Raw genomic sequence first — 72,089 nt, 5'->3', positions numbered from 1 at the left:
GAAATTATGTGATGCTCGACCAATCAAAGGATAAGGCTTGACCAATCGAAGATTGCAGAAAAATAATTTCTGTAGAATTTAAATCAGGCCCAAGCCCGCGAAAATGTTTAGGGCTTTAATCCAACACTTCTATGCAAAAAAGGAAAACCCTAGTTACGTTTTGAAGATTTTTGAAAGATTTGTGAGTTACTCCTGTGTAATTTGAGAGGTTCTATACCTTCTAACTCTACAAGTGTCTTCCAGAATAGGATCTACAATCAAGTGATGATGGAATCTAGTTGCTATAAAATCAACAAGCCGTGATTTGAAACCTTTGAGTGGGATCTCAAAGTCACAAACGTGAGAGTTTGTGCTCTGCAAATCTAAGAGAGGGGTCCGTAGATTCGGAGTTTGCACATGGTCGTGTAAGTAAGTTACTATGGTAGCAGTAGATTTAGGATTAAATCTTATTGTATAAATTTCAATTCTTTTCTAGTGGATTTGTTTTACCTTGAGGATAGCTAGATCAAATCCTCCCCAGGTTTTTACCCTAGGACAATTTGTTTCATTGGTTTTCCTGGGTGATTATATCGTTGTGTTCTTTATTTTTTTGCTACTGTGCATGATATGATCTATCTTTGTTTAACCTAGATCTCATAATTAACCTAAGTAATTACTTGAATAATATATTAGGTTAAAGAATCTATTTTAAGGGGGTCTAAACAAACAGACAGCGAGAATAGCGGCTAATTTGCTAGATATTGTTGTATGGATGAAGGATGTTCCACCATAAGTTTTTTCTATTGTTCAAACTGATTTAAGCCATTTTTTCAGAATAAAATAAGCGGTCTTCTTTCTCCCAAAAAAAAAATAAAAAAAAAAAAAAAGAAAAGAAAAGAAGACATGCAAGATATGGTAACTGTTTAAATGCCTGAACTTTTAAGAGGATTAAAATTGGCTTACTTTCATACTGTATTTTTCAACTGCAGAGGTTGAACTGAAAAACAACACCATTAATTTGCTGAGGCGAGAATTTTACACGCTAGACTCTTTTCACATGTTCTAACAGTAAATTAGAACCACTCATTTTGTTAACGCACATAAAAGCTTCTGTAAGGTTGAATTTATTTAACCATCTAATTGGCTTTATTCCATGCCAAATTTGCTTGTAATTCAGCATTTACTAACCCTGTATTTAGGTGGGTTTGTTGTAAGGGTAGTGAGTGAGATAGAGTGAAGATTGCTCAAGAGTGTGCAAGAAAACAGAGACTCGCGGCTAGGACTCGCGGGTGACTCGCGGCTGCAAGCCGCCAGAAGCAGCACACGTGCCAAGCATGCTGGAAGATGAACAGTCATGCTAGCTGGAGCACTACAGGACAAAACAGGACAACTGGCCATACGGTTAACTCGCGACTGGATCTCGCGACTTAGTCAAGCCGCGAGGTCAAGCCGCGAGCCACCCCTGTTTTGTAAAACCTGACGTTTCACATTCCTCTCCCACTTCAGTATAAATACCCCTTTTACCCACGATTGAAAGAGAGCTTCCAGAGAAAATTTTGAGAGAGAAACCCTAAAGAAAAACCAGATTGTTTCACCCACAATCTATACCTTAGAGTCTCTTCAAATTCCTCATCTCTCTTCCTCTCCATTGTCAAATCCTTGAGAGGCATTATACCAAACCTGGTTCTCACCATCATCATCACTGTGAGACAGTTGTTTGGATTTCTGGGAAGCAGTTAGGAAGGAACCAATCTTCATTGGTTGATGCTACGGTCTAGTAACGGAATCCGGAAAGCTAGAAAAGAAAAAGGTTCGGCGCAACCTCGTTGGAGCAAGAAGCTTGGAGGGCTTAGGTGCACTGGGTAGATTAGGCTTGGAGGGTCTATTGCTGTTCATGTATCCCAACTACATTTTCTAATGGATTATTGACCGCTTGGAGGGCGGCGGAGAGGTTTTACGCCGAAAGCTTCGGTTTCCTCTTCGATAACACATCGTGTGTTGTCCTTGTGTTTGCATCTTCCTTCCTCTCTATCTTTGCCTTTATATTATCTGCTGTGGATTTTATTCTGTTTTGGCTTAGATAGTTTTTAACCAATTTCATATTATACCATATGTTAAGTTTCCGCACACTAGTTGTTTGACATATTGCTTGAATTGGTTAAGTTGTAATTTGGGGGTCTAAACGTTCAAAGGTGTTTTGTACACGTTTTTGAACTTTCAATTGGTATCAGAGCAGGTACACTTGTTTTGGTTTTATTACCTAAGTGTGATCCTTGACCCCTTGTGTGTTTTTCCATGGATAATGCTTTGTATGCTTCTATGGATATTATTGATTGTAACATGCCATGTGTTTGTGAAAATGCCTCTATGAGTGTTAATCCTCATAATTGTGATGACATGTTACTTGAATCTATGGGTGTTGTTGACAAACTCTTGAAGAAAGGAGCTAAGAAGTTTCAAAAGAATTTAAGCAAATTAGTTTGTGAAAAGGATGATTTGATTGCTAAACTCAATGAATCCAACAAATTGGTTGAGAAATATAAGAATCTTGCTGAAATTTCTCTTGAAAAGCTGAAAGAGTTTGAATGTTTAAATAAGGACTTGGATGCTAAACTTGTTTTGTCTAACAAACTTGTTGATGATCTTAAATTTGAAAATGAATCTCTTAAGATGCAAGCCAAGTGTTTGATTGCTAAACCTATAGCTAAAATGGAAATATATATATATATATATATATGTTGCAATCATGTTGTGGTGCCCGATTTTGTGCCTATTGTGTGTTCTACCTCAAAGGACAAATCGGTGTACATTCCTCCACATAAAAGAAATCAAAAGGTGGAGAGAAAGGCTGTTAAGTCAAAGCCTCCGTTTAGGTCTCAACCTAAGGTTTTGAATGGATCTAAGTTTGTTCCAACTTGCCACCATTGCGGTGTGATCGGTCATATAAGACCTCAATGCTCTAAGTTTCATGCTTTTAAAAGAATCAAAAGAAAAGAAAAACTTGAGCTTTTTGGAAGTTGTGCTAAAAAGAGTAAACCGGTTTTGAGTGAAAATAGCATGTTGTTAAAGAAAATGTTTGATGCTCTTAACTCCTTGACTATGTGCATCTCCGGTTCTCATTCTTCCAACCCTCGTCTCACTTCTCTTGAGACACTCATTCCAAACAATCGTTCCGTTTGGATGAGGAAGGGTTCCTATGGTTGAGCCTTTGCTCCTTTGCTCCTTGATCTAATTCTTTCGATCTTTGTAGGACCCTTCATGCATTAGATGCTTCATTGTCATGCATTTGTGCATCATGCATATCTTTATATGCATTGTTTTGTTTTTGTTTTGATCTTACTTTTATGTCTTTGGTTTGTGTGTGTAAAAATCCAAAACCACATAAAAAGTAGAAAATCAAAAAGTTTGATCGACGTTGTTGAGTATTGTCTCAAAACTTGTTTTGCCTTGTACCTTTGTGCTAATGACTTTGTGCACTTACGAGCGTAACTTGTTCCTATGCACTCTTATCACTGTGGGAGAAATCTTGAAATCTATGTGATTGTTGTAAATAGATCTTCAAACTTGTCATGAATGATTAGTGAATGGTTATGTTGATCTTGAAACTTGCATAGACTTGTGTCTATATATCTTCCCACTCTTTATTTTTGTTTTTGCTAAGAAGAGCTCACCAAATGTAAATCTCCAAATGAAAAGAGATATTGAGCTGCAAAAGCCTGTCGCACATTCTAGTATTCGACTAGGAAAAAGGGTAAGCGACCTTATATTAAAGAGAATGTTTATTCAAAAAGCCAAAGGCTTGTTCATTAAAGTGAAATATCAAATATCACTCTCACAATGAGAGGTGATTGTCTCAAGAGATCAAAATGATCAAATGTTATGGAGTCAAATGTAAAGCTCCAAGATATGTTATCAAGTTTTGTGGGAGGTCATATATACATATTTCTATAATTGAGATGAATCACTTGATCTAGTGCTAATTGTGTATGCCTTGGTTGAATTGATCATTGAAGCTTCACATTAGACTAAGGACTATCTCATTGTTGATATCCACACACAACACACAAGTTTATGTTCAATAAATGCCATATTCATTTGTGTGATTGTACTTGATGAAATGTGTTTTCACATGCTCAATCTTTGTTAATTCAAGCGCAAAAAGATTTTTGAGTGTTTTAGGTGTTTTTGGAAAGTATTTTGTTAAAAAAAATCTGAAATTTTTCAAGAAACCCAGTTTTGCCCTGTTTTGGCGACTCAGTCGCGGGTAAGTCAAGTCGCGAGACTCAGTCGCGTCTTCGCGGGTCATTTTTGGCAACTTGTTCGCGAGTGGAAGATCCAGTCGCGAGGGTTACTCAGAGATTTTGGCGGCTCAGCTCGCGACTCTCTCGCGGGTAGACCTTCCAGTCGCGAAAAACACTTAGAAAAATTTTCAATCTTTTGTCTTTGAGTGTTTTGGCGGATTGAACTGGCGACTTTGTGGCGACTCACTCAGTCGCGAAAATCGCGTGTTTTGCATATTGAGGGTTATTTTCAAAGTTGTTTTCAAAAAATTTTCATTTTTCCCTCGTGCATCATTATCTTTGTTCGTTCCTTCATCTCTTGCCCTCGTTTCTCCTTGACCCTTTGTCTATTCCTGACAAAAAGGGGGAGAGTATACTCTAGAGAGTATACCGGAGTGTTTTGTCATTTCTATATGACTCTTATGCACATCCTTAGGGGAAGAAATTCTATTTCTCATGCACTTTTGTAGGGGGAGAGTTATTCCATAGGGGAGATGCATATACCAAGGGAGAGAAGACATTGAGATCATAAGAAAACTTTGTTCTGTTTATTTTCTTGTTGGCTTTATGGTGCTTTGAGTTATACTTTGTAGTTCTCATCGCATCATGTCTTTGTTTTGAACATGCTTATATCCCTATGCTATTGTGCTCCTTTGAATGCATGTTCAGATGATCATTTGCTTTGCTATGTGATCATCATAGTCATTTCTATTTGACTGTTTTGGTGTATGATCAAGTTGCTCACATGTTTCACATCATATTTACTTGATCGCAATTTACTTATTACATTATACTTGTCCTTTTATTACTTGCTTTACCTTGAGGGTCTAATGTGTTTTGTGCAAGTGTTTCAGGTTACAAGTATATATGTTCCAAGTGCATCACAGCTTCTCATCACTTTGAAGGGGAGAAACTTTATACACTTTTAGTTTATATTGTTCAAGTTTATATTCAGTTATATTGTGTTTGTACCCATGTGCTTTTGTAAGCTTTTAGGGTTAATGTTTTATACATAGTTTGTAGGCTATATGGTTTGTACCTTGCTTAGTGCAGCCTTTATGCTATGTTGAAATCAGTACTTCAATCTAAATGTTCTGCATTTTGGTTTATGTACTGTCACTCTTGTGCCCTTGTAGGATTGTTCCTAGATGCATATACCTTGTGTGTTATGCATTGGTTGAGTGTTGAGCATACAAGTGTCTTGTCTTGTGCTTGTTAACTTGTATGTCCTTGTGTTCATTCCAAGTGTGAATGAGCACTGTGATCACTACCTTGTGGTGTTCACTTGGTTGATCAAGCCATGGTTTGTTTTTTAACTCCATCTTTGCTTGATCACATATTGCTTGTTTCATATGCATTTATAATTTTCTGCTTACAATGATCATGGTGTATTGTTGTGTTTCAGGAGTATTATGTTCATATGATTCAAGTGCTTCACAGCTTCTAGAGTTAGGTGTGTGTGAGTTTTGTTCAACTGTTCCCAACTCACATGTTAAGTCTAAAGTCTGTTTTAGGGTTTTGTCACGGAATAGCCAAAGGGGGAGATTGTAAGGTTGAATTTATTCAACCATCTAATTGGCTTTATTCCGTGCCAAATTTGCTTGTAATTCAGCATTTAGTAACCCTGTATTTAGGTGGGTTTGTTGTAAGGGTAGTGAGTGAGATAGAGTGAAGATTGCTCAAGAGTGTGCAAGAAAACAGAGACTCGCGACTGGGACTCGCGGGTGACTCACGGCTGCAAGCCGCCAGAAGCAGCACACGTGCCAAGCATGCTGGAAGATGAACAGTCATGCTAGCTGGAGCACTACAGGACAAAACAGGACAACTGGCCATACGGTTAACTCGCGACTGGATCTCGCGACTTAGTCAAGCCGCGAGGTCAAGCCGCGAGCCACCCCTGTTTTGTAAAACCTGACGTTTCACATTCCTCTCCCACTCCAGTATAAATACCCCTTTTACCCACGATTGAAAGAGAGCTTCCAGAGAGAATTTTGAAAGAGAAACCCTAAAGAAAAACCAGATTGTTTCACCCACAATCTATACCTTAGAGTCTCTTCAAATTCCTCATCTCTCTTCCTCTCCATTGTCAAATCCTTTAGAGGCATTATACCAAACCTGGTTCTCACCATCATCATCACTGTGAGACAGTTGTTTGGATTTCTGGGAAGCAGTTAGGAAGGAACCAATCTTCATTGGTTGATGCTACGGTCTAGTAGCGGAATCCGGGAAGCTAGAAAAGAAAAAGGTTCGGCGCAACCTCGTTGGAGCAAGAAGCTTGGAGGGCTTAGGTGCACTGGGTAGATTAGGCTTGGAGGGTCTATTGCTGTTCATGTATCCCAACTACATTTTCTAGTGGATTATTGACCGCTTGGAGGGCGGCGGAGAGGTTTTACGCCGAGGGCTTCGGTTTCCTCTTCGATAACACATCGTGTGTTGTCCTTGTGTTTGCATCTTCCTTCCTCTCTATCTTTGCCTTTATATTATCTGCTGTGGATTTTATTCTGTTTTGGCTTAGATAGTTTTTAACCAATTTCATATTATAGCATATGTTAAGTTTCCGCACACTAGTTGTTTGACATATTGCTTGAATTGGTTAAGTTGTAATTTGGGGGTCTAAACGTTCAAAGGTGTTTTGTACACGTTTTTGAACTCTTAGAATAAATCAAAATATCATCAATGAGCACAATGACAAATCGGTCCAAGTACTCATGAAATACCCTATTCATCAAATCCATAAAAGCAGCAGGGGCATTAGTTAATCCAAACGGCATCACCAAAAATTCATAATGACCATATCTAGTCCAAAAGGCCGTCTTTGGTATATCCTCACCCTTAATCTTCAACTGATGGTAACCAGAATGAAGATCAATCTTAGAAAAGACTTGTGCTCCTTGCAACTGATCAAATAGGTCATCGATACGAGGCAAAGGATATTTATTCCTTATGGTGACTCTATTAAGCTCACGATAATCAATACATAATCTCATAGATCCATCCTTTTTCTTGACAAATAAAACTGGAGCTCCCCAAGGCGAGGCACTAGGGCGAATAAACCCTTTGTCCAACAATTCTACCAATTGCTCCTTAAGTTCTTTCAACTCTGAGGGTGCCATTCTATATGGTGCCTTAGAAATAGGTGCAGTGCCAGGAAGGAGATCAATAGAGAACTCAATCTCACGATCCGGGGGCAACCCAGGTAGATCATCAGGAAAAACATCTGAAAACTCCCTCACAATGGGAATGTCTCCTATCTCCGATTCTCCACTTTGTAACTCCACTACACTAGCAAGGAATCCTTGGCATCCCTTTCTAAGCAAGCGGTTTGCTTGTATGCATGATATCACACAAGGCATAAAAGGCAAACATGAAGCCTTAAATAGAAATTCTGATTCACCTGGAGGCCTAAACACCACCTCTTTCTCAAAACAATGCACACTAGCATGGTAAGAAGCCAACCAATCCATGCCCAAAATGACATCAAAATCATGCATATCTAACAACACCAAATCAGCCAATAACTCTCTACCCTCAATACAAATAATACAAGACTTAAGCACAAGATTAGTCATTAAAGTATCACCAACAGGGGTAGAAACCGATAACTCAAAATCAAGTAGTTCAGGGCTCTTTTCATGATTTTTAGCAAATGCACAAGAAACAAAAGAATGCGTAGAACCAGGATCAAAAAGAACTTTAGCATGTGCAAAGAACAAAGGAAGTATACCTGCCACCACTGTATCCGTGGCCTGAGCATCCTAAGTAGTCAAGGCATACACTCTACCTTGCACCTTCTTCCCATTGTCATTACCCTTTGCAACTTGAGATGAGGAAGAGGAACCCGAGCCCTTAGAACTTGGGCAATCTCTAGCAAAGTGTTCGGGTTGCTTACAAGTAAAGCAAATCTTGACTCCATCACAATTTTGTCCATCATGAAGTTTACCACAACGAGAGCAAGATTTCTTATCACCAGACTGAGGATAGGCATTCTTGCTATGCCTAGAAGATTGTCCTCTATTACCCGAGTTTTTAAAGAATCCTTTCTTATGCCCTTGACCCTTATCGTGTTGAGAATGAAAGGGCCCTTGGTTCTTTTCACTCTCCTTGGAACTGGGGTTGTACTTAAAGTCTTCTTCAAGACTCATTGCCCGCTTCACAGCCTCAGTAAAAGTATCCACTCCAGAGGCTATAATGAGAGGGCGAATCCTACCATCAAGGCCCTCCCGAAACTTTTTCACTTTCTTGGACTCATCCGGAATCAAGTAAGGAGCAAAGCGAGAGAGCTCAATAAACTTAGCAACATACTCCTCCACTGTCATAGCCCCCTGAACCAAATCAGAAAATTCTCTTGCTTTACGGTCCCTCACTACATCGGGGAAGTATGTCCTATTGAAAACTTCCTTAAACTTCTCCCAAGTAATGGGAGTGCCCCTTCCCAACTCCGAACTCAACAATGGCTCAGTGCTTGACCACCATCTATCAGTAGAACCCTGAAGAGCATAAGTGGCATACAACACCTTCTGAGCATCAATACATTCAAGGGCTCTCAGTAATTTTTCCATCTTTAGCAGCCAATTCTCTGCTGCCATAGGATCAGGTCCCCCATCAAAAGTTGGAGGGTTTTGCTTACGAAACTCCGTAAAAAGGCAATCCCCCCTCCTACGTTCACCACCTTGGACGGCTCTAGCAATCCTAGCATAAATCCTGTCTGCCACCTCATCAATCTCGCCACCATCAGGAGTGACAGATCTCTCATGCTCTTGGCATTGCCTATGGCCATGCTCTGGAGTTGTAACCTCATCCACATGCCTTACTTTACGTGCTTTCTTTTTAGGAGGCATAATGTACCAAGGTACTTATACCTATACCCAAGAAACAAGCAAGTAAATCACAAGGCAACATAGAAGGTTAACATAGAAAAGATAGGTAAGGAAAAAGAATAGCAGGCGGAAGCTGAAACAAAGGAACAAAATAAAGAATTCATCAAACCCCTAATGCTCTGACTTAAATCAAAATTAATTCCTATTTTCAAAGTCTACAGAATCATAACCTAAGCTCTGATACCATAACTGTCACGCCCCAAACCCCAAAGGGTCCAAAGTATGAGAGAAACGTCTCAAGTACTTGTAAATTTTTTCCTTTTTGACAATTCAATCCACATAATTATTATCAAGTGCCAACAACAAGAATTATCATAATCATCCCATAGAATATACTTTCAGAGTAAGTCAAAGCTCTAAGCATTAATTACAAGGACCATAGGCCACAAAAGAATAGAGGTCTGAAAACAACAATTACATAACAACAGCTTGTCCCATCAGTGGAAATACAGTCATAATCACTATAATATACAAAAGAATGAGTCAAGCCTAGTCTAAGATGTACACCATCTAACATATCCATTACACAAAAATTCAGCCTCCATCAATAGTTAGTCTAACTACTATTAGCCACCAAAAAGCTGTCTCAAAAGATTGTTACCTACTCTGAAAAGTTATAAAAATAATAGAATGAGACAAAGCCCAGTAAGTAGCACAATAATGGGGGTGGGGGAAATGTAAGTTTCATCTTCAATAATAATAATATGACAAGAATGATTACATAATGAAGCACAAATTTTCTCAAAGTAAATATACCTTGAAACTATATACCATAATCTATGAGTATCAACAATATAATTTCTAAAACCATAATATCTAACATACGATAAATTATCACAAATCTACCACACTACCACATACACCGGTCAGGGGATCCACCCATTCACAACTGGCATGATATTATCCTCTCTAGTATGCAGACTCTTGGCCCTATGGACAGCAGCCTCACCCATACCCTCAAGGTTTTTCTCTCCCCCTATAGGCAGCAGAAAGAACGCGTCAAATAGGACCTCTCTTGCATGTGGTCTCTTGGCCCCATGGACAACAGCCTCACCCACACACAATCAAGGAACCTCTTCCCCCCATGGATAGCAGGGAAGAACGCGTCATCCAAAGTGAAAGGGCACTGACCTAAATTTGATTCCATTGTCACAAAGACTAGGGAAATCAAATCGGGTGATCACCGGGAAATCACACATGGCATAGGGCTAAAATCACATAAACTCACAGGTTACCTTACTTTGAAACACATAGTTCATATCCAAATAGTTTCAGAAAACCTTAAATAATCTAACTTCTGCAAAGTTTGTAAGGTTTTCAAACTTCATTCTTGTCAAAAGGTTTTCTAACAATTTCTCAAATAATACAAGACAAGATAAGCATCTTTAACTTTTCAATACACCATAAAATCAATGATTTTCTTATCCAAGATTAAATAAAAGATGCTCATTTTTCCATATCAACAATTCATGCATTTCCCCAAACGTAATATCAAATATGATGCATTTTTCATATATAGTAAGGGTCACAACACAATACTTTTAAGAAAGCATATATCCATATATATCATTTTCCAAAATGTGTTTGACTCAAAAACAATATTTATAAGATATGGTTATTTTCCAAAAATACCCATTAAAAAGCTACTTACCTCGCAACCACAAAATCCTAATTCTCCAATCTCCAAGGGGAGATTAGCTAGAACCTAAACAATGTCAAGCAAATCTATCACAATGAGCACAAAGCTTGAAATTGTATCTAACTACAAATTAGGAATTGCCAAGTAAGAACTCAATTAGGCAAGCCTAGTATTCAACCTCACATGTAATGTATTCTACTGCCAAAATTTCTCAAAACACTTTAATTTGCAAGGCATAGACTCCCATTTATACTCATAAATCTTTCAAGGTGTCATATCTAACATCAAAACCTCCACACTTTACAAGTGCTTCCCACAAGATTTTTATAACATCATCAAGTGACCCATGACACCAAAATCATAATTTTCTCCAAGACAAACAATTTAAATCTTTAACTAGCTCCAAATAATCAATAAAAATTATATTCATCATCTATCACATATTATAACTCAAAATCTCTAAATTTTCATCACAACAAGCCTTAGATAACCATCATTGTAAAAATCATGAACTCACCCATCAAATACATCCACCAAGACCAAAATCCATACATATAAACACATGAATATCATTTCCAAAGCTCTTAAATCACATGAATAACATTATTAAAGCTTGAGTAAAATAACCTCAAACAAGAACATAATACTCATCAAAAAAAGATTTGAACTTTTACCTCAAATAAAAAGATGCTTTGGAGTTCCTAAGTATTTTTCCAGTGATCTTGCCGGAAAAATGATGGTGAGATAGTGTATTTTGGAGTGGAGGCTGGCGGGTGAGTGTGTGTGTGTTTTAGCAAAATGAAAAGAAAAGAGAGAAAATGAAAGAAAGAAAGAAAGGAGAGAGCCGGCCAAAAGAGAGGAGATGTGGGTGAAATTGAGTGGATGAGAATGATGGGCAGTGGGGTTAGGTGGGGGCACATGTGGTCCACAAAATTCTGACTTAGTTTTTTTTTTTTTTTTTTTAAACTCACGGGATGTTACACCTTTACTTGGCAGTATTTATAAATCAGATCCCCATCAAGAGAGCCTTGGTGGATATAGGCGCTTCAGTAAACCTTATCCCACTAAGCACTTTACAAGCAGCAGGAATTTCAAAAAGAAAGATTCTAGGATGCCCAATGGAAGTAACAAGGTTTGGGGGAAGAGGCGAGTATGCCAGAGGCCACATTCAGCTGTGGTTGAAAGTAGGCCCAATAGCTTCTCTAGCTCGCTTCCATGTGGTGAAAATGGAAGTCTCATACCATGTGCTTCTAGGAAGACCATAGTCCCATCCATCTATCATCAGTGTGTGAAAGGGAGGTTGAATGGTAGAATGATACGCATAGCAGCAAATTCATCACCATTTGAGCAAGCAAAAGCTCATCTAGTAGAAACTATGTTCTACGACCAATGGGCACCGTTTGGGGAAAGCTCAGTATTGAAACCACGAGGTACCTTCGTGCCTAGGTGGGAGGATATCCAAAATTACCCAAAGCTCAATTTGAGGAAGCTGCTATCGCAGAGGAGGAAGAGGAAAAAAGCGCCCACTTCGGAGTTAGATGACACACCACAATGTGTCAGGGTCCGAGGCCCTGATGGTAGGATTGTTTCCAAATTATGAAGGTGTGAGGGGCCCACATGTGATATGCAGGCGGGCCCTAGACATGAGTGGTAGCACAAAAGTTTGATGTGCTGCGTGGCTCAAGAAGGTTCGAAGGAAGAAAGTAATGAATAGAAAGAGTAAGAAATTGCGGCAGAAATGGATGTACAAGTTACAGCAAAAGAAAGATTTGAAGAAATCAACCTAGGGTCTAACCCACAAGAACCAAAACATATCTCAATTAGTTCAAAACTATCAAAGGAAGAGAAATCAAAATAGATATTGTTGCTAAAAGAATTTAAAGATGTTTTCGCATGGGATTATAGCGAAATGCTCGGATTAGATCCCGGGTTGGTGGTGCACACCCTGAACGTGGACTCCGAGGCCAAGCTAGTGGCCCAACCTGCCAGGATATTCCACACCGAAATAAAGAAGCAAATAGTAAAGAAAGTGCAAAAGTTGCTAGCTACAAGTTTCATTAAACCCATCCAACATCCACGTTGGTTATCCAACATCGTACTAGTAAAGAAGAAGAATGGGCAGATGAGGTGTTACGTAGACTTTAGAAATCTCAACAGAGTCTGCCCAAAGGATGAATTCCCTCTGCTAAACATGGACTTGCTGATAGATTCTGCAGTAGGGAACAACATGTTTTTATTCATGGACGGATTCAGCCGGTACAATTAAATCAAAATGGCGCCAAAGGATGTGGAGAAAACTACCTTCAAAACACCTGTAGGCAATTTCTACTATACTTTAATGCCTTTTGGGTTGAAAAACGCAGTTGCAACTTACCAACGAACCATGACGGCCATATTCCACGACATGATGCATCGTGAGTTGGAGTACTATGTAGATGACATAGTTGTGAAGTCAAAAAGGCGAGAAGAGCATGTATAAATATTAAGAAGAGTATTTGAAAGATGTAGGGCTTTCAAGTTGAGGATGAATCCCCTCAAATGTGCATTTGGGGTATCTTCTGGGAAATTTCTAGGTTTCTTGGTTCACAGCAAAGGAATAAATGTAGATCCGGCCAAGGCCACAACCATAGCAACCATGAAGCCACCTACCACGATGAAAGAATTGAAGAGTTTCTCGAGAAAAGTCTCATACATTAGGAGATTCATCCTGGGTTTAGCCTTAATTACTTCATCCTTTGCCAAATTAATCAAGAAGGGGCAAAGCTTTGAGTGGGAAGAAACGTAGCAAACAACCTTTAGGAGGTTACAACAAATTATAATGAACCTCCCTATGGTGCAAGCCCTAATTTGCAAGAAGCCATTGCTGCTCTACTTATCCACCAACTCGTATGTCATAGGCGCATTAATTGCCCAAAAGGACGGAGGTGGTATCGAGCAACTAGTTTACTACATCAGTTGTTCCTTGAAAGATGCAAAAACTCGCTACCCAAAAGAGGAAAGAGCATGCTTGGCTATAGTATATGCTTCACAGAGGCTACGCCATTATTTCCTGGACCATGTGGTATGGCTGATGACTAAGTCTCATACAATCAAGGCTCTGTTGCGGCAGCCAATTCTGTTGGAAAGGCTATCCCAGTGGTTACTACGGTTGTCACAATATGATTTGAAGGCGGGAATGCTCAAAGTAGTGAAGAGCCAGTATATAGAAGACTTGTTGGCACAATTTCCGGGAGAAGAGGAATTCCCGCTGGACAATAAGGTCCTAGGGGATGTGGCCATGGCAGAAGAAATCAGAGAATAGTGGGTAATAAAGTTTGATGGATCCTCAACCGCCCACTCAGGAGGCATAGGAATAATCCTATATCATAAAGAGGATGAGGTTGTGGTGTTCTCATTTAAATTAGAATTCCCCTGCTCAAATAATACTGTAGAATATCAGGCCTATCTCACAGGGCTAGCTATGACCCTAGAAATGGGGGTCAAGCATTTAAAAGTGATGGGTGATTCAAACCTAGTGGTCTGCCAGACCAAAGGGAGCTTCTCATTGAAGGAACCCATCCCAGCCCTATACAGAATGATGGCCCAAAAGATGGAGGAAAAGTTTTCAACTTTTTAGATAGAGCATGCTCCAAAGAATGAGAATCGGTATGCGTATGCACTGGCCATGTTAAGCTTGCAAATAGTTTTTGAAGGAGACAACACCAGGATAGAAGTCAGTGAGAGGAAAGAGTCTATTGTCGAGATGTTGAAGGAAAGCTTCCAAGAGGAACAATGTGAAGAAGATTGGAGGATTCCAATAAAAGAAGCTTTAACGAGAGAAGAAGACATGGCAGAATTGAAGGCACTAAGAGACTATGCCTTAGTAAGAGGAGAATTGTATCACAGGATTCCAGGTGGAGTCCTGTTAAGATGCGTGAGGCAAGAGGAAGCTTGAAGAAAGTTGAAGGAAGTACATGATAAGACCTGTGGGTCCTGTGAAGAAGTCAACCTTTACTGCAGACTCCAAAGGGCAGGTTTCTATTGGCCAAGCATGGGCAAGGACGCAAACCAAGTCCAAACCCAATGTGAGGCCTGCCAACTTGCAGCAGACAAAGAGGAAAGTTGCTTTGTATTCATTAGCGAGGACTAGAGGAGTCCATTTGTGCGATACTTGACTAAAGGTATCCTGCCACAAAAGCACAGTGAAAGATACAAGCTTAAGAGTTTGGTAGCACGATATTTTTTGCATGATAGAGTCCTTTTCAAAAAAGGATATGATGGGGATCTGTTATGATGTTTGGGTCCTGAAGAAACAAGCGAGATGATAAAGGAAGTACACACAGGGGAGTGTGGGCAGCACCAGGAGAAGAAAAAGTTGTACAGATGCCTACTACAAATGGGTCACTATTGGCCCACCATGGAGATGGATACAGTAGAATTTGTGAAAAAATGCCATAGTTGTCAAGTACAAGCCAACCTAATTCATACTCATTCGTAGAACTTACATAACATGGTCACCCTATGGCCCTTCCACACTTGGGGGCTTGATTTGGTGGGACCAGTTAATCTAATCCACCATTACGAGGATACATATGGATCCTAGTGGCCACAGAGTATTTCACCAAGTAGGCAGAAGTAGTACCACTCCGTAAAGTCATGAGAGGAGCGGTAGCAAACTTTATCAAGGAGAACATAATTGTCAGGTTTGGAGTACCCCATAGGTTCATCAATGACAATGGCACGCCCTTCGTCAATAGCGATTTAAGGAAAATGCTAGAGTTCTACCAAGTCAAGCATCATCGGTCATCGCCTTATTACCCTCAAGGGAATGGGCAGGCAGAGGTGACGAACAAGCCCTCATAAAGATCATCAGCAAAATGAGCCAAGAATATACGGAAGGATGGGCAACGCATCTGCCAGACGCTCTTTAGGCTTACAGAAATTCACCAAAGTTAGCCACAGGGTTTTCATCATTTTCTTTGGTCTACGGAATAGAGGTAATGAGCCTAGCAGAAGTGATGACTCCCTTTTTAAGAGTTATGCAGATGCAGAAGAAAGAAAAGGAGAAGGGAGTCTTTGCGGCACAAAGGTGTAAGGACTAAGAAGGGCATGATGAGAAGAGGGAAGAAGCCCAAGAATGCAGCCGTAGATACAAACAGAAGATGACCGAAACCTATAGCAGGATGACTAAAGAAAGAGTGCTTGCAGAAGGACAACTTGTGCTAAAGGCAACAGACCACGTCAGGCGAGGTATGGTAGGACCATCTAAGTTTTCACCAAAATAGGAGGGACCTCTTGTGATAAGAGAAGCACATGCAAGTGGGTATTATCGTTTGGCCCAAATGGACGGCAAAGATCTGATGGATCCCATCAATGGCAAGTGGCTAAAACGTTATTATGCTTAAGAGAAAAGTCATGTAGTTATCCCTTTTGTTTAATGAGTTTGATGTTTCCTTTTTCTTCAAGTGACTATGTCACAAGGCAATATTGTAACATGCTATTATCTAAATGTAATGCAAAGCTATGCAGTATAAGAAAGCATATGGCATCATAGTCATAGTAATAGCAAAAGCAGTAGCAAGTGTAGTATCACAATTTACAAACCCAAACTATAGCAGTCATGTAAGACTTGCCAAATGAGTACTATAGAAAACATAAAGTGTGCTAGATAAGGGAATAAGGGAAAGGGAACAAAAGGGAAACTAACAAAATCAACGAAGTTCGGAAATAAGAGTCTGATCTCCAAAGCGACTAGATCCACCAACACTAGAAAGAAGGCACTCACGATGTCCCTCCAAGTCCACCACCTCCTTCCTTATAGCCTTAATGCGTGTGTCAATGACATCAACAGCAGGCTGAACCTTCTTCATGAAGAAGGCTTAGGCAATCTCATGCAGATGGTCCAACATGAACTCTACAACAAAGCCCACTCTGATTAGCTCTTGTATTGTAGCCCTCTATTGTAGGATGCTCTCAGAAGAAATAGTATCGATGAAGTTGTGTCATTCATCACACTCCCTAACAACTTTAGGAAATGCTCTCTCATGGAACGACCAAGAAGAAATCCCTGCATGAAGTCCCCATGACTGCTATAAATTGCCTTTAAGTGAGAACCAAAATCCTCATGAACTCAGAAGCCATGGAAGTTAACATAGGGAGGCCCAGCACCCCAGAAGTCCACAGGATCGAGATCATTAACCTTGGGCTGGTTGAAGCGAGTAAAAAAGGCCATAGCATCACTCATAGGGTTTGGAATTATGGCAGAATTGCTGCCTACCTCAAATTGAGAAGGGGCAGTGAGAACTGGACCCGATAGGGAACATGAAGCGTGGTGTGAGAAACCATAAAGCGAGAAGGATGGATTAATAATGAAGAAATAAGGAAGAAAACATACCAGAACCCGCAAGGATGGGGGCTGTGGGGATGGCAGGAACTTGTGCTGTAGGAACGGTAGGAACTGGTGCTGTAGGAATGGTAAGAGCAAGTATAGCAGAAACTGGTACTGTAGGAACAACAGAAACTGGTGTTATAGGAATGGCAGAAATAGGTGCTGCAAGTGCGGCAGAAGGAGTGGATGTAAGCATTGCTGTGTCTGCTGCAACATCTAGCTCCTCAAAAGTCTCTGTGATCAGAAGAAAAGACATACAAAATGAACAGAGATTGCATCAGGAGGTTACACAGATACATATAAAAGGAAGAAGAAGGCAACGATAAAGGGTGAAGAGAGAAACTTAACAAATATGAGAGATACGTACCCATAGTCTCAACCTTATGCTTATCACCCTTCTCCTTATTAGAATCAAAGATCCTCTTCTTCATAGTGGGTTCACCGTCAGAATCCTCAAGAACCTCCTTATATCCCTCAAAGGACAAGTCTGCATCAGGCCCACGTGTGGCAGAGCTAGGGATAGAGGAAGGGGTAACTACCAGAAAGAGGCCATGCTTCACAGCCGGAGATAAAGCTGCGAAAGGATAGCTGGTAAAGATAACAAGAGGTTTGGCAGGAGAGGAAATCTAAGTCTGGGAAGCAAGCTCACTAAACCCTTCAATCTAGGCACCCCCCTTTACAGGTCCAAGTTCGATGGAAGGGATAGGCATCTCGAAAGGAATTCCCTGTGTAGCAGCAGGAGCCATAGCCTTAGCCACCATATCAACCCCATCAAAGAAACCCTTCATAGGTGTGCCTATAGCGGTAGAAACCTTAGCCGTGGGGTGATATATGGAGATAGGCTCAGACTCAGCCTGAAGAATGAGAAGCAAAAATGAAAATGAGAACAATGCTTAATAATTAATGATGTGTATATATACGAAAAGAAGAGGATAAAGAGAAATGGGGTAATCTATGACGCATGGCAATGGGAACACATGTAAGAAAGGGAGAGAGGAAAAGAGGGAGACATACCTCAAACTCGGGCTCATTAAGCAATATAGGGCGGGTAACAGAAGAAGGGAAGAGAAGACAAGAAGAAGGGAATGAGTCAACAAGTATATGAGGTTAGCCACAGAAAAGCCCTATACAAAAATAATGAAGATGAAGTAAAATTAAAGATAACATACTCTCTTCTCAGTAGTGGTGGACATAGGAGGAGGAGATGTCTTCCTCTTATTGCCTCGGGTCCTGCTAGAAGGAGAAGTATCAGCAGATGGCCGTGGAGCAGTGGGCCTAGACTTGCTTGCAATAGGGTGCCTGTTGGAATAGGTACGAGTAGAAAGAGGAGAACTCTCAAAAATTATGTTACCTACGGGAGGAAGGTCACCTTCAAAAGGCACAATGTCTGAACAAGTCTCAAAGGAGTCATCACCCTTCTTGGCAAACATGCTTGGTTGACCGAGGTGTAGAACTTTTCTTCACGGGCACAGAGATGTTTGTCACCTTCATTCTCTTCTCCCAACCCATGGGATAATCACCAGCATACCAGAACCACCCTCTCTCTTTCTCAACCCACTCAAATATAGCAGACCAACTCTGCTTCCTAGCATATGCCACCATAGACTTGGTGTGAAGGTACAACCAAGGGTTGGCAGAAATGACTGCATTAAGGCCATCAGAAGGAATGAGAGAAAACCTACGGCTGCCCAACAACTCTTTCTCAAATGAGGTCATCACGGCCTGCCAGTACCCATGCATGGTAGCAATACAAATACCCTCCCTCTGTGAACCTGGAATAGTGATTGCATTGAAATGCCTACTCCAAAACTCAAAAGCAGTATGCTGTAGGAATGGCCGAACAGAAATAGGGGACTCCATAATGGTAGAAAAGTCATCAGGAATATCCTGATCTAGCCTAAACTGCCTTCTAACCTTATCACCAGAATAATGCACAAATCTAACACCCTCGTCAGCCAAATAGGGCAATCACGTAGCATTAGTGGCCGCTAAGTAAGTGATACCTCTCTCATCAAAGCCAATCAATGGGGTGGTGGTCCTAGCAATATCAACAAAAGGACCCATGGCAGAATTAGCACATGTATAATCCATACCTAAATTCCTACATGCTCTCCAAGAAAACCCAACTCCTTTATAAAAGAACTCAATGACAGGATGCCTAATCGGTTTTAAACCAATCCAACGAAAAGCTAATGAAAATTAGATGCAAACTGACCACAGAAATCAATGATAACTCTTGGACACAACTGGTATCTCTCCTTGGCAAAGCGGACAGGTCCACTCTTTGCCAAATGCCTAGCACAATGCTCATGCAATAGATGCTGTAGAATGGTACTATGAATAGAAGAAGTAACTATATGGCAAGAACCCTCCTGCTCCTCATCACTTCGTAGGATATCTAACTGAACATATAGATGTCCCAGAAACATGTGCGCTAGCGGTAGACTCACCCCAACAGATATCTTAATGAGTAACAGAAAATACAAAGGCTTTACAGCATAGTGAGGGTGAGAGCAAAAGATGAACTTACAGAACCAAAACGTGACGAAGGTCACATGACGAGCAACGATGGAAGCCTTGGAGAAAGACCCAACCTAATGTGACAACTTCGCATTGCCACTCATCCCCTTCCTCAACTCGGCCTTCATGGCCTCCTCCTCTACAGAGAGCTCCAAAGCATTGGGTTCAAAATCACACAAAATGGGCAAAAGTAATTGGTTGGCCACATCTTCCAAGGTTATGGTGATCTCACTGCAGGAAAGGAAAAAGGTGTGAGTAGTGGTGCACCACTGATGGACCAAATGAAAAAGATTGAACAAGTCCCTATAGTTGGACAAGCAATGCGATGAAATAATGACCTTCAACACGTTGGCCCGTTATAGCGCCTCCATAAAGCCCTTATCTGATAACTCGGTGTCCACCTATTCTTTCCAACCCGAAGCAGTACTCGATCCAAACTCAAAGAAATGGGCACGGGGAGTGAAGTACCCTGGCAGATAACAAGATCAGAAATTGAAGAAGCCAACGGAGCCCACGATATCTTCGGGTTGTGATGGTAGACACGGCCCGGCGGCGGAGGAGTGTACTTAGTAGGAACTTTTGGAAAATGGGCATGGGCATCATACCATCGGTCTATAAGGGGAGCGCACTCACTATCTGGATCGCGCCATGCCTCCTCCTTATCAAAATGCTCCGATTTAGAATGAAAGGCCTCTTCACCTACATCCCATGTGGCAAGATCATCGGAGGTGAATTCTTTCCCCTTACGACGGGAAGAACCTTGACCTTTTGCCAGCGTCATAGTGGAAGAATTGATCGGAGTAAGTGGGTGAGAGTGTTTGAGAGAGAAGGTACGATGAAGAAGGGGAAAGGGAGAAAGTGTTTGTGTCTGGAATATGCAAGGAATCTCTCTTAAGTACCAATGTTATTATCGTTGACACGAAAGGATGCGATGGGTTACCCATCGGATAAGGCATGGAATTAATGAAGCGAAAGCTGTGTTTCAGAATAACCGCTAAACTGGGAAATTCGAAGAGACAACACTGTTCATGGCAAGAAGAAAAATAATAATAATAAGGTGGGGCCCACTATTCAAAAAAGCCCGCGAAGGAAAAAAAAAAGGAAAGATAGCAAGGAGAAGAAAGTCTTTTGTTCGCATATGAACTGTAGGAGCACTTCATATGCTCAAGGGGCTAAATGGTGATGCTCATTTTGGAAAAGCCTAATAGCAGGAAGAAGCCCAACAATATGGATAGAAAAAGGTTAGTAAATTAAGAGAAAAACCATTAAACCCGAATGGCAGGAATGATGGATCATAAGCCCATAAAATGATAAATGGGCCTCGAAAGAAGCTAGTAGGCCTAAAGGAGCCCAGAGAAAGAAGTAGTAAACCCATGGGTAGTAGAAAAGTAAGAATGAGCCAAAGCAGGCTCGAAGTAATGAAGTAAGTGAGTAAGGAGTTGATAAAAGACCCATGAACCTCGAGGGTAAAGGATATGGTAATTGGGCCATAGAGGCCTAAAAGTGTTAGCAAAAGCCCATGGGAATGTAGAATTGGAATAGGCTGAGGATGCCCAAGGAAAGAAAATGGGTCAAGGATGCTCAAGGAGGAAGAAATGGGCTGAGGAAGCCCATAAGCAATGGAATGGGTCAAGGAAGCCCAAGTAGCATGAAGGTAGACCCAACGACAATGTTGGGTCACTGCAATCAAGTGAAAGAAAAGCATACAATAGGCCCAAAAGAGGCCTAGCAAGCACAAGTCAAATAACACCATAACAGGAATAATAGAGTGGCATGGCAGGAATGCTAGCAAGTTTACGGAAGGAGCAAAGAGTGGGCTAAAGAGAGAAAAGCCCACAATCAAGCAAGGCCCAGCCCTTGAATGAAGCAAGCCCTAAAGAATGAAGGCTCAGAAACCTGTTCACACCATAAAAGGTTAAAAGTGGGTAGCAGAATGCACAGATAGGCCTCCAGGCTATGCAAACGCATAAGCAGCAGACAAGCTTTGGACAAACGTGGAAATGGAGTACGCACAAGGCTCAGGCACCACTAACCTGTACCTAGCCAATATAGGATTGGAAAGCCATAGGTCAGAGGTAAGAAAGGATATGGTCTGGCGGTGGGGAGAAGGGGGAGCCTATTATGGGGTTCCCGCTCAAACTCTTTTGGGGAAATGTCCTGCTGGGATGACATACCACCCAAAAAAGGGAAGGATGAGTTGGAACCACTAGGTGCATGCTATGCAGGATAGCAAGAGAGAATACCCACACTGTTGCAGATAGGAATGCCACGGTAAATAAGCGAACAAAATAGTTTTCTTTGTCTGGTAATGGGGAATGGCATGGCCAGCCAAGTAAATGGTGGTGGTTAGACAGCCGACAAGCCACACCCACACCCAGACATAAGTGGTTAAGTGGTAAAATGGTAAAAAACCAATTGTAACAAGTAGTATATAAGGAGCCTCCACCGTGCACAGAAGGGAAAGGGGGGAACGTAGTACCCATTATAAGGAGAGATTCACAACATTACAACAAAAATAATCACTACTATAACACAGCCTCCATGGCCTTTGCATTGCTACTCATCCCCTTCCTTAACTTGGCCTCCACGGCCTCCTCCTCTGTAGAAAGCTCCAAAGCACTGGGGTCAACATCACACAGAATGGGAAAAAGCAATTGGTTGGCCACGTCTTCCAAGGTCATGGTGATCTCACTGCAGGAAAGGAAGAAGGTGTCAGTAGCGGTGCACCACTGATGGAGCAAATGACAAAGATTGAACAAGTCCCTATAGTTGGACAAGTAATGCGATGAAATAATGACCTTTAACACGCTGGCCCACTGTAGCACCTTCATAAAGCCTTTATCTGATAACTCGGCATCCACCTATTCTTTCCAACCCAAAGCAGTACTTGATCCAAACTCGAAGAAATGGGCATGGGGAGTGAAGTACCTTGGCAGATAACAAGATCAGGAATTGAAGAAGCCAACAGAGCCCATGATATCTCCATGTTGCGACGGCAAAGGGCGAGCCACACATAGCCCGGTGACAAAGGCGTGTACTCACTAGGAACTTTTGGAAAATGGGCATGGACATCATATCATGGGTCTATAAGGGGAGCACACTCATTATCGGGATCGTGCTGTGCCTCCTCCTCATTAGAACGCTCAGATTTGGAATGAAGGCCTCTTCGCCTACTTCCCATGTGGAAGGATCATCAGAGGTGACTTCTTTCCCCTTACGACGGGAAGAACCTTGACCTTTTGCCAGCATCATAATGGAAGAATTAATCGGAGTAAGTGGGTGAGGGTGTTTAAGAGAGAAGGTACGATAAAGAAGGGGAAAGGGAGAAAGTGTTTGTGTCTGGAATATGAAGGGAATCTCTAAGTACCAATGTTATTAACGTTAACACGAAAGGATGCAATGGGTCACCCATCAGATAAGGCATGGAATTAATGAAGCGAAAGCTGTGTTTCAGAATAACCGCTAAACTAGGAAATTCGAAGAGACAATATTGTTCATGGCAAGAAGAAAAATAATAATAATAAGTTAGGGCCCATTCTTCGAAAAAAGCCCGCGAAGGAAAAAAAAAAAGAAAAAAGGAAAGACAGCAAGGAGAAGAAAGTCTTTTGTTTGCATATGAACCGTAGGAGCACTTCATATGCTCAGGGGGCTAAACAGTGATGCTCATTTTGGAAAAGCCCTGTAGTAGGAAGAAGCTCAACAATATGGGTAGAAAAGAGTTAGTAAATTGAGAGAAAAACCATTACATAAGCCCATAAAATGATAAATGGGCCTTGAAAGAAGCAAGTGGGCCTAAAGAGGTAGTAAACCCATGGGTAGTAGAAAAGTAAGAATGAGCCAAAGCAGGCTTGAAGTAATGAAGTAAGTGAGTACGGGGTTGATGGAAAGCCCATGAATCCCAAGGGTAAAGGATAAGGTAATTGGGCCATGAAGGACCAAAAGAGTTAGCAAAAGCCTATGGGAATGCAGAATTGGGATAGGCTAGGGATGCCCAAGGAAAGAAAATGGGTCAAGGATGCTTAAGGAGGAAGAAATGGGCTGAGGAAGCCCATAAGCAATGGAATGGGTCAAGGAAGCCCAAGTAGCATGAAGGTAGACCCACCGACAATGCTGGGTCACTGTAATCAAGTGAAAGAAAAGCATACAGTAGGCCCAGAAGAGGCTTAGCAAGCACGGGTCAAATAACACCATAGCAGGAATAACAGAGTGGCCATGGCAGGAATGCTAGCAAGTTTACGGAAGGAGCAAAGAGTGGACTAAAGAGAGAAAAGCCCACAATCAAGCAAGGCCTAGCCCTTGAATGAAGCAAGCCCTAAAGAATGAAGGCTTAGAAATCTGTTCTCACCATAAGAGGTCAAAAGTGGGTAGCAGAATGCACAGACAGGCCTCTAGGCCATGGTAAATGCATAGGCAGCAGACAAGCTTTGGACATACATGGAAATGGAGCACGCACAAGGCTTAGGCACCACCAACCTGTACCCAGCCAATGTAGGAGTGGTGGGCCATGGGTCAGAGGTAAGAGAGGATATGTTCTGGTGGTGGGGAGAAGGGGGAGCCTATTCTGGGGTTCCTGCTCAAACTCTTTTGGGGGAAACGTCCTGCTGGGATGACATACCACCCAAAAAAGGGAAGGATGAGTTGGAACCACTAGGTGCATGCCATGGGGGATAGCATGAGAGAATACCCACACTGTTGTAGACAGGAATGCCACGATGAACAAGCAAACAAAATAGTTTCCTTTGTCTGGTAATGGGGAGTGGCACGGCCAGCGCAGGTAAGTGGTGGTGGTTGGACAATTGACAAGCCACACCCACACCTAGACGAAAGTGGTTAAGGGGTAAAATGGTAAAAAACCAATTGCAATAGGCAATATATAAGGAGCCTCTGCCCTGCACTGAAAGGAAAGGGGGGAAACATAGTACCCATCATAAGGAGAGATTCACAACATTGCAACAACAATAATCACTATTATAATACACGAGTAAGGAATAGAAAGAAAAGACTGGAAAAACACACAAAAAAAAAAAAAGGAAAGAGAAAGGTAGGAAAAAAATAAATAGAGAATAGAATGGCAGGCATGCACCAATAGGCTAACCCTTTCTTTCTCTCTAAAAGCCTACCCTCTATCTTTGTGCTCCAGGTGGCGTGACTGTTTAGCTCTCCTGCATGCTCTGCACGTGAGCAACTTTTGGCAGCTTGCAAGCCGCGAGCCACCCGCGAGTCCTAGCCGCGAGTCTCTGCTTCACTGCACTGTCTTGAGCATTTCTTCACACTCTCTCACACACTACCCTTACATGATTCCCACCTAAATACAAGGTTTCTAAGTGCTATATTACAAGCAAATTTGTCATGGAATAAAGCCAACACATGGTTGATTAAATTCAACCTTACACTTTGAGACTTGAATCAACTAAAAGATATGTGTATTAGCATTCATTATAGCCATATTAGGCTTTTATTCAATCTATGGCAGTTATTATGAACTTTTAACTACAATGTGTGCAGAGTTTTTTCAGAAAACAAATTGAGTATTAAGTATGGTCAAATGGTCTTTTTGAACACCAAACTTCATATGCCCTTTCGAGAAATATCATATGTTCATCCTCAACAAGCCATTTTATCATTGGTACTATACATAAACACCAGAATTTTAAGAAATTAACACAACAAGTGACCACAAAACAAGGTTTAGCAAAACTCATACAAAACCAAAAATTGTACAAAACTAAAAGAAACATCTTACACAACCCATAATCTGAAGCTTGCATTACCCACTTTTTAAACATCCTCAAGAAGAAATACCCATATCAAAATATTATCCCGACCTAAGAGATTGACTCTACGCAAGCTTTAAACCATAACCAAAACAATAAGGAAGTGGATCCAAGAAAATTTCACCTTTACACCACTGTTTCAGCAACTCAAGGAGAACACTCGCTGCCTCCATTAAAATGGAGCGGTGCTGGTGTGGTTTAGGTTGCTTTAAGTGGTGATAATGGGTGGTTGTGTGTAGATGAAGCTTGCAATGGGTCAGCCATGAGGTGGAGAAAACAAGAAGAGAAGAAGAAGCTAGAGAAGAACACAAGAAGAGGATGAGAACTGTGTGGATCCAAGGAGGGGGTTGTGCTAATTGTGTACCATTAACTACAAATATCTTGAGAAAGCATAGAAATGGCAACGGGTTGGATTTGGGGTGGGTTTTATGCTCGAACCCAACCCATGGGCCCACACCCATTACTCAAACTCAGCCCATTTAATAAACGGGTTTTTTTGTTGCACCCAAACTCACCCCATCAGCCCTGTGGGCCCCTTCTAGCTGTGCCAAATTTAGGGCCACTCCACAGCCCAATAAAAAAATAGAAGCCTATAACATGGCCTAGATTTGCCCAGATTAAAGATTCAAGCCCAAATTCAAGATTCAACAAGTCCATCGAGTCCAACAAGTCCAAGAAATTAATCCAAGTCCAAGAAATTAAAAAGCTACAAAATAAATCCCATAAGTTAAAGATAATTAGAGCATTAGCAACAGTGAAGCTAAATAACTATATAACTATTTTAGCTTCACCAAAACACAAAAATACATATTGCAGTAGTGGTGCCATAACTTAAAATTTTTAGCTTCTTGCTACAGTGCACAGCCATTTATGGTTATGCACTGTAGCAAGAAACTAAAAAAAATAATAATATTTTACTAAACTTCTCTCTCTTCTCTCATTAAAAAAATATATTCTCTTTTTCTTTCTTTCTCTCTCTCTCTGGCCTCCCTCATCACCTCTCTACTTCATTGGCCAGCTCACCGGCGGTGATGCTCATAAAATCCATATAAAAACCCACTGAACCAGACACCCAGCCACCAGAAAAACACCAGATCGAACCACTGCCACCGAAGCAACGCCGATCCGCCAAACCCATGGATCATTAAACCCATCCCAACAACCCACCATCGCCACCAATGACAAAATGCCCACCACCACTACCACTGCCTGCAATAAGCAACCCACCACAAACTCGCACATCCACAACCACCACAAAACACAAACCCACATCACAAATCACAAACCCATGGCAGATTGGTTAGAGTAGTGAGAAAGATCACAAACCCATGGCACAACCTACAAACCCACATCGGTGAGGAAGGCGAGCTTTGACGAGTTCGTCTCTAGCCACGGCACAACCCACAAACCTACACCGGCACAACCCACAACCCACAGGATCCTCAAGAGCTTCGACAATTTCATCTCCGATGCTGACGAGGAAGGTTTCAAGATGGTGATGGGTGGGAAGGAGAGAGCGGCAACGAGATAGAGAGAAGTGAGAGTGGAGAGTGGAAAGGAAAGAAGTGAGAAGTGCGAAGTGAGAAGTGAGAGTGGAGAATGGAGCACGGCATGCACAGAGATAGAGAGAAAGAAAGAATTTTTTTTTTCAAAAAGAGAAAGAAAGAAATTAATAAAATAATGTAGTAGATATAATATTTTATTATAATGTTTATATTATTTTATTGTGTTGAAAGCTAAAATAGATCCACCGCTGCCGAATATTTTAGTAGCTTTTTTTGGTACGAAATAGCTAAAAAATAGCTTCACTATTGTGAATGCTCTTACAAACCAACAGCTTAATCCAACAAGTCCAAGAAATTAAAAAACTACTAAATTAATACAACAAGTCTAATCCTCCACAGCTGTGACACAACTCCCATCCTCTTTATTAGGCTCCCCATCATCTTGATTAAAGTGTACAATCTTCTAGCATAGTTGAAGTACCTAAAACAACAATGAATTAAAAAGTGTACAAGCTTCATGAAAATACAATTTTGATTTCATCACTGCATTCACAACAAACACAAAAAACAATAAACACAATTTCTTCTACTGCATTCACGACAAGCACAAACAAGATCATTCAAAAATTTATTCTGTTACAATTTATTTTTATATAGTTTTAAAAAATTGGTTTAACAATTTATTAACTTCTTCACTTTCAAACAAACAATTTATATTGTTGATAAAGCTTTAACTTCTAGGTAAACAAACAATTTATTTTCATATAGCTTTAACTTCTTCACTTTCAAATTCAAAATAGAAAAATAATTTTTTTTGAAAATTTAGTATATTGTTGATACTAAAATTGTCAATCTGTTTCTTTTTCTTTTCTTTTCTTTTTTTCATTTTTATCTTATCTAATTTTCGTAGTAGATCTGTTTGTTTGCCTAGAAAATAGAGGAAAATAAAGGAAAACCAAAAATACTTAACTTCATCTCCTTATCTTTTCTCAGTGGTCAAACAAGTCATTAAATGAAACCAAACAAAAAATGAAATCCCTAGCTCTAGCCTCTCACAAAACAATCACATTATCAAATTTGAATCTAAAACAAAACAAGCATAGTGAATCAAATCTTTCAGGAAACAACAAACAGTTTTGAGAGTACTTTTTTTGCATTTTGTTATTAGAAACAACAAACAGAGTCTAAACGCTTATAGCAAGTCTATTTGCCTCACGAGAAAAATTATGAAAATAAAGGAAATAAAATTCTAGGCCAAACAAACATAGTAGTGTTAAGAGGGCAAAGTATGAACCTGTGACGAGCTTGAGGGCTAGCGATGACAAAGCTTTTGGGCCGGCAATAAGATTGAGTGATGGTCGGTGAGGATGGAGCTTGAAGGTGAGACTTGAGAGTAAGTGAGAGTGGGAGAGGAGAGGGGCGGCTAGGGTTGGTTGGCTGAGTGAAATGAGAAAATTTTAGGGTTTATAAGTTTATATATATACTAGGGTTTTTTGGTAGTTTTAATTTTAAGTGGGTCGGATCCGAGTTCAAGGCAGGTATTTTTAAAACCCAGACCCAACCCTACTGCTTATCAGCTAGGGTAAAACCTGGCCAATTAGGGTCAAATCGAGTCGAGTACCTGCGAATCAAGTAACAATTGCCATCCCTAAGAAGGCATTAACCACTTTACCCTTAAGTTTCTTCACTTCATTAATTTTCACCAAGCTCATTACCACAAATCACATAAATGCCATTATATGCTTTAGATATTCAAAAGACCTCTGCAAAATAATTAACCACCTTAAAGCAAAAAAAAAAAAAAATTCACTTGAGGTATTATTCACATGTAAAATTTGCTTAAGAAAAAGGCTTGGGTTGTTACAAAAAGTCTCCCAATAGTCTCCCAATTTAACATAGCACTCCAATTACCACCAAATAAAGTAAGCTCCATACCCGAAGTATAGCTAATTGATCTGAAAAACTGTTAGAGGGTGAGATGAGCTAAAGCCCAGTAAGTAGTATAATTAATGGGGGTGGGGGAAATGCAAGTCTCATGATAATGAGCATTTTACAAAAAGTGTTATAATTTGGAAATTTCTATTTGGATCATGTAAATCCATTTTTCTTAATAAAATGACAAGAATGATTAAAAGAATGTAGCACCAAACTTTCTCAAAATATTTCAACATGAAACAACATACTATATATTGTGAGTTATCAAAACACTATTCCAAAACCTGAAAATCCAACCCAAGGCCACATTACAAGTTTCCATAAAGGCGTTAGCTATGCCACAAAGACAACAATTATACCACGAAGATATCAAATATGCCACGAATACATCAATTATGCCGCAAAGAAATCAATCTGCCACAAAGATGAGGTGCCAAAATACCAATGTCACAAAGGCTACAGCATCTGGCTGGGTAATCACAACTATCACAGTACAAGGGTAAAAACAACATTAATCTCACAGCTAGATGAAATTGAAACTCGTAGTTCATTTCCAAGTAGTTTCATAAAACTTTATAATATCCAAGCATTTCACAAAGTTCTCAAATTTTCCAAAATCATTTCTTGTCACTAAGATTTTCTATCAATTTTCCAAATATCACAAATCAAGATAAAACATCTTTAGAATTTGCAAATAATGCAATAAATTCATAAAATCCATTCCCAAGAAGCTTGAAAAATATGCTTATCTTTTCCATGCTAACAAATCATGCATTTCCCCATATGCATTACCAAATATGATACACTTTTCATAAATAGTCATATATAATAGGGTCACAGCACAATACTTTTTAAGAAAACATAATCCCACAAATAATTTTCCAAGATGTTTTTGATCCAAAAATAACATTTATGCAACATGGTTATTTTCCAAAAATCTCATTAAAAAGCCTAATTCTCCAAGCTCCAAAGGAGATTAGCTAGAACCTAAACAATACCAAGCAAACCTATCACGATAAACATAAAGCTTGACATTGCATCTAGCTACGAATTAGAGATCACTAAATAAGCAATTACTTAGACAAACCTAAGTATCCAACCTCACAAGTAAAGTATCCAACTTCCAAAGTTAATCAACAATTTAGTTTACAAGGCATAGACTCTAATTTACAAAATTAACCTATTCAAGGTATCTATATATTACTAAAAGCTAAAGCATAGTGTTTAATATTGCTACACTCACATTGAGCCATGTTGGCATCCATGTCATTTCCATCTTCTTCTTTCTTATTTGTCCCACAATTTCAAAATAGTTTTTTAAATTTCAGAATAATAATAAATCTATATAATAAATCTCAGCCCTATCTCCACCATAAAGCCCACTTCTTATCTATTTAATTCCACCATAAAGCTCAAACCCAAAGCCTTTTCAACTTAAGGAAAAACAGGAAATTTGAAATCATGAAAAAGGGTTTCACAAAGGGTTTAGAAGAAACTGTGGGGAACGGGAACAAAAGTAAAGGACAAACAGACAATTTGAATTTCTCCCACCTCTCTGTTCTATGGTTACGCATCGTTTCAAGGACAAACAGACGATTTGAAATTCTGCTCCACAGTTTCACATCATTTCAACCTAAGGAAAACCAGAACGTTTAAAACTGTGAAGGGAAGGAATCTGATACCATTTGAACCTGTGATAATCTCCCCACCTTTCTACTCCACGGTTTCGCAATAACGGCCGCCTATCTAACTTCCTTCCTTCCTGTCTTCCTCTCCTCACAGTATATAAATATTAACTTAACCTGGATGATTCGGTTAAGGTATCTCTAAATCCTAGCTCTTTTTGTACTCTATTCTTTTGCTCAATGCTTTTTGTTTCCCTTTTTATATTTTGTTACTACCTCTTTCACGCTGTGGTGTGGATGATTGTTATGTTGAAATTTTGATTACTAGGGTTTTTAATTGGAGCTCTATCTTTTGGTTCAATACTGACAGAAACTGTACATTTTGTTACTGCCTCTTTCATGCTGTGGTGTGGCTAATTGTTTTGATTGTTGGGGTTTTTAATTGGAACTCTGTCTTTAGCAGAAAAACCACCAATAGATTTTCTTTTGATTTATATGAATTGGTCCAATAGATTATCTGTAATGAATTGCTATTCGGTTTTGAATTATATGAATTGTGTAGGCTGTTCAGTTTTACTATCCAAAGATAATATAAAAGACATTCTCTTATTTCTAATAGATTCAATATTGACTGAAACTAAAGAAAATTACAATGTCATATAAATCAATAGTTTCAATACAGACAGAAGCTGAACAAAAATTCCCAACACAACGTTTATACCTGTCAACTTTCATCTGAAATATTGTGAGTCAACTTTCATCCAAAACATTGTATATTGCCACGAGCTATGATGCAGGAGGCACATCATCACCTTCCATAGTATCCCACAACCTGGATTGTTTCTTCAGTCTATGTAACCAAAAGAATTAAACAAAAGAAATACGACATTGTTCAGTGATTTACTTTGCTAGCAAATTACATTTAAATAAAGCTGGATTATTTCTTCAATTAGAAATAAAACTGAATTGCTTTGTTGTGGTGTGAATGATTGTTTTGACTGCTGGGGGTTTTTAATTGGAGCTCTGTCTTTTGGTTCAATACTAACAGAAGCTAAAGAAAATTACAATGACATATAAATCAATAGATTCAATACCGATAGACGCAATAGAAAAACTACCAACAGATTATCTTTTGATTTATATGAATTTTATTTTTTAGAATCAACGTAGTGCCTTTTATTCAAGGAAAGACCATCAGAGTCTACTAGAAACAAAAGAAAGAAACTGTGGTGGAGCATCCTCCATCCATGCACTATAATCTAGAACATTTAAAACAAAAGGAGCTAAAACATGAGCAACCATATTACCCTTTCTCTTAACATGAGAGTAGTGTAATTTACTAAAACATCTCTCCAAAACCACTCCAAACCCTGATTTTCACTCCCAACTGAATAGTGCATCCTCGAGATTTACCTTAACCATGTCCAGGATAAGAGCTCTCCAATGAACTCGGATCAGTGTGGACTATGGTTGGGGAGGTTGCTGCATCGCTTGGAATTCCGATAGGAGTTCGTTGGCCATGTTTGCGAGCTGATTTGGAATGCGACAAGGTTGGTTAGTTCTGACTCAAATCTGATGTGTCCCTATCATCCAAACCATGACTGAGAACGACTCTTTCTTCTATTTCATTCTGCTCTTCCACAACAGCAACTCTTTGAAGTCCATGAATGCTACAGATATTTCATTCTTCTTAATTGCTTCAGGTGGTATTATTTCCTTATTAAGACCGTGGACCTCATTTGTTGATTGCCATTGGGATTGCTGTGAATGCGGATTAATAGGAGCATTAAATGGTGAGTTGTCATGTGTATCTCTCTTAACTTCCAAATCCGAATTGGCAGGTGAATTAACTTGGCATGAGTCTCCAATTATGGGTTGTTGCTGCCATGTCAAATTTGCCCCTATACCTATCGGTGTCATCCTTATCGCTCCCTGCATCTTGGGATGAACTTCTCTCAAAAAACACAGGCCCCACAAATACTATTTTCACCATTGAACAATTAGGCGAAGCCCGAAGTGATGTACCAAATTGTTGATTGAAGACTTGTAGCATTCCTTTGCTTTGATTCCTGAAAAACTTCCCTGCCATGAAAGTGTTTCCCTTACCCCCACAAGAAAAAACCCCACAAGCTCTCTGGATAAAACTTGTTATCCAAAGAGGTACAAAACATCACAAACTCCTTTGTAAGAAGGGATTGAAAAACAAAAAACTCCTTCATAAGAAGGGACAGAACAACAAAAGAGAGGAAATACATTATCGGAGAACTCTATGCCATTAGAGATCTACCAGTTGAAAGGCAAAAGAGCGAAGAGAAATTGGGAAAGGATCATTTTGATTTTGATTTATATGAATTGGTAGTAATGAATGTCCTTTAGATTATCTTTTGATTTATATAAATTGGTAGTCATAAGTTGCTTTGCTAGAAAATTACATTGTAAATAAAGTTGGATTGTTTCTTCAATTAGAAGTAAAAATGAATTGCTTTGCTAGGAAATTCCATTGTAAATAAAGCTAGATTGTTCCTTCAAGATTGCTGGCTTTTGTAAGTTGGGTCCATCAAATTAACAAATCTGATTTATTTTTTATTTTTCCATTAATCCTTCTTTTGCTACTTAATATAACATTGCAAGTTAGATTTTAGATGGTGTTTGCTCTAAAACTCATGGATGCTATCTCAATGCAAAGGATCTAGGAAATTTTTTGAATACATCAACCAAGTAAATCATAAGTTAGAGTTTCAAAATTGTAGTTAACAATGTGCCTTTTTTTTCCTCGATTCTCAAACATCAGGAATATTTTATACACAATTTGGGTTTTTTATTTATTTTTTATTATTAAATATGAAAATTTCAATTTAGGACCATTAAGTATTTAGGTTCAAAAAAGTGAGCCAATAACTACTGCTCATGTTTCTCCTCATCTCAAACTGGACATGGCACTGGCCTTTTTTTCAAATACACCAATTATACATGTTCGGGCATTATTTTTAGAGATAGTCATGTTTCTCCTATTATAGTCCATACTAAATTAATTCCATGCCAAGGAAACCCATTATGGATGACTGCTGATAGGCCAAAAAACGTATTGACCCCTTGTGATGAATTAATTGATTAATTATCTAAGTTTATTAATTAATCAAATTAACATGCTAACGCGTGGTAGAACAAACAAATCACCAATTAAACTAAATATGCAGTGGAAAATAAATTGACATGATGATTTGTTTACGAATGGGGAAAACCAACACGGCAAAAACCCCACCAGGTGATTTTAAGGTCACCACTCCCTAGAATCCACTACTATCACAACAAGCGGTTACAAGTAAAGGAATCCTAGTACCTTATACCAACCGACAGTTGAACCCTTACCCCAATACCCAATTGGACTTATTTCATAGTGACAATCTCTCCTTGTAATGCACGGCTCCCAGTACGTGACTAACCAATTACGCGAATCTCAGTACGCGACTTCAATCACCAACTAGAGAAGGTTGTTGGCTGCAAAGTTCTTCAGTTTATCACACAATGAAGATCCAGAAGATGCTTGGTCACAAAACCCCATGGTGCACAAACACAGCAACTTCTTCACAAGAAAGATGAACTAGGGCAAATTCTGTCTCCGATCACAATTTGTTTGAACAAACTTTGCTCAACACTTGTGCAACTTATGTCCACTTTGACGGCCCTTAAAATAATCCTTTTATATGTCTAGGGTTGTGAGAAAAGAAAGCCCAAATACATAATCACGGATTGGAGTCAAAACATAAATGAAATTTTGTTTTTCATAAACCTCAACAGATACCCTATCTATCGAGTTGCTGTCGAGCCACGGGGCTGAACAGCTCTTGAAGCTCGATAGATGGCTAGCTGTCGAGCTTTAATGACAGGCACTTTTCAAACTTGAATCTTGATAGACTTGCATGGCTTCAATACTTGATCTTGAAACAAACTTTTTTGAAGTATTAAACACATCCTAGATCTAGCCAAATACAAGTAAAGTGCATTTTGTCAAAAGATTAGCCAATTACATAAAATAGTAACATATGTTCCTAACAAGTGAATCACATATGTCCTAACAACTACCACACTCTATTAAGAGCATTACACTCTTGTCACAATCTGTGGATCGGGGATTTGATTGCGAAGTTTGCCAACTCACAGTTGCTGGCATCAATTGGGTTGCAAGAACCATGCTTGAAGGAAATTTTTGATGTGGTAGAACATATTTATGTTGTAGTAAGCAAGACATATATCCTATAGGACAGTTTCTAGGCTATGTAATAAGTCAGCATACGTGTTGGCTAATAATGTTGAGTTAAAGGTACCCTCAGCTTGGGTTTAGGAAAGCCATCTTTTCTCCTCTCTATTGTACACTTGGATTATTATCAATAAAGTTCTACTGCTTTTATAATTGTAATTTAAAAAATAAATAAATAATTTAAAATTAAAAAAAAAAAAAAAAAAAAAACTGTTTAGGATGTGTCATATATATTTCATTTTTTGAACTTTCCTATGCATCGCACGAGTTAGCGACTAGTCTATATATAAATCTAAAAGCTAAAGTGTAACATTTATTGTTGCTACACTCTTGTTAAGCCATCTCACCCACCACATCAATAGTCTTTTTCATATTTATTTTTTAAATTTAATTTTTTAAAATATTAACTATAAAAATATATTGACTTTACAAATTCATTTTAGGTAGTCTTAGTTTTACAAATTCATTTTAGGTGGTTTAAACTTTACATATTCATCTACTTTAATTTTGATGTTATAACTAAATAATAAATCAATGGAAAATCAAAACAAAAGTGTTAAGTTGTTTACATATATTCCTTTTGGGCAGTTTTAACTTTAAATATTATTCTGCCCTTTTATCTTCTTTTATTTTGGCTCTTCTTATTTTTTTTTTTCTCATAGTATAAATTTTTACAAAAAAGGGTTATCTCTTCTCTCTCTCTCTCTCTCAATTTTTTTTTCATTTATTGTTGGATAGATTATTATTATTTTTATTGCATTTCTACCTTAGATTGTTTATAACTGAAAAATGAGATCAATGAAGAATAAAAAAATATTCACTAGTCTTGCTTAATCATTGATGATAGAAAAAATACAACCTGATAGCTACCTATAAGAGGATCTCCAGCTAGAGGTTTGTACCTCCATTGTCTTATTATTGACTAATTCATATGTGTTCCTTGATGCAAATTTTTTTTTTATCATTTTATTTACAACAATAAATACTTTTAATGAATGGTGTTTGTTGTTGATCTAATTTGAAAAAAAAAATCATATTATAATATGTTATATTTTGTGTTGTTGTCAGGTTTTAGCTTATTTGGAAAACTACAGGATAGTTTGAATAAGCTAATAAAAAACAGTTGGTTCAATTGAAAATGATGATCTTTGTACAATTTCCTTTCACTATTTAAAAATATTTTGTTGAACAAATTAGTAGTAAATTGTTATGTATATTTTATATGATGTTCTTAGATGCTTGAATAATTGTTTTAAGTATTTATGAATATTTTATTTTTCACATATTGAATTAGAAGTTAGATTAGATTATCATGACTTAACACAATACTTCTTCTTTTTTCAAAAAACTTTCTCTACTTTTTACCCCCTTTGGAATTGTACTCCTTGTTTTTTTTTTTTTAAGGAAAAATGGTTACAATCTATTATTTTTTTCCCCTTTCTTTTTTATTTTAAATTGTAGTTTTGATGAGTTTTACTATTTTTTTTTAGTTACATTTCTTGGTGTTTTTGATTCTATGGTAGAAAAAATTGGGTTTGAGAAAGTTTGTTTAAAATTAAAATAATAATTTCCAAATTTTATATGCTTTTTGAGGATACACAAAATATTATAAATAAGTTTTATTAAAAAAATTAATATTTTCACTAACTTACTTTTTGAATTCTTGAGAAAATTTGTATTGTTTTTATTTTGGTACAATAGAAATTATATATATATATATATATATATATATTACATTTGTGATTGTCGCTACAACAAATGAAAATATGATTATGAATTATATTACTATTTATTAAATTAGTCCAAATCGAAATATATATATATATATATATATATATTAATGAGACTAGTCTAAAAATATTATCATGCGCAACGCGCAGGGTCCGCAACTGGTTATCTCTAAAATCAAAACTTCAACACTTAATAAGTAGTTAACACAAGATTTATATAATATCATCAAGAGACCCATGTCACCAAAATCATAATATTCTCCAAGACAAATAATTTGGATCTTTAACTAGCTCCAAATAAACAATAAAAATTATATTCACCATAAATTTCACATTAGAAAGCCAAAACCCACAAATCCTCACCATAACATACCTTAGATAGCCACCAATGTAAAAACCATAAACCCACTCATCAAATAAATCCACCAAGACAAAACCCATACCTATAAACACATAAATATCACTTCCAAAGCTAATAAATCACATGGGTATCATTAGCAAAGCTTAGATTTTTTTTTTTTTTTTTTTTTTTTTTTTTTTAAAAAAGCCTCTAGCAAAAACATACAAACCCACCAAAAAGATTAGGAATTTTTATCTTAAATAATAGAGATAAGTGCCTTAGTTTTTTCCAATAGAGTTTTCCAGTGATCTTGCCAGAAAAATGATGGTGGAGATGGTGGTATGGAATGGATACTGGTGGGAGAGTGTGATGGAGAGAGTGAGAAGTGTTGGTAAGAAATGAAAAAGAAAGAAAAGAGAATAAAGTGAAAGGGAGAGATGGCCGGTTAAAGAGGGAAGGAGATATTTTGTGAATGTGTGGTGGGGAAATAAGTGGTAGGTGGGGCATGTGGGCCTCAAAAATCTGACCACATTTTCTTTTCTTTTTTTAACCTGGGGTGTTACACAAACACTCCTCTCTATCACTCCTTCACACTCTCCCATGGTACCCACTCCACACCACCATCTTCACCATCATTTTTCCAACAAGATTACCGGAAAAACTTGTTAGGAACCCCTGCATCTTCATATCTTTTATTTGAGGTAAAGATTTCTAATCTTTTTTTTGGGCTTTATGCTTTTGCTAGAAGTTCTCTTTATCTAAGCTTTGATAATAATATTCATGTGATTTATGAGGTTTGGATGTGATATTCATGTGTTTATATGTATGGGTTTTGTCTTGGTGGATTTATTTGATAAGTGGGTTTATAGTTTTTACAATGGTGGCTATCTAAGTGGTGAAGATTTGGGGTTTTATCTTTTTAATGTGAAATAGATAGTGAATATAATTTTCATTGATTATTTGGAGCTAGTTAAAGATTAAAATTGTTTATCTTGGAGAATATTATGATTTTGGTTTCATGAGTCTCTTGATGATATTATATAAATCTTGTGGGAAGTACTTATAAGGTGTTGAGGTTTTAATGTTAGAGAGAATACCTTGAATGACTTATGAGTATAACTTGGAGTTTATGCTTCGTAATTTAAATTGTTGAGAAACTTTGGAAGTGAAATACATTATTTGTGAGGTTAAATACTAGGCTTGCCTAATTAAGTGCTTATTTGGCAATTCCTAATTTGTAGCTAGATACAATTTCAAGCTCTATGCTTATAGTGATAGGTTTGCTTGATATTGTTTAGGTTCTAGCTAATCTCCTTTGGAACTTGGAGAATTAGGATTTTTGCGGGTTGCAAGGTAAGTAGCTTTTTAATGAAATTTTTGGAAAATAACCATGACAAAAACATTGTTTTTGGGTCGGACATGTTTTTGGAAATTACTTAAGGAAACTAGTTTCCTAAAAACTATGTGTTGTAACCTTAAAGCATATGTCTATTTCTGAAAAGTGCATCATATTTGGTAATGCATATGAAGAAATGCATGAATTGTTAACATAGAAAATATGAGCATTTTTTATTTAATCTTTGATAATAAATTCATGGATTTTATGGTATATTGGAAAATTTAAAGGTGCTTATCTTGTCTTGTATTATTTGGAAAATTGATAGAAAATCTTGTTAACAAGGAACGAAATTGAAAACCTTACAAACTTTGTGGAAGTTTTAGTTATTTAAGGTTTTTCTTAAACTACATGGATATAAACTATGTATTCGAAAGTACATGCAACCCGTGAGCTTTATGTTGTTTTAACTCTATGCCATGTGTGATTTCCCGGTGATCACCTGATTTGGTTTCCGTAGTCTTTGTGACAACGGAATTAGATCTAGGTCAGTACCTTTTCACTTTGGATGACGCGTTCTTCCCTACTACCCATGGGAGGAAAAGGTTCCTTGATTGTGTGTGGGTGAGGCTATTGCCTATAGGGCCAAAAGACCACATGCAAAAGAGGTCCTATTTGATGCGTTCTCCCTACTACCCATGGAGGAAGAGACAAAACCTTGAGAATATGGGTGAGACTGCTGCCAATGGGGCCAAGAAACTACATACCGGAGAGGACAATATCATGCCAATTGTGTGGTAGTGTAGTATATTTGTGATACTTTGGCTTATGTTAGATTTTATGACTTTGGAAATTATACTGTTAATGCTCACAGATTATAGTATATAGTTTCAAGGTATTTACTTTGAGAAACTTTGTATTTCATTATTTAATCATTCTTGTCATATTATTATTGAAAATGATCTTGCAAAATTCAATTAGAAATTCCCAAACTAAGACATGCTTTATAAACAGTTCATCATCATGAAACTTGCATTTCTCCCACCCCCATTAATTATGCTACTTATTGGGCTCTATCTCACTCCATTCTTTTATAAACCTTTTAAGAGTAGGCAACGATCATTTTGAGACAAGTTTTTTTGTGGCTAGCAGTAGTTAGACTAGCTACTAATAGAGGTTGGACTTTTGTGATGGTGATATTTAGATGATTTACATCCTAGAGTAGGCTTAACTCATTCTTTTGTATCTAATATTGGTTATGACTCTATTTCCACTGATGGGACAAGTTAATGATATGTAATTATATTTATTCAAACCTCAATTCTTTTGTGGCCAATGGTCCTCATAATTATTGCATAGATCTCTGACTTACTTTTGGAGTACCATTAATGAAATTATTATGATAATTCTTGATGTTGGTACTTGTTATGAATTATTTGGATCAAAAAGGAAAAATCTACATGTACCTTTGGGATGTATTTCTCATTCTTTGGACCTTTTTGGGTTTGGGGTGTGACATCCCTCGCACCAAAGAGCAGCCATTGGAGCGAAGACTCTGTACAAGAGGGACGAGGGCCCTGAAGGACTACCACAAAGATTAGACCCTATTTTTTATTTTTTATTAAAGTTTACAATATACCCTATTCTTAAATTAGTCCTTTTTTATATAGATACAATAGTATATCAAACCTATATTGCTCGCTCTATGATAATTACTCTCTCTATGATGATTACTCTTCACAATCAGATAATTTTGAGTTTTGGAGTAGGCAGGGATTAAACCTCATATGTCTTATTTAACAACAAAAGATTTTACCCGTTGAATTAACAAGAATCCACTTAAACTAATCAATTTAAGCCAACTTATTATTGTTAAAAAAAAAAAAAAAAAATTAAGCCAACTCATTTAAGTAGCTGGTTATGATAATCAATGTATTCAAAGTTAATTAAGAAGTGGTAAGGAAAAAAAAAAAAAACCTAATTACCACAGATTAATTGTACTCTGATTAAATAATGTATTATAAACCTGATTTAAAACACTAATATTATTATTTTCATGTGTATTCCAATAAATATTACTGTTTACTAAATAAAAAATAAAAAAGATGTTTATCCCACATTGGTTGTGTGTGTCTAGTATCCACTGTTTATAACTCCAGTTTACAACTATAAAAGTTAGGCCCTTTTGTAGTTGTGCTCTGGTTAAATAATGTATTATAAACCCAGTTTAAAACACTAATATTACTATTTTCATATGTGTTTTAATAAGTATTCATGTTTACTCAAAATATATATATATATATATATATATTGGCATATGGTTGTACCGTCTTAGTCAACTACAGAGGTTGAACTCAAAAACAACAGCACGAGTTTTACATGCCCTACTCTTTTCACTGGTTCTAACCATAAATTACAACCACTGATTTTATTGATACATATAATAACTTGCACACCAACTTTAATCTCACATTACAAAGCCAACATATAGTTATAACACAGAACTCTAAGATTTTCTTGGTCAACAAACACTCACTTGAACTGAGAAGACAAATAGCCAAGATAATTGGTACTATTTAGCACATGAAATGCTACTATGTGCTCTGGTTAAATAATATATTATAAACCTAGTTTAAAACACTAATATTACTATTTTCATATGTGTTTTAATAAGTATTACTGTTTACTCAAAAAAAAAAATATATATATATATATATATCGGCATATTGTTGTACCGTCTTAGTCAACTACATAGGTTGAACTAAAAAACAACAGCACGAGTTTTACATGCTAGACTCTTTTCACTGGTTCTAACCATAAATTACAACCACTGATTTTATTGATACATATAATAACTTGCACACCAACTTTAATCTCAGATTACAAAGCCAACATATAGTTATAACACAGAACTCTAAGATTTTCTTGGTCAACAAACACTCACTTGAACTGAGAAGACAAATAGCCAAGATAATTGGTACTATTTAGCACATGAAATGCTGATATTGTCCACTAGAAACTAATTGCTACTATGGGGCTTAATACTATGTGGCTATCTTCATCAATCCATTTGAGAAAACCAAATTTTACCATTGGAAATGGAAATTCTCCATCAAGCTCAATGCCCACAACAAAACTTCGACTCTGATATTTGCGGGTGAATGTAAGAGTCCTTGGTTTGACACTAATTCTCATTCCTCTAGTAATGTTCTCCAAATGTGCTTGGTAAACAGCTCTATCGTTTCCAACATTTGTCATTTCCCTTCTAAAGTTCATTCTCATTGGATATCTCGTTTTGTTTGTGAGTACAGCCATGAAAGAGGGATAATTTAAATCACGAATAGATTTGTTGTTGCAACTCCATTGAGTTCGTCTAATGAGAGCACTCATTTGCTTCTTAGTGTACCCCAGGCCACACACAAACTCAATATAATCTTGCAAACCCATGTCATAGATGATTCCAGGGTCCATGGTTTTGTTTGGATCGATATGTCCTGCGCCAAACTCTAGAGGGGAGGCAGAAGAGTTTGTCAATTGGCTTTTAAAAATTGTGTCAGTATTGTCTTTGGTATAGGCTCTGGTCATCATAGCCGATCGGATAGCTGCCGGGCTCCACTCACGGTGGACTGCTTTCAGTATAGCTCCAACCCCAGCAACATGTGGTGTCGCCATTGATGTACTTGACAATACTGCATAATCTGTAACCAAATCATAGTTACTTTCACTAACAGTTTGATGGTTGGAAATGCAGCTAGTATATTAACTCCTGGAGCGAGAATATCAGGCTTTAAAACTCCTGGACTAATTTTGCTCGGCCCTCTTGAGGAAAAATCAGCCACTTGAGGTGCAGGCTTTGTACCCAACCTCGTTAACGCAAACTTCATGTGTTTCACCCTCGGGTTTTTCACCCATGTCACATACTCTTTAATCAAGGTCCCTGAAGCAGTTGGCAAAATAAGGCTTGAAATGGAGAACTTATTAGGCCCTGAAGATTTATCTGTCAAGAAGATCGCCGCATAAGCATCTCCCCTCTCAAGCTCCATGATTTGTTGAGAAACATTTAGCCTGTAGCTATCACAGATTACCACCTTTCCAGCAACCTTCTTTCTATCCAATGCTGAGTCCTTGCAAATAGCTTCGTTCGTGTTACCTTTGCCATAGTACAAAGGCAAATCATTAATGAAAACGCTCTCTGGAAAGAAGGATGTACCTTCAAAGGAAACTCCATTTGCTAGTCACTGTTGCAAGGAAATTTCGATCAAGAGTGCCAGCCCCAACAGTTGTGATCCAAGGTGCTTCATTTTTAGTCGTTTTGAAATTATATTCATTGCCGGCGGCACAGACAACAAAAATGCCTTTCTCAATTGCAGAAAGAGAAGCAATGGCAATTGAATCCTCAAAAGAAATCGACTTCCTCTTCCTCGGATGTCTCAAAACCTTGAGCTTGGATTCCTTTGACATCAAAACCTTGAGCTAGGAGCCCATTGATAAAGAATCGAGCCCCAATGAGTTTCTTATTGCAGGACAAGGGCTAAATGCCTCGCCTTTCTCACACTTGCCCTTCCATCTTTTCAGCACTGGTAACATACCCTTGTCATTAAAACTTGAGCTCTCGGGCCAAATTCCTGTATCAATAACGCCTACAATCACATCTTCTCCATATGGGGCAGCAGGCCATATGCCAAAGTTTGGTTGTAGACCAAGAAACTTTGGGGTGTAAGTTGTTAGGAGCTGGCCAAATGACTCAGGGTATGTGGCCAAATTGAGCTAGAGATTACTCAATCTCAGATAGCTGAGAGGGTGTAAGCCTTGCACTGAAACCGTGCATGACATGATTGTATGAGTACAACAAGAGTTCTTTGTCATTAGCAGGACATGGCAACAATGATTTTAGGATGGAGCAATGCCATGACTCATGGGTTGAAAAAGATGCAGGCTTGAGAGTATGGTCTATATGGATTATGTATGTTTGGTGTTCTTCAAATTCGGACATTGCATTGACAAAAGCAAGTAGAAATAATAGCAGAAGTGCACACTCTGAAATTAGGTGGGAGAAACTCATCTTCATGGTTATGATAGTGATGGGCTATTGGGCTAGGATAGACCATGGTTTTAAAAACCAGACCAAACCAGTTAGCCCAACTAGTTCAACCAGGAACCAGCCTTCAATTCGGTCCAGTTATAGATAAAACTAAAAATAGCTTAAAAAGTAGAAAAAAAATTGAAAACTAGCCAGTTCAACCGAAGAACCAAGAACCGGTATGGTCGAACCGATTACTGACCTATTGGTATTTTTTGTCCTTTTCCCAACCTAAAACTACGTCGTTTTGCCTAAAAATCTAACCCTAAAGACTCACACCTCTCCTAAACACTCTCATCTATCACGTCTGATGGATCATCAGCTCATCTCATGCCTCTCTCATGGTCTCAAGCTCTCTGCCTCACTCTCTTATGCTCACTCAACTCTAAAATCATGAATATCCCTCACTCTCTCTGCCTCACTCTCACAGTCTCACCTCACGCACGCCTCTAAAAAAAAAAAAAAAAATTTCCCTTCTCATCCTCTCGACGTCTGAAGCTGTGAAGACTGAAGTGTTTTGTTTTTTTTTTCTTTTTCTTGCTGTGAAGACTAAAGTGTTTTGTTTTTTTCTTTTTCTTCTTTCCTTCACTCTCACGATCTCGCCCTTGCCCTCTTTGCTCTCTGCTTCTCGATGTCGGGTAATATTCTTTTCTTTTGTTATGATTACTTGATTTTGTCATTTTGATTTTGATTTTCTCGGTTCTTTTTTTTTTTTTTTTAATTTCTCTCGGCTTCATCAGGTAATAGTTAATATTCTTTTCTTTTGATTTTGATCATTTTCTCTTCTTTTTTTTTTTTTTTTCATTTCTCTTGGCTTCATCTCAGATTCTTAGGTCATGTTCTCGGGTGATAATGATAATAATAATGCTAGTGGTGGAGCATTTGGTTCACATGATATTGATTTCAATTTTCTTCCTAACAAATGAGACTTGGGTCTTAAAACTTAGTAGCTATTTGTTTGAAACTTTAAAATTTATTTGGGATTTGAATATAATGAACTTATTTGTTATTTGCCATTTGGATGTAAATGTAATGACTAATGAACTTATTTATTTGGTTTTGTTGAAATTTTATTATATTAAGGATGATTGTTTTGTAATGTTATTATGTTAAATACTTTAAAAAGATGTTATATATTTATATACTTTTTTTTTTAAGGAAATATATTTATTACTATTAATTTGTTAGTTTTAGTATATTAAAAAATTATTAATTATTTATATAATTTAAATAATTAATAATTAAATTATTTATGACGTCACTGTTTAACCATCGGTCGGACTCCAGTCCAACTATAAAACCGGTAATTAGCTCTTTTTCCGGTTGTTTCACCATACCGGATTTTAGAACCATGGGATTGACAATAGCAAGAATCCAAAGGTCTATATATATCTATATATATATATATATATATATATATAATACTATGTGGGCGAAAAATATTGCGGGGTTAATTTCAAAGCTTTACCTTCAAATCCTTTTTTGCATGGACCCAAAAATATATTAGAATGTCTTATCTGTGGACCGTTTAAAATCCTGTCTTGTGCGATTAATTTTTCTACGACAATATTGGTACCAAAAACTAATAATTTTACTAGTTCATGAATAGACATGGAATTCAACCTGAACTCATTAATCCAATTTGGCCCGAAGAAAAATATTGAACTTAAATCCGAGATTTTTAGACTAGAAAAAAAAAAAAAAAAAAAAAAAAAAAAAAAAAAGAGGTCAACCGCATAGCAGGTCAAACACTAACCCAATTGATTCTTTGTGAGTTTATCATTGATTAAATGAATTTTGTGTTTCAAACAAATGTACGCAATGAATGGTACAGGGTGTTTTTTTTTTTTTTTTTGGGGGGGGTGGCGTTGGAGCTTGTGGTTGTGGCAATCAGGCTTACTGGATTGGCTTAATGAAATAGCTACTGTAATAGAAAACCAAAAAACAAGAACTTGAATTGAGCATTACAAAAATACAACTGCTACAGTTTTTTGTAGCAAAAGACAACAGGAGGATAAGGGAAAATATAGCGGAGTCTTGGATGCATTTAACAATGGTATTGCACGAGGAGAAGGCTCTTTTTACCTGGGAAACAAGGTTCGAACTATGCAATTAGCAGTGTATCGTAATTATTTAAATGAAAAAAAAAAATCTATGATATTGAAAAAACAAATATAAATTCTACTAAGTTAATGAATGGATGAAAATATCTACCTTGCCACTTGTTTTGTTTGAATTGAAACTTCCAACACTGGCTTAACATACAGACATAGCAGGAAAGGAGAAAAGAGAACAGTACATTACCAGCTACTCACAAGACTACAACACAAGACCGACTGAAACAACACAGACCCAAACCGACTGAAACAACATAGACCCAAAACAAGCAACAAAACAGAAGCTACATGACCATCCTTCTCCATACACAGCTCTCACTTCTTAATTGTCTTAGACAAAAAAACAATATCTTTCTCTCGTGAAGCCCATAGGTTTGTATAAAACATTGTAGAAGAAAAGTTGGACAGGTATCAAATAACAAGAGCTAGCTGTCAACAATTTAGCAAACATGAAAGAGAGCTGCCGGAAAATGAAGCAAAATGGAGTTTAACCAAACATGCAACATGACACCTCACATGGTCAGGTGTCAATCATATAGAAATCAGATTATTAGAAAATGGCATGATTTGGCAACAAGATAGTTGAGTCTAAGATGTATGTGCCAAAGGTATCGCAAGATTTTACATGAATTATAATCCATTGTGAAGAATATGTGAACTTCGAAGCTCCCCAGGTATAGGCTGGAGGAGATATCATAAGAGTGACTCTTCTACAAAACCATCCTCTCAGCATGAATGCTTAGGTCCCAAAAAATAAAGCGTTCTTTGGCAGTGCAGCTTACATTGGAATTTCTAGCAAATCATAAATCAAAACCCATTTCTAACAAGAGATGAATCAAAAGTTATTATTTTGAAGTTGAAAATCAATGTAATATACGCCAAAGAGTAGTGTTTATTGCGTATACTTGTGCAAATACACACTATCCAAATACACAGTTTAAACGCGACTTTAATTCCCGTTTTCAAAGTTGAAGTCCCATTTTAAGTGTATTTTTGCAGTGTAAAACAGAGTGTGCACTAGTTTTTTTCCGCATTCTCCAAAATGTGTAGCAAGGGTGGATGTGCGGTTTTGTAATATCCAGTGGCTATATCAATATGACAGCACAAAGAGATTAATTAGCTACAAGGCTCATGCCAAAGGCATTTTATTATATGTAGGTGTGGTGGCTATGTTAAAGCACCAAGAGATTAATAAGCTATCTATAGAAGATTGAACCCGTAGGCATGATAGATCTGCCCGTTTGGCAACAAATGGGATAAAGAATGGAAGGATCATTGACTAGTGCAATGGAAAAGTCTTTCACTGCCAAGCAGAACTGCATGTTTTTAAATCTTGAGAGCAGTAACTTAATGCAAAAAAAAAATATAAATATATTGAGGGGCAAGACTGTCCAAGTTACCACTTTCAAGACCTCACTTATGTATAACCAACATGTTAGATAATGACTTCATTGAAAAATGAAGAGGAAAATAGTACTATCCACGCAGAGACATGCAGATAAATCTGATTGACACCAGTAATTTGTAGTCTAAGGAAGATAAAAATCAGTTATTTAGTATATCCATAAAAAGGACAGTTGATATGATCATTTGATTTAGAGAATATCTTCTATAACGGTTATGGAAACTGTTGTGGTTAGAACTGTTTGTGAACTAAGTTTACATTTCCCCACATTCAGCAATAACGCAAGCTAACTTAGGCCGGTTGTTGGGTCCAGCAGCTACATTCTCAATCTTCCTGACAACCAGAAGACCATCTCCAAGCACTCTCTGCATAGAAGTAAATAAAATTAAATCTATCTACAAAACTATTTACTTGAGAAAATAAGGTGGGGAAAAGAGGCTTGCAAATGAAAGTTTTAGCCATGGTCACAGAACAGGCTTGTTGATAAGAACAGGAGAACAATTTGAGCTTACAGCTGCTTACAAAACTGTGTTAAAATTGTTTTTTTTTTTTTTTTTTTTTTTTGATAAATAACGGAATTGTATTAAACAAAAGCCCAGGTACACCAGGGGTGAACATGGAGAACAATACATCAAACACATAAATTACAAAGATCAAGCATTTCTAAAAAATTAGAACAAGGGAAAAGATTAAAGGAAGAACTCCACTCTAGCAAGGTATGAAGAAGGAGAGATTTAAGATCTAAAAAAGACCGTTCCTTCCCTTCGAAACATCTTGAGTTCCGTTCTCACCAAATACACCATAGGACGCAATGAGGGACAGCCCTCCATAAATCAATGCTCCGACGCCCACCGAAGGAACCTTGCCAACTCGAAAATATATCAGAGAAACCGAGCAGCATAACCCATTGAAGACCAAATAGAGCCCACACCATAGACCATAATTCATAAGCAATAGGACAATGAAGAAGAAGATGATTCACCGATTCCCCACTCTTTTTACACATATAGCACCAATCTACAACTGCGACACCCTTATACCATAAATTTTCAGTAATCAAAATCTTACCTAAACGAGAAGAAAGCAACCCTAGGAGAGACCTTTGAACGCCACACAGGTTTCCAAGAGAAAGAAATGTCAAGAGTAGAGGAAAGGGAGAGATAGAACTCACTCACTTTAAAATTCTTATTCCCTGCTGGTTTACCATTAAGGGGCATTGAATAGATAAGATCTAGAAAAGTGTAAAATGCTCTGTTTCCCAATCTTAGGAAGCTCTAGAAAAAAGAAGATTCCAGTGAAGCCACTGATTAGGAAAGTGCAAAACATCTGCAATAGAGGACTCCTTATTACAACTAATATTATAGAGTTTCGAAAAAGCCTCCTAAAGAGTACAGCTCCCACAACACAGCTTCCGGAAAGTGTTGTTACCCTGTCAACCAACTCCCTCGAGATCGGAAAAATCCGACATGCTCCAAGGTGAGTGGTAAAGTGAGAGAGGAATAGCAATCTACCTCCCTCCATGAAGCTTTGAGACCCATTTCTCTGAATTACCCTAGGTGTGCTCCAAATCTTCAACGAAATTCTTAATGGAGGGCTGAGGCTCAACATGACAATCCTCAGCAGTAACTAGCACCGGAGCTACTGGCAAATCAGAGAGCAAAGCACTGGTCACCGCAGTAGTGCTCGACTGAGAAATGCTGTTGGTCAACGGTGTAGGAATGATGCCCGACATAGACCCAAATACTAAAGAATCAGCCCGTGGTGGAGAAGAGCTACTGCAGTTGGAGGTGCGGCTGTTCTTCACTTGGGAAGTGGAGCCTTTAATGATGGTGGTCGTTGATGGAGGAGTGGGACAGTTCTTCACTAGAGGGGAGATGACGATGTCGGACACCGGAAGGGAAGTGGCGTCCTTGATGATGGTGGACGTCGGAGGCAAATCGATTTCGTTACTAGTGGTGCTCCTCGGAGGGTTAGAAGTGCTGTTGGTGGTGATGATAGATAGAGGATGCATGGAGGGGGAGATAAGCTTCATCGGCACCGTGTCAATGGCCTGATGAGAGTGGGTGACTTTTGGATTAGAACTAAAGAGTTGTTGAGAGACGGTTTGGGCTTTAGGCTTAGGTTTGGGGGCACAGTTTTGGGTGTACATGTTACGGTCCTTGAAAGTGTTGGGCCTCATTCCATGGCTAATTTGATTGGAGCCCATATCTTTAATAAAAGAAGAAACTACAGCCCACTGCCCCTCTTTCCTACGCTCCACACGTAAAGAGATCTCTAGAGTCAGCAAATCTCTTTTGGCAATCACACCAATATTAGACAAAATATCCGCCCCAAGTTGTGCCGTATCTTCCCCAGAAAAACTCCTGTCTTGATCACAGTATGGGTTACTGGGAATTGAAGATTTCAAATTTTGTAAGACTGTACTCTTCTCCTTGCCTTTATTTGTTGCACCGCCATGATAATGAGGTCTACCAACCACCGCCGCCACATCAGCCTTCAGTGCACTTTGTATTCTAGGAGATGATCCCTAACTAGTCAGGGAAGCTGGTTTTAAAATTTTCCTCAGGCTCAGGCCAAAGCCACGCCAGCCACTACCCAACCTTCCCTCAGGTATCACTATGTTACCCTTCCGTCGACCATGAAAAAGTTCAGAAACCATTAAAAACGTGCCATGGGCATTGGACCCCAGTTGAAGGATGAAAACCAAGTCACCCTCTCTAATCGTTCTTGCATAATGACCAGGAGATCGCTTTGAAATTAATTCCTCCAAGTGGAACAAAAAACGGTTAGCACTCTCCTTCCCCATAAAAACAAAGCTCATTGAGGTATGGCCTCTCTCAAAGATCCATAATAAGAAATAAGAACCCCCTTCCTCAACGGAAAACTCAAAACGTTTTGGATTCAATGAAGAAAAATGTGGAACCACCCATTGCAAATAGAAAGAAGCAGCAGCTACCAAACTAGGGGAAAGCACGAAATCTAAAGCAGCAACAACCAAACTATGAAGAAAGCACAAAATCTATGGCTAATTCAAGGTAGCCAGGCCTTTCTAATATCCCAAGTGAATTAGAACTGGAGATATCAGCTTCAGGACAAAACTAGAACTTTAGAACAACCATGCACAAGTGTTGCATTCACCAACTAAGACTGTGATCTAACTAGGATCTCACACATTTGGGTAGAGCCTCAGAAAAGTAGTATTTTTGAACACCTGGCCATAGGTAGTTGCTCGGTATGGCACTGTTTGTGAACTTGTACTGTGCAGACGTAACCTAATGAACACACTAAAGAAACGTTCAATTGTTTACAAGTCTCAGATGCAACTCATAAGCATACCACAAAGACTTGGATTGCCCCAACACAAGTAAAAATTACATCTTGGGTTAACTAAAATCAATCCAGTAATCAGAAGAAATCAGTCTTCATACTGATGCCTAGTGCCTCATTTCACTCCAAATAAAATCTCAAACAAACCTAAGCTGGTCTACATTGCAAGTTAGAGTGGAAAACACATTTATTGAGTAAAATTTGGTATTTTTGGATGAATAAAAAAATAATAATACAATAACAGAGTTGAGAAGGAATTAGAGCATACCCCAAATACAACGTGCTTATTGTCAAGCCAGTCGCATTTTGCACAAGTGATAAAGAACTGCAGGAAATGGGAGGCTTAATCAACACAACATATTATAGTTAAGAATTAAAGAAAACAACAGATCTTATTTGGATGTTAAGTAGATATTCCAGTACTTTTGGTGTGAACATCAAGGAAAGGGTAACGGGTACACAGGCTCAAAATCAAATTTTATGTTTCTATCATCTAATATGCACCTCCAAACATATATAAAGAGGATAAAGCTAATAGTAGACTTTTATTCAGCTAGGTCTTTTGTACCACTAAACAACAAAGATAAGGGGACCTACAAAAATTTGCAACTTTGCAGACAAGGCTGGTGATAAATAATCTTCTTGAAGTAACATCAGGATCATCTAAGATGGCACCTGAGTAAGGCAGGGCAGGGCAGATTTCTTCCTCCCCATATCGACCCCACCTGAAAGGATCCTATCCTTGCCATGTAACTGAAGTGGGACAACTCATGGCCAAAGGGGATGTATCAAGGCTTGTGATCTGTGTGTGTGTGTGTGTGTGTGTGATAGAGAGAGAGAGAGAGAGAGAGAGAGAGAGCTGAAGTTGCTGAGTTACCTGACAACCATTAGTACCCGGCCCACTATTAGCCTGCAAAAAGAGGTGGAAAAAAGATGAACTTCTTTAGCATTTCAAATAGAGCTTTACATTGGAGCAAGAGTTTGTGCAAAAATTCAGGATAGAAATATGAGGTTTGATAGAGATATTAACTCATACAAACGAAGTCCAAGAGTTTATTACCCATTCTCTTGATGATAATTTCCTTCTTTTATTTTTTAGTATCAAAATATAATAGAAGTGTACAAAAAGGGTGTACCAACAACCTAGTAGACAGGCGATATGTAAGCACTTAATGGTTTTTCGTGTTATCAAAGAGTTGAACAATGAAAGTAGATGGTGAGTTCCTATTTGAATTGATGAGGTCATGTAGGAAGAAGATTTAAGTCCACCAATTTGTAATCAAGGAGAGATTTTTTCTTCCAACCATCTTCCAATTGTTAATACGATATACAAGGACCACTACTACAAACAGTACTACACCCTTGATCATAAAATATCAATTGCTTTCACATTCTCTTGATGAGCCTACATGTCAACCGTGGACAAATCCTTCTGTCCAGGAGTCCACTGAACTTTTTTCAAGCCTCGCAGGATTAAGTAATATCATTTAATTGCTTAATTGAATTATAACGTTGCTTTATATAGCTGAGATTCTAAGAGAATTCAAAGGAATTTTTACAAATAAAAGTATCATATTTCCTTCTAAAACAGGTAAAAATAATCATGTAAGAGCATAGATTCTTTTTTTTTTTTTTTTTTCTTTTTTTTTGATAGGTAAGCATATACATATATAAACACATTATATTGATTAACAAACTAGGCATTTGTTGCCTAACTGAAATCAAAAGATGCAACTAGAACAATCAGTATATAAAACAATACTAAATCTCAAATTACACACTCTAATTTTGACATGTTTTCATTTTAGTCCAAATTACATCTATTTCCAATCCATCTCTGCCTAAAATGTGTTGTTAACCCCATCTGTTTCCAATAGCAAAACTATGTTGTTTAATGGGGATTAAAAGCAGGACATGGATGGAAGAGCTACATTGGAAACAAATGAAAGTCAAATGACCAAAATGAAAAACAATTGAAACTATAGGGACAAAAATGAAAACAGTAAAAGTTAGAGTGTGTAATTTGTAACTTAACCTAAAAATAAATAAGACATTATGGGTCTCCTAAGGACAAAGTACAAAAAGATTCAAGTCCCAAAAACTACTATGCTCCAGTTAAGATGATGAACAAACATACAGTGATGGAAATACCAAAGTAAAAAGTTTTTTCAACTTCCAAGAACATAGGAAAAGCACGGCCACCAAACACCAGATCATGGCATATACATTTCAAGAAGAGAGATGTATACCATTGATAACAGACCAGCACCAGTGTGTTTGGCAACAAAATTTTCATCCTCAAACTTATGTCCGTAGATGGAAACACATCCACTGCCATCACCCTGCAAAGCAAAACTGTTATAATAAGAATAGCATAACAACATTATAAAAAGTCTCATTATTATTATTGCAAACAGAAATGCATATGATCGCAGAATTAGAACTTCCAGAAATTAAAGCAGGGGCAAAACTAGGATTTACAGATCAAGAAGGCAGTGAGTATGTATGGATAGATAGAAGAGATAAGCATCTGGTATGACTGCAAAGTTTTAGCTTGCTCGCTCTTCTTTCTATAGAAACTGCATGAGCAACTTTAATATCTTACCTTTAGCAGCCGGAGTCATCTTCCCCAGTGCAATACCTTTTACTGGTCAGGTAGATGTGTTTCTACAAAAGGAATAGGATAGAAAAAAAAGGTGTGTCTGGTCTAATGTGACTAAAGTGAGTTTCTTAATCTATAATTCCTCTTGATTCTCTCTCTTGATAATCGCTCCAGCTTCCCTCACTCCAAAGAGCAGCTATTGTGACAGACATGTATCAAGGTAGGGCTTAGACTGAATATAGAAAGAAGGGTTTGTAACTGACAGATTTAGAAAAATCCCCAACCCATTATAAGGGCACTCAGCCCATTCCTATCTCTCCATGCTTTAAGCACCCTTACCACTTTCATTCTCCAAATGAGAAATTGTGCTTTCCATCTTGTTCTCAGCTCCAGTTCCCTTCTTGGCTCGGATATTGCTGGTTGATATAAATACCTGTGTGTGTGTGAGTGTGGCTTTTTTCTTTTTCCTCTTTCTTTCGGAGAAGAAATGAAGATTAATTATTAATTTTAAGAATATGTTATGCGTAGCTTGTTTCACCATTATATCTCCTGTTTTAAGAACATGCAATATCTTCAGAAGAGATATGAGATAAGTTTTTCTCCTAATAAATACTACCATGAATCCCCCCCCCCCCCCAAGTCTCTCTCTCAAACCCTACAACTTTTGTTTTGGCTGCACAAATCACAACACCAATGTCGGCCAATCAACAAGAGAGGGGCTGAGGTGGCATATCAGAGATCCCAAGGGTCTCAGCCATGCTGGAAACTCCTTTATCCAAATACATCAAGGAGATACGAGGACTTCCAAAAGAAATTCCCAATACTCATGACCTCAAATCTTATCTAATGCTTTCTACAGTTTAGAGTCTTTAGACAGATCATGAATCCAATCTAGAACTCAACCTATTTGATTAAATGAACGACGCTACAGCAACAGCCAGTCCTGTGAAGCCACAACAATCATTGAGCAAGCAACACAAAGATGAGCTGCAGAAGTGGGCTTTTGCGAATTTGAAACCGCTGGGCGGCCATCAAAACTCCCACAAACATAAGCAAGCTCAAGCTACAGTACTTTAAAAAATCGATGCCTAGTGTCAATGGATTACATTAAAAGTGCAGATTACAAGTTACAACCTTACATTTTCGCTTAAACTAGTGTACATATAAATGGCACATAGTAAATAAAACATGAACACACACATCATCAATATGGCTCTTACTAGCAACTTCATTTGTTTCTTTCTTTCTTTTTACTCAACTCGCAATGCAAAACTTTTTTCTTTTTTTTTTAATTTAAATAACATAGTAAAACTTTCTAAAGAAGAGTCCTTTGGATTCGCTTCTAACCAGTAAAACCTACGGACAACTGACCCCAACCCGCCAAAACCAGTTTCCAGGTAATCATAGAACTAAGCAGACTTATAAAAATACAAAAAAAATTGAGGGTAATAGTACAGACCTTTAAGAAATCACCAGCTTGAATCATGAAATCCTTAATCACCCTATGGAACTGGCAACCCTTGTAACCAACAGGCAATCCAGCTTTCCTGCCAGTATTCAACAAACCAATCACCAAAATACCCTTGTTAATTGATCAAATTACGAATATGAGAGACTGAATTTATAGTGTTTAATAAATTACCTGTACTCTCCTGTACAGAACTGCCTGCCAGATAACCAAAAACAAAAAAATCAAAATTTTAAATTCGTTTTAGCAGTAAATAAAAATAATAACAAAAAAAGAGAGAGAGAGTTTTTGAGAGATAAAGAGATGGGATGGCAGGACCTGAAATTTTCGGCGGTTTTGGGGGCGATATCGGCGAATAGCTCCATCTTGATACGGCCAGCGGGGATGTTACCGATGGTGATGTCGAAGAAGACAATTGGGTTCTTTGGGTTTGGTGGTCTCACGTGCCACTCCACCCCCGACCCTGTGTTTCCTGCCATTGATAGATAGAATACCTCACTGCTTCTCTGTGAGTCTTGCTGAGCTCTTTGCTTTTTCTTCTTTCTCTTTGTTTTTATTTTTTGGTTTGCTTGTAGTGTTGTGAGTTGTGTTAAAGTTATTTGTGTGAGAAAATTTGTGTAATATGGAATAGGGTCACGTGAGTTGGAGTAGCTGTGCCAAAAATATGGTATATATATTTCACACAAAAAAAATTACTTTATTTAATTTTTAACACAAACATTTAAAATACATTTTACATCCCATCTCCTTTCTTTTTCTTTTTCTTTTCTTTTTTTATGTATCACATCTCTTATTTTAACACATCATCCATTAAAATAACTTTAAAAAACTCCTACATTTTATTAACAAAAAAGAAACAAAAATAAATAAATAAAAACATCACCACCCCTCACAAGCAGTAAGCCAAAAACCAACCAGCCACCACAATAACCATCCAAAACTCATCGAAACCCACTCAAAATCGAAAAAACCCAACCTAGTATCGTCCCAACCAAAACATTGCCAACACCGCAACCCACTCAAAACCCATCGAAACTACCCAATCACCAAAACACCCCCTTTTTCTTGCAACCAACCAAAAACAAAAACCCAATTCCACATAGATTGAACCACAATCGACAACCCACAAACTACTATTGCCAAAAAAAGAAAAAAAAAAAAGAAAAAAAAAAAAAAAGATCATTCTCACATAACCACCAAAAATCCACCACCAAAGAGGGACAAGAAAGAGACCGATCTGAGCAAAAGGGAGAAGAGATAAAGGGTTAATGGAGAGGAGAGAGAGATGGACAAAAAATAAGTAAAAGTTTTAGCACATTTATTTGTACCATGTCACACAAATCTCTCTCTCCCTCTCTCTCCATGTCAAACTATCTCCCAGAAGAATTGTTGTTGGATATACTACATAGACAAAGGGCGGGAGCTAAAGGGCTGTTTGGTTTTTAAAAAGTCCTCACTCATCACTCAATTTTCATCGCTCATCACCCATTACTCATCATTCATCACTTATCACTTAAAATATCACAACTCCCTAAAGGTGGCACGTTTGGCACACTATTTCCAACTTCTCATAACTCAATTTTTTGTACTTTCTATGGGACCCATACCTGAGCACCATGTCAATGAGTTCTGTTAGTCTACCCGCCTCACACTTATTTCACTTCATTTTCTTCACTGCTCATTTCATTTTGCCACCACCACAATCACAGTGCCAAAGTGCAACCAAAGAACCCAGCAAAGGAACCCACCATAGTCACAATGCCACTGTTTCTCCCAAAATTTTTCCTTCAGCCCTGTTTCTCCCAAAACCCTCAACGAACCCAACAAAGGAAATCCACCTCTAACCTCACCCAACGCCGATCTCCACCGTCCCAAAAATTTTATTTTTTTCAAGCTGAACTTGATTGAATTCAAGTGGGTCAGATCTTGATTGAATTAAACTTAGATTTCTAAGTTTAATTTTTGTGGGTTTTGTTAGATTTTGTTTTGAAAGTTCAAATATGTGTATAAACACCCTTAAACGTTTAGACCCCCAATTCACAAATTAACCAGTTCAAGCTTTATGACAAACAACTAGTGTGCGGAAAATGAACATAAGCTATAAACAGAATTGGAAAACAATCTAAAGCCAATTATAAATCACATCCACTGCAGAAAATAAAAGGCAAAGATAAAGGGAAGAGAGATGCAAACACAAGGACAACACACAATGTGTTATCGAAGAGGAAACCGAAGCCCTCGGCGTAAAACCTCTCCGCCGCCCTCCAAGCGGTCAATAATCCACTAGAAAATGTAGTTGGGATACATGAACAGCAATAGACCCTCCAAGCCTAATCTACTTGATATACCTAAGCCCTCCAAGCTTCTTGCTCCAACGAGGTTGCGCCGAACCTTTTTCTTTTCTAGCTTACCGGATTCTGCTACTAAACCATAGCATCTGCCATCCTTGGCATCTTCCAATGCTTCCCAAAGCTCCAAAAACACTCAACACTCTAAATGGGTGTGGGTAGTGTTTGGATAGAAATCTCCTCTCAATAGGTATGACAATGAGAGAGGGAATGAGAAGAGACTACAAAGATTTCTCTCTAAGAATGAATAGCTCTCTCTAATTAGGTGGGTGTTTTTAAGAAACCTCTCTTAGGGTTTTTCTCTCTGAAAATGGCCACTCATATTTTGTGAGAATGAGGGGTATTTATACTGGTGTGATAATGGAATGCGAAGAGTCAGTTTTTCCCAAAACAGGGTTGGTTGGCGACTTAAATGAGTCGCGAGTTCAAGCCGCGAGCTAGCTAAATGGCCAGTCTGGATTTTTGTCCTGTAGTGCTCCAACTGGCATGACTGTTCAGCTCCCCTGCATGCTCTGTGCGTATGCAACTTTTGGCGGCTTACAAGCCGCGAGTCCTAGCCGCGAGTCTCTGCTTCACTGCATTGTCTTGAGCATTTCTTCATACTCTCTCACACACTACCCTTACATGATTCACACCTAAATACAGGGTTTCTAAGTGCTATATTACAAGCAAATTTGTCACGGAATAAAGCCAACACATGGTTGATTAAATTCAACCTTACATGTTTGGTGCTAAATCTTCATCCTTCACCCTAGTCACGTCAACCAATCTGACAATGTCATCCAACCCAAACTCAGCCACTACTCAGACCAACGATGACATGGAGAAGAAAGGTGCGAAAGGGAGCCACCTACAAGCGTCGTGGGTTTATGTTTTTGGCATTTGGGTTTTGAGGTCCAGTGATGTTGTGATGCTCGTGGTGGTGGTGAGTTATGGGTTTGTGGAGGTGGCGTGACCCAGCGGCGTGAATGGATCTAATTTATGTTTTTGGCATTTGTTTCTTGATTTTTTTTAATGGGTCTGAGACATCCTTACTCGGTCATGGAGTGCAGCGAAGACCAAAAATATTTTGTGATGAAGAACCAAAAAAAAAAAGGAGAGTGACCGGTGGGACAGAGAAGGAAAGTGACTTGACAAGACAATAGGTCCCATGCATGTGTGTTTAATTACGAAAATGCCATGGAAACTGAGTTTTGATAACTTGAAAACACCTAAAATGTGTTTTCAATTTCCATAACTCATCACTCAAAAATCAGAAAATTCAGTGATGGAAACAAAAACTGAAAACACATCCAAACACACTACTCAGTCGTGGGACCCACCAATTTTCAATTATGGGTGATGGAAACAAAGTTATGGGTGGTGGAAACTGAAAACCCAAACAGCCCCTAAGACCCTGTAAAATAGAATTTATGATATTATTTGTCTTATAGTATGTATAAAAATGATATAAAAAATAATAATAATAAAATAAGTCCTTTCACTTAGGGGGAAAAATCTTCCATTGACTGATAGAATGTTTTATCTATCTAGCTTAAGATATAAAAATTTTAATTAAATCCCAAAAATTTAATAAATGAAAATTATTTTAAAAATATTATGCTCTTATCGAATATTTAACACTTTAATGCATTTCATTGTGTTTGCGGTAGTTTAAGAGTGTAGAAATTTTAATCTTCCAAAATTTTACTCTTCCTTTCTCTATCCATCAAAATCAAAATTAAAATTAATACTTTTGAGGCAAATTTATTACTGAACTATTTTTTTAGGAAAAATTCATTATTAAATACATTGTTCAATAACTAAATTCTGACATTGTTAAAAGAGGCCGTGATAATATAAATATTATATTTAATTTGATATTGATTGTTTCGATATTTTTAGAATTGAAAGCCAATTAATGAATTAAATTATATAAAAATTTTGGACTCTTTTTTATAATTCATGTGTCTCTTATAAAATATTAAGTAACAATATATTTTACATTCGCATATCACCCCAGACTAAGCCTTATTTTTGCGAACCTGAATTGAAGTATTCAATAGAAAGAATACCGTTTAAAATTTACAAATTTTTAAAACCCTTTTTTTATATTCAAAATACTCACACATATGAAAAATCTTTATATAAATGTAGCCATATTTTGCATGAAAGACATTTAAAATGCTAAGAATATGCTTAATATTTCATTATTTTGGCATGATCATAGTGATATTAGGTATAAAAAAAAAATAATAATAATAATTCAATAGAGACTAAAATTGTTACATAAACAAATATCAAATTGATGACTCTTTGCAAAAAAGTGTTCAATGAGTACTACCATTAGGATATTGGAAGAAACTAATAACTTTTCATAAAAATTGCTCATTTTAAATTGTTGAATTAGGTCACAAATTTTTTTGAGCGGTTTGAAATCCATAATTCAGTTTTGTTGCATTTCAAAATCATGAAACTCTATAATCACAAGCTCTTCCTTCATTAATTCCCAACTCACTCAATTACTTCCACTTCTCTCTAACTCCATCATTTATTGTTAAGCACTGTGATGATAGAACCAACTTCGAGCTCTACAAATTAATTCATGGCGACAATAATAAGTCATTTGATCAATTTCAAGAATTTGAAGTCCCACCAACAAGTTGTCATTTCACCCGTTATTCGTTCATCAGTTCTATAAATGGATTGTTTTACCTTAATGAATTAGAGTCCCTTTTTTCCTTAATTGGAATCCCTCTATTAGAAAATGTATCATCATTCCCAAGAATTCCATTATGATCAGCACATCCAAAGTATTCAGGTTTAAACCGCAGACCAATGATAATAAGGTGGTGACAATTGAATTTCCATATAAAACTGAAGATGCTAAACCACCTCATATTTAGGTTTACTCTCTAAGTCAAGGTTTACTCTCTAAATGAGGTTATCCACTTTGCGGCAAAAGATAAGGGCAATACTGATCATTTGGTAGTTTTGTCATATGTTTTCATGTGATATGCTTGCCACCAAATGGTAAATTCAGAGCAAGAGTTGTGATAAAATCTAAAACAAAAAAAGATATTTAAATTGTAGAGAGAGTTTTGGATGGAATGGTTAGCTTCTTTATTGCTTAAGCAAGAAAATGAAAAATTGTACCAAACCAATAGATAACTCTGCTATACATATACAAATGAGCGGAGAAAGGAAAAGGACAAAAGAGCGGGAAATTCTATTTCAATATTGTCCCTTAATCTGTTATGGCATGTGCGCATCAGCGCATGAGTGTGACCTGCACGTGCTTCACTTGCTCTACCAAAATTCAACGTTTAACCCACATTCTCTTTTTACTTCTTAACAAGTTGAGTTTTATATGTCAGTATTTAGGACATTGCTTTCTCTAATCTATATATATATCAAACCAAAACCTTTGATTCTTTGTTGACCTTTTCAAAGCCTACCACATCATCAATCGTTTTATTTATTAATTTTTTATTTATAATAAATAAATAGAAAAATTAATACACCAAAAAACAGACAATTTATATAAAAGAAAAAAGACCGAGCAAGCATAGACTCACTGTTGAGGGATGGGGTTTACACTAAAAAAAATTAGAATCACTATACTCCCATCACCCTCCCATTCACTCTTATCTTGTCCAAGCCACTCTTATCCCTTTCACTATTTGTAGTGTAGTCTTATATATTTTGTTTTGTTTCAATAATTTTTAGGTCTGAATCTTCTGATTTGCTAATTTTTATGACCTTTTGAAAGTTTTAATTGGTGTATATTGTAGGAAAAGTAGAGTTACATTTGAAGATGATGCATAACTTGATTGGATTTCTTCTTATGTTGCTTGTATAATCAAATATAGTATTTTGGATATACTTTGAGCAATTGCATGCATTGGTTTACAATTAAGAATCTTTTTTTGTTTGAAGCAATGCTTGAAATTAAATGCGATTGATTGGGTTTCATTGATTTTTGTAGATAAGTTATGTTTTGGGTTTCATATATATTTCTTTATTGTGTAGTCATATATTTCTCTATACTCTGAATCTTTTGATTTGCTAATTTTTATGGCATTTTGATAAAGTGCTAACATTTGAATTTTTTTGGTTCATTTTTTACAATATTTGAACATGTTAGCTAGATTTCAATAACTATAGTCATGGATTGTTCTCTTGAGGGTACCTTATCTCTCTCTTATATTTATTTGTAGTGTAGTCTTACATATTTTATTTTGTTTCAATAATTTTTAGGCTCTAAATTTTTTAATTTGCTAATTTTTATGGCCTTTTGAAAATTTTAACTTCTAAATTATTGGGTTTATTTTTGCAATATCTTAAACTAGTACCTTATCTCCTATATTTCTCTGCTGTGTAGTTATGTATTTTTTTTTCAATAATTTCTTTGCTCGAAATCATCTTTTTCTTTATTATTATTTTGGATTTTTGGAAGTATTAACATTTGGTTCTTTGATTTTTCCACTTTTTTTTTTTTTCAAAATCTAAAAAATTTTGACAGGTTTCAATAGCTATAGCCAGAAATAATTCTTTTGAGGTAACATGTATTTCAATATATTTCTATGTAGAGTAGCCACATACTTTTTTTTTTCAATAATTTCTAAGCTTTGTATATTAAATTTCTTTTATATTTTTAGCTTTTCGGAAGTTTTAACATTTGAATTTTTGAGTTCATTTTTTGCAATAACTATACCTGTCAACTATAGCCATGGATTAGTCTTCTAAGGGTAACTCCATCTTTTTCTTATATTTTTCTGTTGTGTAGTCATATATTTTTCATTTTTAAAAAAAATAATTTCAGCTCTGAATTTTATACATTATACATTTATGTAAAATTTTCCTATGTATTGTATGAGATTAAGAAATATAAATTAAACTTAGTCGAACCTAATAGATTTTATGTTTCCTCATGTCATGTGTTAGTAATTGAGCCGAATTTGACTTGATCCCATGGGCCAAATCATAGACCCTTATTTATTAAACTTATTAATTAATATATCTTTTGTTTCATAATAAATTATATATTTATGCAAAGTTTTTCCATGCATTGCACGGATTAGTGACTAGAATATAATAAGCATATGAACACCACGTTTCATTTGGGTGATGAAAGAATGTAGTGTTGTTAATTCATGGACTAAAATATTTACTATTAATTTAGATTTATAAGGGTTTCTGGAAGAATTGTCATATGTTATTGGAGGCAAAAAGACAACTTTTGAGTAAGCTCTCTTCATATGACCACCCAACAAGTTATATATTGTTGTGTGGCTATAAGTAAAATATTAAGTTTCAAACATGAATATATAGGATGTTAGTTTTTCTTGAATGGCTATAAAGAGGGGTTATAATTGTTAAATATGATTTTGTTGCCATGAATCATGATGGGATTAGAGATTGCAAGCAAGAAATTAATGTTAAATATTAATGAAAGACTAATGTTATTATCTTTTTCTATATGTTGAAATTTTAACATCTAATCCACATTCGAGAATTTGTTTTACACTTTCCACTTCATTAGGCTTGCTAAGATTTTCTGCTATGATCGGCCATTGCCTTCTAATACTGCGTTTTGTACATGAGATATTGTTTTGCATCAGCTTAAATTCAACAAATTAAGTATCTTCTCAAAAAAAAAAAAAAAAAAAAATTCAACAAAGTATAGGATAAAGCCAAACATTTAAAAAAATTTGTAACCGTAGGTACATAGAGTAATGACTTTTTATTTATTAAATGTATTACGTTGTATTGATCACTTTGGGAACTGCACTAATCAAGGCAGCCTAGTGACAACCCTAGGGTTTTTCTTTAACCCTCGTTTGGAAGAAGGGAATGAAAAATAATGAAAAAAATAATAATTTTAGAATATTGTTCCCTTCCCTTATTTGGGAGTTTAAGTGAGAGGTAATGGAATGGGTAGGAACGAACACTCATTCCTCTCTATTCTCTTAAAACCTAAAATTTTCATTTCCCCCAAAATTGTGAGGAATTGGAGGGAATAGAATTAGATTTAATGAATTTTTTACTAAAACTCCTAAAATACCCCTATATATTCAACCTTTTATTTTAAAATAAGGGTCTAATAGTAATATTTTTATAAAATTATCCCATTCTATTCCCTCTATGTTACTCCCAAACAAGATAACTTACATTTTATTCATTTTCATTTTCTTATTTTAAAACATCCAATCATGGTTATTTAATTTCATTCTTTTCCATCCCATTCCCTTATTTAAATATATTTCATTCCTTTCAATTCCCTTATGATCATTCTATTCCCTTATGAACTCCCAAACGAAACCTTAAAAACGTGAAAAATAATGGGCAAACACCACTTCTAGTCATTGAAGTTTGCCTCATTTTCCTATTTTATTCTAGAGTTTTTTTGAAGTAGTAATCAAATCCTGAAAAAATTTGGAATGATCTAATTTGTTCTGCATGTTAATCTGGACATTGACACATGTCATGTGATTGGGCGTTATAATAATAAAGAAAAGTTTTAAAAATTGTATAGCTGTAGTCTACCTCGAATACAAGTGCCACGTGGGTACCATGATGGCTTATAATTGCTCCATGCTATTGACATGGCAAAAAAATATATAATATTTTCCTATTTTTTTAACTTGAATTTGTTGAATAGTTCTCTATTTATGTTGGGAAAATACTAGGACATAAAAAAGAAGAAAATGGGTGTAATGGGGGAAAACTTTAAGGACCAAATTGGACTATTTCACAAAATTAACTAATTATGAAACTCTAAGGACCAAACTTTAAAAATGAGATAAACTTTAAGAACTAACAATGGATTTTGCCCAAAAATAATGCTTTATTTGGCTAAATTTATGACATAGACTCTAATCTTCAGTATTCTTTATTTACTTTGGTTGGACCTTCTACTTCTACAATAGATTTTTCTTCTTTTGTTTTGGCTTTTCCAATGGAAAATTGATTATGGCTTTGCAGAGAGGATTTTAGAATAAAATTATGAATATAGAATAGGCTTGTACTTACTACTTAAGCCTCATCTTTCTTTTCTTTTTTTTAAATATCTATAAAACTTTTATTTTACTGATCAAAAAAAAGAAAGGAGAAGACTATTTGATTGTTACATGGTCTGGTTTGCTGTAAGGAGAAAATCATATCCATGGTTATGGTCTATAGAAGGACGATGATACAGGTGTAAGTAATCACAGGTTAATAAAAGAAGCAATCCCACCTCAAAATGAAGAACCAAAGCTGTTAGACTCCTTCATTCAGTTCCTAGAGGGATTGGAATTCTATGCGACTATGCCAAAAAGGAAAGCAATTTAAACAATTTTTTATATATTAAAAAAAGAGCTGGAAACTAATATAACCAAATAGGAAAAAGGAAATACAAATGCTCTGAGACTCATAGGACCAATTAAACTGAGTTTGTGATATTTATATATATTAATAATGATGCACAAAAATTGTCAATGAGTTATTGGCTCCAAATTGCAATAATGGACACCTGCAGAACAAGGACGCAAGGATCAAACAGAAGGCACTAGTGTGGTATCGGCCAAAGACCCTCCAAAGATCAAGTTAATGAATGAAAAACCTCTAAGAACTCTATAGTAAGAGTGCTAGGGATTTTCTATGTACCTAAGAAAGGAGGAGGTCTGGTGCTTATATAGTAGTGAGTAACGAGCTGAGATCCCTTAAGGGCAGGGATCCTTCCTTGTAGGAAAGATTTGGTATTAGGGTTTTCGAGATTTTAGGGTTTCTTTCCATATGAGGGAGATATGGGTGTGTAGTAGGGTTTTTGTGCATAATACGCAAGATGTTTCCATATACAAGCATTCGTGAGGATCAAGCAAGTCCACGTAGGACCTGTCGGCTTTCTTCTCCATCGTTCTACGGTTATCCATTGCTCAAGGGTCTCCCGTCAGTTTGTGGAGGAGACACGCTTGTCGGTTTGTGGGGAAGACGTGCCCATCGGTTTCTATGGGTGAACAGTCGTTTAAAGGGTCCATCAGTTTTTATGGAGCTGATGGCCCTATGGGTGTCATCAGCTTCCACAAACATTTGTTTATAAGCTTTAATTTCTTCACCAAAAATACCCCTATCAGCTAAAATTATGACTATTTCTAATGATAGCTTCGTTTTTTTTTTTTTTTTTTTTTTTTTTAAAGAGAGTTTCAACTTATGGCGTCCGTTCTTAATGAACCTCAAATCTCTTATTCAACTATCAAAGGCTTTACCAATTGAGCTAACTAGAACCAACTATTTCTAATGATCAAATATAATGGAACATAATTCCAAATATGAGGGTTGTTTTTCAAACTAATTCCTCCATTTAAACAAGAGATCATCTACCTTCCCTGATAAGTAGTAACACCCATCAAACCCCCAAAAGGCTCTAAAGACTACACTAATAAACATATGCAACTTCACAATAGCAAATGGTCCATCATCTCATCATTATATCAATGCATACAACGACACCACTCAACTAAAGAGAACCCTTGCTTAATAAGATTTTCACAAGTTAGAATATTTTATCATACTACTGTCCAAACGAAGAATGGAACCCTCCTTGGGGCCTTGATGCACTAAATACTCTTCTAAGGGAAAGAGTTAGCCTATTTTTACCCCAAATAACCTCATACTCAGAAGTAAGAACGAACATCAAAATGACCACTCCCATTCAATCTTAATCTCATCCTATCAATTGCTAACCTCTTGAGGATATTTCAGCAAAGAAGATCTTAAAAAAAAAAAAAAAAAAAAAAAAATCATTGACTCCAATTCCTAAACATGAAAACATTTTTTAAAATCCCACATTCCAACTCCAACGCACCCCATCTAATTGACCATCCATGATTGAATGAACTGAAACATCCTTGTTCACTAAACATGCACATAAACTAAGATGCAACTCTTCTAAAGAATGATTTCTACACCAAAATATCATGTGAAAACCTTACTTGGGTGACATACCCACCTTGAAACACTCGAAATGAACAAATTTATCCCAATCTACCTTAATACTCCTCCATACTTTACACCCATGTGTCTTTCTAACTGATTTTGAAGGCCAACCTCCCCATTGATCCTTGAAGTTTATAATTTTTTGGACTTGAGCCCTAATGTTTGAAATCAATTTTAATGTCAACATTTTGTCCATTCTTATTAGTTACATGGCCATTAAATTCTAGATTTCCAATCTCATCTCATATTCATGAAGATGTGTTTCTTTTAGAGCATTTGCCACTCGGTGCTTGTATAATAGAAAAGTACCACATTTTAGTCAATCAAGCCCAAAATTTACACATATTAGGTCATGCGAAATTGTGTAAATATACATTATTACCACAATAATAATGTAAATTTACACCGATACTATTCATTTTACTTTTATTCTTTTATTCTTTCTTTATGTATTTTGATGATAAAGAAGAAAGTAGATAGCGGTTGTGTGTGGAGAAATAGATTTTTTTTATAAAAAAAATTGATATTTTAATAAAATATAGTGTAAAATTGATAATTTGATGTGAGGTATTTTAAAAAAGGGTCATGCTAACGAGTGCCCTTAAGGTACTTGTTAATAATTCATTTTAGGAAAATTTCGACATTACTTTTATGAAAAATGAAAAAAAAAACTGTCAAAACATTAATTTTTTTTTTCCCATAAAAACTTTCTTTAACTGGATTCTTAATCAGTGTTCTAAGGGTATTCATTAGCATTTTCCTTTAAAAAATGAGTATATAAAATAAATAAAAAATAGTTTTTTATGCTAAAATAGACAAAAATAATTTTGTACAAGTTAATGTCAATGCTTTGCCTCAAGTTTTGATTGAAGGCCTTTTAAATTTCAACAAATTTGATTAGATTTTCATTTTTATTAAAATTGAAAAAAATTAAAGAAAAATAAAATAAGGATATTTTTATAAGCTGTTTTTCAATTTTAAGAGGCCTTCCATCATTTTATTAACCTCTGTGTTCTACATCTCTCATTACAGGCTTATCTCTTATGATTAAAACTTTCAAAATTGAGAATTTCCCAAGAGTCAGAAATTGGGTGAAGCTATAGATATGTCGGACTATCTGCCATTCGAAGTGTTGCTGGAGATACTGCACAGACTACCCGTGAAATCCCTAATTCGATTCAGGTGCGTTTCAAAATCATGGAACTCTCTAATTACAAGTCATGCCTTCATCGATTCCCATTTCATTCAATCACCACTTTCACTTCCTTCCAATTCCAACACACTAATTGTTAGGAGCTGCAAAAATAGACCCAATATAGAGTACTACAAATTGATTCACAATGGCAATGACTCCTCCTCCTCACTTGATCAATCTCAAAACAGCATTGAGTTCCCACTAACAAGTCGTTTTCTCGACTATTTTAAATTAATTGGTTCCGTGAATGGATTGTTCAGTATTTGTGAAGAAGACCGCTTTTTTCTATGGAATCCTTCTATTAGAAAATGTATTACTCTTCCTAAGCCTAGAATTAGGTCCAAGACTCACGGCCCCATTTCATGTCGTTTGGGGTTCGGGTTTGATCCGCGGACTAATGATTATAAGGTTGTGAGGATTGTAATTCTACCCAGTACTACTGTTATGACCAAAGAGAAAAAACCACCTCTGGTTGAGGTTTATTCTCTTCGCGAGGGATGTTGGAGAATAACTCGTGGTGGCGAATGCTTTCCATCTGGGATTAGTTTTAATAATTGGTTGCGACCAGTAGCTACTTTAAATGGAGCTGTCCATTTTGGGGCGAATGATTGGGGCAATAACCGTTCCTTAGTTTTGTCATTTGATTTGGGTGATGAGGTTTTCCGCGTGATATCTTTGCCAAATGGTATACAATTCCAAGCAGGTGCTGATATTGGTACGTCAGTGTTCAAGGGATTGCTCTCCCTAATATGTTATGATTATGAGTGTATGAAGATCAAGTGTTGTTCCGTTTGGGTGATGAAAGAGTATGGCGCTGTTGATTCTTGGACTAAACAGTTCACTATTGACCTCAATAGCCGATTTTTTAGAGTGTTAGGTTTCTGGAAGAATGGTCATATATTAGTGGAGACAAAACTATCACTTGGTTGGAATCTATGTTCATATGACCCAGAGAGCCAACAAGTGAAGAATTTGGGGTTTTGCGGAAGCCCATTCCATTCTTTTGCTGATAGTTATGTGGAGAACCTTATCTTACTTGACAAACCAAATGATGCAGTTTCCAAGAGGGGAGTGACCAAGAAGAGGAAGTGCAGGTAAAAAGGCTTGATTCAACTCAAAATTTCAGCATTTACATTCCTCTATGCTATCTTACTCTTCGTATATACTAAATATTGTTGTGTTGCTATATATAAGTATTAAGTTTCAAACCTCAATATATGGCTTTTGGATGTAATTTGTTCTTGAATGGCTATAAAGAGTGGTCATAATTGTTTTATTTATTTATTTATTAGTAATGAGGAAAAAAGTTATTAACTTAGAGAAAACTAAAAAAAAAAAAAAAAAAAAAAAAAAAAAAAAGAAAGAAGACCCCCTTGTACACAGGTAGTATTCCACAGAGTCCTAGTGTCTAACAGAAATTACATAAGTCCACAAACTCCTCAAAAGAGAAAAAAGACAGCCTGCTCAAGGCAGCCATCCAAACATGCAACAATCGCAGCAAAACAGTTTCAACTCCAATGATGTAGACTCTGTCCCTCAAAAGTACGCATATTTCTTTCTTGCCAAATAGTTCACATTGTACTTGGAGGAATAGTCATAGCCCCCCAAATTACAATCGACTGATGATAGCCAAAATCCCCATTGTGGTGGAAGAATATGCTCTAATAGTCTAAAGAGTGGTCATATTTGTTAAATTTGATTTTGTGGTTTTGGTTGATTACAGGATGAATCATTTGCAAGCAAGAAACGGTAAATATAAATGAAAGACTGATGTTATTATCTTTTTCTATGTGCTGAAGTTGTCACATCTAATCCATATTCAATATGAAAATTTGCTTCACTTTCCATTTCATTAGGCATGCTAAAATTTTTCTGCTATGATCAGCTGTTGCCTTCTGATACTGTGTTGTGTACATGACAATAAGACATTGTTTTGCATCAATCTAAAGTCAATAAATTGTAGAATGAGGCCAAGCATTTAAAAGTGATTGCAACCATGTAACTGTAGGTAGAGTCATGGTGTTTTGTTAGGGGTTTTTATTGATTAAATATATCATGTTGTATTGAGTGTAGGAGTTGCATCAATCTGAGGTGATCCTAGCGACAACCTTAGTGTTTCTAAAGTTTGCCTCATTTTTCCTATTTAGTCTCGAGTTTCTAAAGTAGTAATGGAATCCTCAAATTTTTAAGAATGATCTAATTTGGTATACGTGCTAATATGGACACTGACATTTCATGTGATTAGGCATGTTTATGATTAAAAGAAAAAGGTTCTTAATGGTTTAAAAATTATACACTGGTAGTCTAGGTGGATTACAAGTGCCATGGGACTCCCACAATGGCTTATAATTGCCTTCTTGTATTGACATGGAACCAAAAAAAAAGAGCATAAGATTGTCTACTTTTCTGAACTTGATTTTGTTGAATAGTTCTCTATTTCAATGTTGGGAAAATACAAGGATATAAAAAGGAAGAAAATGGGGTAATTGGGAAAACTTCAATGACCAAGTTGGATTATTTTACAAAATTTAATACTTTGAAACTCTAAGCCCAAACTGAAAAATGGGAGAAACTTTAATAACTAAAAGTGGTGATTGCCCAAAAATAAGTACTGTTTTGCTTTAAGTGAGTTATATGAAGTAGACTCTATCTTCTGCACTCTATTGATTGCCTGAGAACTTTTCTAGACCGATGTCTGGAACTGTTCAGATTTGTTAGAGATAGGGTCCCGGATTTCAGATTACTTTGTGTGGGTTAATGGTACAGTGCATTTGAAACCTTGTTTACTAGAGAGGCACAAGACTGGGAGTTGGAGTCAATGACTGATTTTTTGGATGATTTGTATGCTGCATGGGTCAATCCTAATGTCTGTGACAGATTTATTTGGCTTCCTTCTCCCCAAGGAAGGATTTTAGAAAGAGGTATTATAGAGTGCTTCAAGTAAATTCTGAGGTTCTGTCCCTGTGTCCTTGTAAGTGCATATGGAAATCTCTCTCTCCTCCTAGAGTTTCTATCTTTGTTTGGGAGGCTGTGCTCTAGGGAACATATTGACAACAAACAATATCCGGAAGAGGGGTTTTGTTATAGCGGATTGGTGCTGTTTATGTAAATCTGATGGAGAATCTGTTAGTCATTTGTTCCTGCGTTGTCCTCTTGCTTCCGAGTTGTTGGCATTCATATTTTGCCTAGTTGGAATTGCATGGGTCATGCCTAAATCTGTTGAAGCCAAGCTAGAATCTTGGGTTGGAATTGCATTGTCCTTTGTGCTTACCAGTCTTTAGTGGTTGCTGCCCTCATCGAACTTGTTGATTTTAAAATGATGTGGGTCTCTTATATTCTTTAGAAAAGTTGAAAGAAGCAATTGTTTTGTTAAAATTCAGAATATATACATTTCAAATGTATGTACAAGACAATATGATACCCTTAACGTTAACATGATTTGTCACTTTATCCACTTCCTCTCTCTAGAACTGTTTTATATACATCAGTACTTTCTAATTCCGTTTCTATCCTGGGGATTCTCCTACCGGAACTAATGAATTATTATTGCACTTTGGCCATGTTTGTTTCATGGATAATCGGGAAAGAAAATGAAATTTTGGAATATTTTCTACTCGTCAACTATGTTCATGGAGTATGGTTGATAATGCGAGAAAATTTGCATTGGCTCTTTATAGGATTATTGATTTGATTTGCATGTTTTTCTGTATCTTTTTGTCGAAGAATTGATTGGTTGATTGGTTTATTGGTACCATAAAATTCGCACTTCTTGGACTTAGTTTGTAGTTTGTTATGGTTTATTACAATATCCTTAATGTGACTGTGGTTTTGAAGTGATTATGAGATATAGTTTGTAATGTGACACAATTCTTGTCTTTTTATATTGTTGTGTTGGTAATTTGATTGTTGTTATGACATGATTTGGAGTATGGTTGGTAATAAGAGAAAATTTAATTTCTCTAATGATTATATAGATTGAAGATTAATATCTTTTATGTTTGTCATCTATGTTGCAGGTAATAACACTACATGGAAGGACTGAAGGATGCAGTCGTGTAATGTGGCAAGTTGGCAATCGTTATTCTTTTTCTAAAGAGCTCTTTCTTTTTCTTTTTTTTTGGGGGGGGTTGCCTGTTGCTCTTGGTCAAGCCTTTTTTTGATAATCGCTCCTGGTCAAGCCTTCTTTGTTTGGAAAGGATAATTTTAAATTTTAGACTAAATGTAAAGTATAATCACTAATATTAGGATAATTTTGATTTTTTTTTTCATATATAATTAAAGATATTTTATTAAAAGAAAAGAGTACTTCATATTTACGAATCACAATGATAAACAAGATGTAAGTTAAAAGATTACAAAAAAAAGAAAAAAATAATACAAGAATAAAGTGATTCTGTAAAATCTAAATGGAAATGGAACTAGTAAGACTCCATGCATGAGACTAATCAAACAAAGTTTGAAATATCCTTGATTCCAACTAAGCTTATGATTTTTATGTATGGTAACAAATGAGTTTGGCTTACTTTCAGTACTTTTTTAGCTGGAATTTCCTTTTGTTTAAATGAGAAATTAATACTTGCCATTGTATATTTAAAACAAAAGGATATGTTTAGTTAAAAAAGTATTAGAGGTAAGCTAAATCTTTAAATAAAAAAATAAAAAAAAAAGTATTTTGCTTGCTCTTTACATGATAACTGCATTATACATAGCTAGAAAAAATTTCAAATATATGAGGGGATGAAGTTAAGCTCCAAACAAGTTTGGAGGATTTTCCTCATGCTACTACTTGATGTTTTATAAAACTATCTGTTTAAGTCACAACTTACTCATTAAAAAAGTAATATGACTAAAACTACATAGATCTCTTCAATGACTATAGAAACCTTGATAAGATTATCTCAAAGCAGTGAAGTCTAACATGCAAATAAGCATTAAATTACTAACAATTTAAAATGTTTGAGTTCTTTACTAAACAATTTTATATTGGCCAGTATTATTGTAACTGTGAAGGTTGTACATGTGAGAAAATTTCATTCTAATGACTTGGCACCTAAATCAATTTGAGTATTTAAATGGACCGTTTCTACATAAGACCTAGTCAAATCCAAAGGGTTTGTGATGACCCGATTAACCAAGATGGGATTTACTTTTTATCACTTGGCTAGGTTTGTGAAATTTGAAAAGCTTTTTTTTTTTTTTTTTTTTGAGAAACTTGAAAAGCTATTGTGGGGGGGGGGGGGGGGGGGAGGGGAGTAAAAGACTAGGAGGTCCATGTCAATGTCTACATTGGGCCAAAGGCCCAGCCCAAGGAAAAACCCCTCCTCGGCCATGAGGAGACTCCTCCTTGACATGGATGTAGCTGAGGATAAAGGGGGCAACGTGCCACTAGTAATGACACTCCAGATCGTTCCATGGAACAGGAAA

General features: G+C 36.9%; 3 protein-coding genes, 1 long non-coding RNA gene and 1 pseudogene across 4 annotated transcripts; 2 read left to right on the top strand and 3 right to left on the bottom strand.

Annotated features, from left to right (window-relative positions):
* Positions 1-6,910: 6,910 nt before the first annotated feature.
* On the bottom strand, positions 6,911-9,097 carry LOC126722512 (uncharacterized; the record flags this gene model as incomplete). The annotated part of the gene is made up of 2 exons (XM_050425669.1): positions 8,041-9,097; positions 6,911-7,950 (listed from the first exon to the last, which is right to left on the bottom strand). Coding segments are annotated over exons 1-2 (2,097 nt in total), but the record flags the coding sequence as incomplete, so codon positions are not given.
* Positions 9,098-37,406: 28,309 nt separating this feature from the next.
* LOC126723560 (uncharacterized) lies at positions 37,407-39,586 on the top strand. The gene is made up of 2 exons (XR_007654380.1): positions 37,407-37,530; positions 38,128-39,586. It is a non-coding gene; the product is annotated as an uncharacterized LOC126723560 (long non-coding RNA).
* A 1,591-nt stretch (positions 39,587-41,177) lies between these two features.
* Positions 41,178-43,233, bottom strand: LOC126722510 (subtilisin-like protease SBT3; annotated as a pseudogene).
* A 3,650-nt stretch (positions 43,234-46,883) lies between these two features.
* LOC126723559 (peptidyl-prolyl cis-trans isomerase CYP22) lies at positions 46,884-54,768 on the bottom strand. The gene is made up of 7 exons (XM_050427117.1): positions 54,483-54,768; positions 54,339-54,362; positions 54,156-54,243; positions 52,344-52,436; positions 50,972-51,004; positions 50,363-50,419; positions 46,884-47,132 (listed from the first exon to the last, which is right to left on the bottom strand). Exons 1-7 carry the CDS (start codon positions 54,641-54,643, stop codon positions 47,022-47,024), a joined length of 567 nt encoding a protein of 188 aa, XP_050283074.1. The 5' UTR covers positions 54,644-54,768; the 3' UTR covers positions 46,884-47,021.
* Positions 54,769-66,453: 11,685 nt separating this feature from the next.
* Positions 66,454-70,991, top strand: LOC126723552 (F-box/kelch-repeat protein At3g23880-like). The gene is made up of 2 exons (XM_050427107.1): positions 66,454-67,759; positions 70,682-70,991. The coding sequence occupies exons 1-2, from the start codon at positions 66,576-66,578 to the stop codon at positions 70,683-70,685; spliced, it is 1,188 nt and encodes a 395-aa protein (XP_050283064.1). The 5' UTR covers positions 66,454-66,575; the 3' UTR covers positions 70,686-70,991.
* Positions 70,992-72,089: the final 1,098 nt, after the last annotated feature.

This window comes from Quercus robur, chromosome 4 (genome assembly GCF_932294415.1).
Source record: "Quercus robur chromosome 4, dhQueRobu3.1, whole genome shotgun sequence".
In the NCBI taxonomy this organism is placed as follows: Eukaryota; Viridiplantae; Streptophyta; class Magnoliopsida; order Fagales; family Fagaceae; genus Quercus; species Quercus robur.
Note: the sequence above shows the minus strand (reverse complement) of the source record. Positions and strands in the feature narration are given on the sequence as shown.

Coding starts and splice junctions, on each gene's coding strand:
- LOC126723552 (XM_050427107.1), top strand. CDS start 66,576: ATGTCGGACTATCTGCCATTCGAAGTGTTGCTGGAGATACTGCACAGA.
- LOC126723559 (XM_050427117.1), bottom strand. CDS start 54,643: ATGGCAGGAAACACAGGGTCGGGGGTGGAGTGGCACGTGAGACCACCA. Junction 52,437..54,155: donor AAGCTGGTGATTTCTTAAAG/GTCTGTACTATT, acceptor TTTGCTTTGCAG/GGTGATGGCAGTGGATGTGT. Junction 51,005..52,343: donor GTGCTGGTCTGTTATCAATG/GTATACATCTCT, acceptor CTCTTTTTGCAG/GCTAATAGTGGGCCGGGTAC.